This window comes from Taurulus bubalis, assembly GCF_910589615.1.
Source record: "Taurulus bubalis genome assembly, chromosome: 10".
Lineage (NCBI taxonomy): Eukaryota > Metazoa > Chordata > Actinopteri > Perciformes > Cottidae > Taurulus > Taurulus bubalis.
The window spans coordinates 5052618-5124706 of record NC_136598.1 but is presented as its reverse complement, the minus strand read 5'-3'; the positions used below and the strand labels follow the sequence as shown (position 1 = coordinate 5124706).

At 40.4% G+C, this 72089-nt stretch overlaps 1 protein-coding gene across 3 annotated transcripts; it reads right to left on the bottom strand.

Annotated features, from left to right (window-relative positions):
• Positions 1-20271: 20271 nt before the first annotated feature.
• On the bottom strand, positions 20272-61351 carry LOC306742719 (muscleblind-like protein 1; the record flags this gene model as incomplete). 3 transcript variants are annotated; one of them, XM_079225127.1, is made up of 10 exons in its annotated part: positions 20272-20719; positions 21290-21363; positions 21693-21784; positions 22558-22587; positions 23402-23549; positions 24351-24404; positions 25630-25869; positions 28814-29032; positions 38583-38753; positions 61178-61351. In XM_079225127.1, 9 exons carry the CDS (start codon positions 61349-61351, stop codon positions 21307-21309), a joined length of 1185 nt encoding a protein of 394 aa, XP_079081253.1. The 3 variants fall into 3 exon arrangements, with proteins under 3 accessions (XP_079081253.1, XP_079081254.1, XP_079081255.1); XM_079225128.1 differs by lacking the exons at positions 20272-20719; positions 21693-21784; positions 22558-22587; positions 23402-23549; positions 24351-24404 and having other exon boundaries at positions 21307-21363; XM_079225129.1 differs by lacking the exons at positions 20272-20719; positions 21693-21784; positions 22558-22587; ... (1 more) ...; positions 24351-24404; positions 28814-29032 and having other exon boundaries at positions 21307-21363.
• Positions 61352-72089: the final 10738 nt, after the last annotated feature.

Genomic DNA, 72089 nt, shown 5'->3' with positions numbered 1-72089 from the left:
GATTAGCTCATCTGTCAGAGCCAGACTTTTCTATTGCCCATCCACATATTATTTTAGCTGGGTAGGAATTCATGCACTAAATCGGGGCACATATTCATCACAGCATCATGCAGGCAAACAGCAGCAGCTATGATAACTCTAAAATGACCAAATGAATTTGTATAAAACTCACCAAATAACATTAGTTATTTGGTGAGTTAAACCAATGTTAAACATACACACACCTACAACTGAATGAGTAACAAGGTAACTCACCTCAGTGGGATATCATCTGCCAATGCCTGCCCTGTAGTGAGCACTATACAACAGCTGTTAAAATAATTTAATGCTGTATGTTATCTATGTTATCTAACACTAAGACAAGCATACGGATCAAAACAGATTGTCCAGCCTACAGGGCCTGGGCAACAGGTTTGTTCCAAGTGACTGTAGTGAAGAGCTAACGGATCAATAAACGTCTTTAAAGGTCTTCAAAGTTAGAATAAGGTCAGTTTTAAAACATTCCCCGCGGGAGACTAGCCTGTTCCATTAGCCACACTTGACACGTGCATTAAGGTGAGGTCGTGAATGCTACCCATAGATCAGCTTTTATTGAGAAAATAAAAGTCTCCAGGAGTGTACCTGCAGTGAGACAGGCAAAGGGCAGAGCTTTCATGGAGAGGACGAGCTAAGATGATGGTGTTGCCAGGCTGAGAGCCTATCTTACTTAGAAACACAACGGGTCAGTGAAGGAGAGGCAGAGTCCAAGTGGCAGGCTGAGGTCAACAAGAAGCAAGCAAACAAAGACTGGCAAGCAAAACAGATCTGGGGCTGGACACCAGGCTACAAGTCGTAAAGGGTAAAGGTTGGAAAGACAGGCAAGCTAAACAGGCAGTCTGACGGGGAATTAGTGGAAGTAGCCAGTTGCATACTGCAGGAGTCATGAGGGGGTTGATGGCGAGAAGAACAGGGTTCATAATAATAATAATAATACATTTCATTACAGCGGAGCAGGTTGGAAATATGCCCGAATCAGCTTCAATAAACCAACTTTAATAAAGTTGGAAAGTTCAATTAATAAGCAATAAAATACATCCTTGCCTGATTCACGTTTGAGCGACAACCTTGCTTGGTCTGGGGTGACCAGTAGGTCATGGTGAAACTTTAGATAAATATCACAGAGTGGGTTTGTTGACTTTATGACTCTTTTTTTACTTATGCATTATGTTTTAGCATGTACCATTATCGAGTAATTGTCACAACATAGGCAGAAAATGTAATATTTCACACTGCTACTAATCTAGACAAATCCGAAGACAATGAAGTGATTGAGGCCTTAATTGAAAGAAGAAGTAAACAACAGCATGTCACACTGCTGCATGTCAAACATTATGAATGCATAAAGATAGCATGGCTTTCACTTGCTCTGCTCTCACTGGCACACATATTGGTGAGTCAGGTGTTCCCAGTCAGAACCAATCCATGTCTGAGGCAGCAGCTTTGCTTTGCACATGCTTCCAGGTGTGAAGTCAGATAAGGACAAAGTTGAAATTGCTTTCTGCAACTCCCTTCGCCTCCCTCAGTGTGGCTTACGGATCACTGCCTTCAAGTCCAAAACACCCAAATCACTTCTTCATTTGGTCTCAAGTGTATAAAAAGCAAAAACAATACACATACACAGAGAAGTGTGACATTATTGCAGACACTACAGGTCATTACTTGAGCGTTACAGCTGAACTGCTTCAGAAGCCCATTGGATGCTGTGGTTTTTCAGCTGCACCAGTGGATTTAGTCCCATTGCCAGATGTCTCTCTAAACTGATGGATTCAACCTGTTCATGTCCCAGATGTAATCACAATGACAAAGCACAGATGGGAAATTCTATGTATCTCAGGCTCTGACCTGTATCTCTTTGCATCCAGCTTCGCTGCTCCTCTGACGACCCGATCACCATCAGAAGCTAATGGTGTGTCCTGCTTGTGTCATTCTCATTACCAGCTCTCTGCAGCCACACGAGCAATGGAAATCAATTTCAAAGCAGCATTAGCATATTTAGACCAGCATGCATCTGTCAAAATAACATTTAACAAATTAGTAGATTTGGGAGTACGTCATTTTCCTCTTTGCTGTTAATATCCTGTGTATCTCCGAAGCTCCAGCCCAGCGCCCCATTGCATCTTCTGCTCTGCTACTCCATTCATCTGCATGTTTCTGTCCCGTCATTCATCTTTTTGTTTTCTTTCTCTGCCTTTGTGCACAGTCTATATATAGCTTTATTTTCTATTACATTGGTTGGTTGCTTTACTTTGTTTCATCCAATTCATCTCGTGCCCATAAGAAGACCACCGCACACAACGCACGCATGGTTGTGATGAGCATCTCCACTGGTATTGATCTCTCTTATCATCTGTCAGGCAGACTAGCTGGAACATAATGAATTCTTCTTTTGCCTCTCTTTGTCTGTCACTCCAAAACACTCCACCATTCTGTTTCCTTTTCTAATCCCTCTTTTATGTTTCTCTTGATCTCCCTTCTATTCATCCTTCATTTCAGATGAGCATCCACCCACCCCACTCTTTCCCCTGAATGAACGCCTAAAAAGGTGAGGTGACTCGCATTTAGTATTGAGAGCTGAAAAAATGGAAACTCCCAGTAACCTGTATTTTCGTGTGCTTGTTCTGTGTTTCCAGCCTAAACACCAATTACCACTCAGGGCCTGGGAGAGCGCAAGATTTAGCCACATTTCCAGTAATAGCTTGTCTGATAGCCTGACTGACTTTTTCCCTGTGGGACTCTTGTTGTAATGACAGTGCATGGCTCATTTGGTAACACACTTGGCACCCAACACAGTGTGATCACAGTGCATCTGCTTTCAAACATGTTAATGTTGTGTTTGTAGAACGGAGCCGTGTGCAACAGGACCCAGATCAGTGTTGAGTCTCTCATCTTGCAGATTTGGAATCAACGCATAATATCCTCACATTATTTGAAGTCAGTCTTTTTGTGAGTTTATGTTAGCCTTACAGGAAATATGATATTTGTAAATACACAATTGTACACTTGTGAATAAACATATACTCTGCAGTCTTAACAGTGGTGACTTGTTTAATCCACATAATGTCTTTTATAAGCAGGTTAGAACACACAGTAGAACGATACTGATAACAATCATGATGCTTATTAGTGGGGTGAGCAGTGTGTTTATTATAAAAGAGATCTCTCATCATTAGTTTCATTGGACTGCTTTGTAATCACAGAAAGGAACAGTTTCCTCAAAGTTGATGGACTCAATATCTTTCTGTGAACCATGGATCAAATGATTACTTGTGTGCAATTTTAGCATCGTTCAGCTAAGATGTATGGCCCAACCAGGGCCCTGTTTCTCGTACCTGGCTTACTGAGTTAGCGGGCTAATTGTCAGGATAAGATGACGTAGGTCAGGCTTTCTGGGTTTCTCGAAGCAAGCTTAGATAAATCACCATAGCAACACAGCCAAAAATGTAAACCTGCTCCCGGGCAGGCTTACTGAACTTCACTGGATAAACTGGCCACTCCCACCGGACAAAGAAGGCAGCTCCCTTCCTTTGTGATGAAGAAGCGATATTAGTTATATGAGTTTTATAGGGAGAGGGTTCTTATTTTGCCGGCAAGAAATAATTTATTTACGAGAGCTTCTCGAGCCGCAGACATTGATCACTACAGGCGCAGCTGATCGCCCGTCTCAGACACAGACTATCAGCCGCTGCAGGCCGCGCTGTCTTAAGAAACTTATGGATGTGTTGAAAGCACTCATAATTATATGACAGTGCTATTAGTACACCATACATATCATTATTGTAGAACATGATTAAGGTGATCGTGATAAGAAGAAAACAGGGAATCAGACACAATTTATTTTTCACTGCTTCAATTGATTGAATTTCTGATTATGAATAATACATACATACTGATCCGCCCATACACATATTCAAACTCCTAGTTATATGGTAATCTACACATACATCTATATACATATATATAGTACATGATACATACGCGCATACAGTACATATACCTCATAAGTATATATTAATTTGTAAATATAATCTGATTGATTTGGGTGATGAAACACTTAAAATTAGCCGACACATTTTCCCAACACTGACGCATTTAACTTGTCTGATATATTTGCGACGCTTATGTCTCGCAGCGGGGCTGTTAAGCTGCGTTCACACCAAAAACGTTGGAATATTCGCAATGTGTTTGCTGTGAATGACTACGGTATTGACTTCCTCATCTGCCTTCATTACTATTTTTGCATATAGGCCTTCTGAGAAACAAATTATCAGTCGGAAAAAAATATAAAGGCCCCTCCACCGAACACCATGTTTACTACACGTGTGCTGATTCTGATTCTTGAATACCGGTTTGCAACGTACAGGTCCTCACCTGCCGTTCCCTTCTGGGTCATGGTCATATATGACACTCCCACTGATATTTTTTTTTTTTATACATGGTCTTTCTATGCTTTTTTTTTTTTTTTAAACTTTATAGCCATGTGTCTTTATCAAAAAGTGTTTTGGTTTTGTATTAGTGTTGATTACCTGATGTATGGAGACTTCTTTCCTTCCATGACCTCGATGTCAAAGACGGTGGTTTTAATGTTCAAACCCGTTGGAATGACAACAGTACTATGTTTAGTGTACATATGTCCAAACAAACATGATCTCATGTCTTTTTTCAAATAAAAAAAGTACAACTTTTGATTTGACCTAAAATCATAAAGAGGCATTTCTATTGTAGCCTTTTTGTTCCTCTGAGTTTATTGTCCATTGTACTGCTAGAACATGGTGGTGTCAGTGCTCCATTATTATCCCTTCTGAAGAGGAGCGCGCACATTTATCCAGATGACTGACGTCTGGCTAGAATTAACGAGACGTTTCAGCGCGGATCAGCCGTGAAGAAACCCAGATAGCCTGATGTCAATCATCTCGCTAATTTAAGATGGAGTTTAGGACATTTGCTTGACTTTGTTTAGCCAGGTACAAGAAACAGGGCCCTGAGAAGCACTCCCACCACTGTCATCAGCCATTGCATCTGTTTTCAGTAAAAATCTCGAAAAACTAAATATGCATCAAAAAGCAAAAAAGTTAGTTTGACAAAGTTAGTTTGAATCTGAGAGTTATCTGCTCAAGAGACAGATATCTCTCGAGCTAGTGGAGATAAAAACTCAACTAAAAGGAGAATTTAAATTGGACTTTTGCTAGGTGGCCAGAAACAGAACTGCAATTGAAGGCCAATGTTGGGGTACTGCCCCAAGTGGCCAAACAAATCAGTTCATCAGAGATATACTGGACAGATTTATGGGCAGAATGTAATGTTCCTTGCAAACACTATCATCACACCTTGACATGTTTGTAATGACATTTATAAGTCATCTAAAGTACAATGCTCTCCTGCTTTCCAGATACGATTGCCAGAGAAGTGACGTTCACATAGATGGACCTTAAAAGAAAGGTCAGTAAAGTAAGGTGCACTCTCTAGTTTTCAGTAAACATCTACACACACACACACACACACACACCACAAAGGTCAGCTGCTCCCTGGGGTTCCTCTGACTGCAACTGTGATCAACAGGCTGAACCTTATGACTAACCTCACATGCAGCCATATCCTCCATCTTTTCTTTTATCTTACTTCTCGTTACCTTCCTATCACTCTATCCGGATTTCTCAAATCCACCATCAGTCTATCTTAATCAAATGACAAGGTATCATTTACTTTCGCTGATCCACATTGAGCAACTGACTTTTCAATAATCTGATCAATGCAGTGGAATGTCACAGAGGTTTTCTATCAAGCAGCGAGAAGGTCAGTGTGTCTTCTCTGTGTAAATACCACAGTAATGTAGCTGCCAGGCCGAGTACAGAGGAGTGAGTCGAAGCATAGCTGATAGTTGAGCATTTTTGCAAAGCAACCATGATGTGAATACAATTTAATTTGTTATTTTCCCCCAGAAAGTCTGAGTTTTGGCAAAATTGGCCAGCGGTGTCTTGTGAAGTGGTGATGACCAATCACAACCTTTTTACAGCAGATATTGTACATTTCAAACTCACAAAGTTACTCAACTAATCCTACTTTTGTGATTTCACGTTCCCATTGCAGTTTCTTCTCATGTTCCCAGGGGGGTCACAAATGTGTTATTAGAAAAAAAGGAAGACTTTGTTTAAATTGTTTTCCAGTGAATCAGCTTTCCCAAGGCTATTGACATCCGTTGGATTTTACCCATGGCATTCTGGATCAATGTTTTCTTTTTTCTTTTCTTTGCTCGTTTATTTTCCTGCACCATTTTTCATCCATCACACTATATAAAGCCAAATGAGACTCTCCTGGACCTCAAACAAACACAGTTCCTGTTTATGTCACTAAATCAACACACATTCCATACAGTGAGTCCAATTGCAGATTCAACACAAACATTTCTTACTGGTTTCATGTTATTATAAAGTACATTTACTCAAGCACTTTACTTTCACTTTCAATTCTACGTAGTTCACTTGAGTATTTCCATTTCATGCAACTCTTACTCTACTTCATTTTCAGAGAGTACTGATGATAATGGAGTAAGAGCATAACGTTAAAGCCTATCATCTATCCCTTAATACAGGCGTATTCAATTACAATTCAGTGGGGTCCTGTTAGAGAGAATTTCTTCACGCAAATGGCAGGACCATCATAATAATTTCTAACTTGCGCTATGATTTAGTCCCATATATAATGAAGTAGCCTCACAGTTGTATTAACATCGTCGTAAACAACTGACTGTCAAATGAAATGAAGAAAGTTCAATTGAATAATACCTAAACAATATTTATTGTCGGATTTCAAATTGAACTGGATGAATTATATCCTGATAATAAATAAATGTTCTTGTGTGAAATGTTTCATTTCAAGTCAGACAAGGGCTGGATTAAAAACAAAAAAAGTGACTAATTCATTCATTAAGTAAAATGGGATTTAATCTGATGTCATATTAACCACTTGTTTAATTGTTGGGCAGTGAAAATAATGTGTTTTAAGAATCTGATCATATTGGGCTATAAGGCTTATTTTTCTGTGCCTTCAGTGAGTGGGTATGTTTGCTCAAAAGATTTGTGCTTCGTCACAAACTGGTTTTGAAGTGGGAAGAATGAACATTGAAGAGTCTGTCCATTCTTGGTTAAAGGCTCTGGTTAAGATGTCCACGTTTCTATTTTTAGAGTGCACCATTTGAAATAACTTGACTCACGTATTTCTCCAACTGTTGGCTCTCTCACCCCGTTTCTCCTGTGCGTGTGAATATCGTACTCAAGTCGAGGGCAGCGCTTATCGGAAAATACACATATTTAATTAGCGAGTAGCATCACGTGATGTGGTTTACGACGCATGTAATTGGTCGGTGTGTGACCGACCAATTAATTAGTGCGTAAAGGCTAAAAAAAAAAAGTTAAAATAGAAATGCTCCGTATTTAAAACAAATACAATTATACTATGTATTGGTTATAGTTCCAGGTCCGAAGACAACGGTGTCTGGGTCTGGACTCGGAACACGGTCCACCTATTTGTGACCCCTACCCCAATAGATCCCTATGAGACTGATCACTGAGGGATTGATTACATCCATAAGATGCAATGGCAGCAGGAGCCTGTGTAACACAAGTTTAAGGGTGCAAGACCCGAGATTGGGAGCCTTTTCATTGCTTCTCAACAGCTCTCAACATGTCTGTTAGTGTTGCCAACGAAGATGGGCTAACTGACATGTTGAGCTAACGGTGTTTACCTGACTGTGAACTGGAGGGCGGGAGCTACTCTTCTGCAACGACGATGTCAGTCGGGATAGCGTTGACAGCAGTACAGAGCGGCGGCTGTGAGCAAACCAGTGCGGTGCACTCACATGCGCTAATATGCACTAAAAGCACACGCGGCTAACGGGGCTAGCCCAGCTATACGACCAAAGCAAGGAGAAGCTCGGATACAAAACATACATAATCAATAGATGTTGGAAGGGCTGTGGTAATTGTTGCTTCCAGGAGATGGGAGTAAGTCTAGTGGCAATTAAGGAAATTAATGCTCAAATGGAGAGCGTTGCTGAGGTGAAGTTATTTAAGATATACATATATATATATATATATATATATATATATATATATATATATATATATATATATATATATATATATATATATATATATATATATATATATAATATCATACAACATTCATATTAATCTCTGTTCATGTTGGAGGTGGGGTAATACCATGGTTTTTGGTAAACTGGAAAGAAGAAAGATTGAGAACTGCCAAAAAAACATAAAAAAGGGGAACAAAGTCTTCTAAAATACACCAAAACACCAGCAGCCAGACGAGAGAGCAAACAGCTTCTGCAGGAGTGATTTTAATTAACAACAACAACAGGTCAGTGCAGGCAATATTGATAAAAAAGTGAATTATGAAATTAGTTGTTCACATATTTTCATTTTTGTTAAATAGATATGGTGTTTGTAACCACAAAAACTATGTTTGTAGATGTGTGTGGGCCAGTGCCTCATAGTCTACAAGAGAACCAAAGAGACATTTTTAAGAGCATGGAATGACTGAGTAGAGACACATTTCAATTTTAGACAAGTTTCAATCAAATAAATCCTTGGTCCATAAATGATTTACCTTATGGTAGCAATACAATAATAGTAAACACAATTAGGTAAGGACACCTAGATCCTAATGACGTGAAATGGAAAGTTGTTTTCGATTATCTGATCACTTTGTCACAATGGTAAAACAAATTATCTTTGTGACTGGAGGAGCACCAGTTTCAACATAAATGACAAAACAAGCTCATTTTTTAACTGAATTTGGAACAGTGAAGCTGTAAACACAGACTGAAACTATCACTTAACCTGATGTACGAGAGGAGTCGGGTCAAATTGCGAAAACATTTCTAAAGTGGAGGGTTTAAAGTTTCAAATGTGAGGAGTGTGGAGGGCAGGGTGGAGATGCTGCTTAATGGAGCGGGTTCTTTGTTATTCAATAATTGGTTGCCCCTTAGCTATAAACAAGGATGCTGAGATGCTCAGAGCAAAGTGGGAGTGAACGAGTAAGGGCTAATGTTGAACATTAGCGTGAAGCTCTTTGGCCATATAGTGGGGCTGATTCTGACTGAGATTGAGACTCACAGGAGGTTGGTGAGACATACAGGATGCACATTAGCCCCACATCGATCACCCTGCTAATATAACAGAACTAAATACAATTTTAATGAAATATTACCTGCATCACTTCCATTTTTACCCAATATAACTGTAGTACGTGTCTGCAATATTACTTAGTGGAAAGGAGCAGTAATTTGTGTTTGTGTTTCTGTGTGTATATTTGTATGAGCGCGTAAGTGCCTTGAAGAAATATCCTATTTGTATGGAAGATGATAAAGGAGAGAATTAATGGTGCCATCTGAATTTATGGTACCATACCACTATTCCTTAATGGAATAAAGCCGGATGATGAAATAAAGTGCTGACAAATGGAAGAAAGGGAGAAAAGAGAGGAGAAAATGACTTTGTCAAACTTTTCCCATTTGGTGAGCAAGCCACCGTAAAATTGCTGAACATTCAGAGAGGAAAGCGAAGGAGGATGTGCATTTCATGAGCAGTTTGACGAGGTCAGAATTTGCATATATTTGGTGTATTTGAGGCAAAGCACAAAACCTGGGCAGTAATGCAAAGGAGTGTTACTGCACATTTAGCAGGCATTATAGAGGAAAAAGAGGGGGAGGAAAACTGAAAGAAAAAAGAGGGTTAATAAGAGGGTAGATAGAAGTGGAAATTGCATGATGCAACAAGTTCATACTTTTTCTCATTCTCTATGTCTCTCACACACACACACACACACTTGCATTTATCCACGAATGCCAACAATGCCTAAAATATTATCTCCAAAGCACTTACCCATTCACATGCTATGTTATTGTTTCTTCATTGATACACACCACTGCCTTGACACAGAGAAAGAGGAACAGTTAATGAATGTGGTTGCACGCACAACAACTAATGTTAAAAAGTTGTAATTATAAAATGCAGTGCTTAAGTGAAGCCACAGGACAGCTTGCCAATTCAGACACTTCTTAAGTCAATGCCTGTCTAAGAAATACAAAGAAAACAGGAAGTGCTATGTGGAGGTTTTTCAGGACTCTCCTTGTCAGACTGCTTATCTATATTCTGCACCGTTACAGGAGAGGAAGAGAGATGGATGAAACGCATGGAGGAAGGAAGACTTAAAAGGCAGATGAAGGGACAGCACACAGAGAGAAGAGAGATGTGACAACGGGAAGCGTAAGTGACAGAGAGGGGGACCAAAGGGTGAATGAATAAAAGAGAAGCAGAGAGAGGGAGGGCAAGGGAAGAAGACTAAATGTAGAGCTGAAAACAGAGGGAGAACAGATATGAGAAGAGAAAGGGAGCAACAGAGGGTTACATCTGGGAGAGAAGGGAGCGCCAAGACCCAAACAATCCATCCTTTCTGTTATAGGAGGCAACAGGAAGGAAGCAGTGCACCATGGGAGTTCTGAGGCATTTAATTGGAAGATGAAGAGAAGAAAACTAAGAGCCAGGTTCAAACTGAGAAGCATTGAAGAAAATTATTTGATGTTGAGGTCAAACTGTCAACCATATCTCAGTCTTAACTTGCAACCGGAGGCAGGAACTTATACGTAGTTTCAGAAAGTAAAAAAAAATAAAAAATTCACACTGGATGTAAGTGAGTAACAATCCAGCCTTGAACTTCATAGACTCTATATTAGAGGTGGACGTATTATCATGTCACCCATTCGTTTGTGGCCTTCTGTTAAAGCCTCATGTTCTGCCTTTTAGATGCTTTAGAATAGATGTCACACTTTAACTTTGGTAGACTGAAAAAAACCTGTGAATGAGCCTCACTGGAAAGCATACCCTGCTTTAACATCTACTTTACATTCTCATAATTTCATGCATTTCAATCATGCAGCATGAAAGACTTGAAAAACTATTGAGACGATGAACTAATTTTTATGATGTTTTCTGAGGTATTAAATCAAGCGAGAAACAGGGTAATTTTCTCATAGACTTCTATGCAATCTGACTCTGACCTTTAACGCTATCATCAGGTAAAAATGTATATTTGCCCAATAATTAGATTTGCCTAATAAACTTAGACGATGATTATGGTAAAAATGAAATGACACCTGCTAAACATCAGCATGTTAGCATGATGACATCAGCATTTGGCAGCACTGTGCCTAGATCAGCCTCACAGAGCTGCTAGCATGGCGAGACTCGTAGCCTTGTATGAGACTGAGATTGTTTCAGGCTTTCTGGGCATTTAATGAACATAATTTGCCATAATAAACCCAACATCATTGCAGGATAAATTGCCAAAGTCAAATCCATATTTTTTCAGCCCATTCATGAGATGGTACACTGAGTTACAGACAGTGGCTAGTGGAACAGCAGCTTACCAGGGAGTGAAGTCATAAAGATGTGAGTAATTTCTTTCCTGTTCTTAAACAACCCCACATATATGCTGCGCCTGCTACTTACTGCATATTGAACTCGCCTACATGACTTTCTCCCTTCCTCCTCCTTCCCACATGCTTCAGTTGTTACCCCCTCCAACTTTCTCAGACGCATTAAACCAAAGAACAGATATGCAACTTTTTTCATCTTCATATTAGATAGCTGTATGGTCTGGTGGGCACAATGTTCCAAGCCTAATAAGGTGAAATAAAGGATTACAAGAGGAAGTCAGAACGACTTCCAACACTTTGCTCCCCCAGTTGTTTCCACTGGCCTGTTATTACTGGCTAATTAATATCAGAACGGCAAATACAGATTAGTCAATATGTGATAACGTTTAAAATAGAAACTGGTGCTGCAACCACAGATCCAACCAAGACTCCTGAGCAGCTGCTTGTTCTTCCTCGATAGAGTGTCTGTCTGTTATTATTCACACACAGGTTCATGAGAAACTGCCTGCCTCAGGTTTGGCTGCCTACAGGAATACACTCAAGCTCAAGGTCACATGGAGGAACACGGTGGTGGGATGGGCACAGGAGCAGGAAATAAGAGCGAGATTAGACTGACTGGCCCTTAATAAAACAGAAAGTCACTATTTCTCATTACTGCAAAAAGCAGGGTTTTTTAAAAGCAATTCAGGAATGTGATGATAGCTTCAACCTGATAAGACCTAATTTGGCAGAGGACCCTGTGGCGAAGTACATCTTCTGCACTGTCATAGCTATCTTTTATATAAATACCACAAATATTTCCTGTTTCCTGAAAGTTTAAACGTAAGAATGACGCAATACCCACACACCAGGAAGCTTCTGTATTAGGATGTGGTGTGAGGGACCGGATGAATGAAACAATATGTAATATTTAGGGGTATTTAGACATTTTGGTAGATCCCACTCATATCTGTCCGTAAGGAGCTTTCAAAAAGTGAGCAGTTCTGTATTTTGAAAACAAGTCTATAACTTCCCAGCTGGGAACCTCAGCTATAGACACATCTGATTCTACAATGACCTGTACTATGTGTTAGTTGACTAAGACGTTCTTTAGTCAAGGAGTGCTCAAGGAAGAAACGGCTTTGTCCAAAATTAATCTGTTAATCTGTCTAGAAAACAATAGTTTTGCTCTCCAAGGCTAGTTGGTAACCAGCTCCTGGCTCCATATTGAACAGGCAGACATCATGGTATCAATCGTCTGATCTAACACTCAGCAGGAAAGCTAACTAAACTAATGTAACACATCACATAATGCAACCGCTAGAGACTCTGTAAAACCGATGTGCGATAAAACATCTGAGGCAAGATAATGAAAGAAGGGAAGAGCTGCATCGGTCCTCTGAGCCAAACTGCTGGCCTCAGCATTAGGCCCCTCTCACTCTTCCTAAATCCCTGTGAATGAATTACACCAATGGTGATTTAGATTCAAAACCACTTCAGCCTGTTGATAGTCAGTGAACAGACGGATTTATTGGCTAAACATGGGCAGAGATGGGACAGATATGGGCGAGGGAGGAAAAGAGAGAAGGAGCTGTTGAGGAACATCAGTAATGAGAGGGATGGGTTAAGGGCGTTTCGCATGCACACATTTACACGAGCGGCATACTGATTTGTATTCTGTCAACCACGAAGTGACGATTTATATTAAAGCTTGAAATAATCTCTCTTTGGGCCGAGAGGGTGATCCCCACCTCTCTCCTCCCCTCCACCTTCACATGCTTGGGGTGAGGCTGTGACAGAGTTGACTTGAATCCGTTTTGGCTCCTCTCTCATGTGACTGTTCACTTCTTCCTCCTAGCTGTCCACAGAGTCCTGTCACGAAGATGAAGTTTAGCCTATACACCACAGCTGTTGCAACAGATTTTTTTCCTTCTTTCTTCCTGTGAGCTCTGGTGTCACAGTGCAATCTTTCTTTCGGCTTTGTTTCTCCGGCGCTCATTCTCTGTCAGATCTCCTCACTGCTCCTTCGTTCGTCCTCAAATAGCATCACAGTCCAGTTAGGACAGATGACTGGCTAATACTCTCAGAATAAAGGATATTACACAGCATATTAATAGGACCTTCCCTGACCTCCTCTCAGCTCCTTTATTGCTGTCTTTGTGCGCTACACGTAACGCCGAGGGACATCCTGTCACCATGTGAATAGTGGCCGTTCATATCTGGGTACAGCTGTGCCCTCAGTACCCTCTTTGTATGACCCATATTCTGCTAGCAAAATGCCCTGCCGGTTGTTATGTACCCTTCGACTTGTTCTACTTCCGCTATCTAAGAGCCAAAATATTCAGTAAACTGAAAATTCTGTCACTGCAGTTTGGTGGAGGCTCCAGATCAGACCATTGTGCCTAAATATGACATGTAGTGTTCTGACTGTATAGTTTGAAGGTTGAAGTTCTGTGCAATTCACATTACAATTACCAAACACCACAGGCATGCCAAGTCTTCTGGAGTCTTTTGCAAACAAACCAGAACCAGGACTGAGCAGGGGCCAGCTGTCAGACCCTGCTGCAGTAAAATAAAGAAATGTCTAAAGGGAATCTGGTCCTCAGAAACACTTTGTGCAAAAAGACCGCCAAACTCATTGTTCATCATAGTAGCTTTAAATGGGGTTTAAGTCTGGGGTTTAACTTCTTGGTGTATGATATTATGTCAATTGTGGCATTCAAGTTAGTTTGTTTTACCGACAGTGTGATGCTCCTTTTGTCCACAACATGCTTGTGACAACATGCTCCCAAGCGAGAGGCTCCCTCCTTTGAAGGATTCTAATACAAAGCCCTTCTAGGACTGATATTTACATTAACTGCACCTTTTCTAGCCCAACATATGAGCACAACTAATTGTGTATTAAGATGCTAAAGTTGGAAATATCCAAGTTAACCACCAGGGAGTTGCCCTGAAATTGTCCACAAAGGGTTTGAGGACACAGAGCAGTGGATGGTTGCTTCCAACTTTCAAAGACTGGCACGTGTGTTGCTATAGCGTTAAAGGAAGCTAAATAAATGGGAGCAAATGCCTAAATGGAAGAAGGGATTCAGTTACACAACTCCCATCAAAACACAACAAAATCACAGCCCTGGAATTGGCGGCACGGCAGACGGTTGGTGTTAAATTCTATGATGGACTACAACCAGCCCAATCGATACCGCTCCTCGTCCAGGAGGAGATGCTATTAGACTAACCTGCTTCTCCCTCTCTCTTTTTCCATCAGCACAGGAAAAAACACTCACACTTACGGTAAACACATACATACAAATACACTTACCGTAATCAAATACCTGGATGCATGCACACACACACACACACACACACACACACACACACACACACACACACACACACACTCCCCCACATACACCCTAGAGAAAATTGGATGTTTAAGTCGTGCTCCAAGTCGCACTCAGTGAGAGTCAAGTGCTGACTCAGCAGACTGGAGTGAGCGAGAGCCAGCAGGGTTTAAGTCAAGATGGAGACGACGGAGCTTTAAAATATTACTGATTACGTTGATTAAGTCAAGGTGGCAAAGAGTGAAGATGAAAATCCAAGCTGTTTTGATCATCATGCATCAACCCTGGACTTACCTGTCTCACATAAAACCCTTTATGATTCCTATGTTTTCTGATCTGTTGTTTATCTCTGATCTCAAAGGAAACACATTGTCATTATTTCTTTATACGCTTGCATCTCACTAGTAGCTCCTGCCACATCCAATACTCAGTGACTTTAGATATTCACGTCTGTCATCATCACTTTGTCTTCGGGCTTCTTCACTTGTTGTTTTTTCTCCGGTCTCTCTTTCGCTTGTTTTCTCCACAATGAGGTCAGAGCATTAGTTCATCATGGGGTCACTTTACAAAAAAGAAACAATATCAAACCACTTAATTGGACAGACATCCAGACATACTGAGAGGTAATTAATTAAATTACATTTATTGTACATTAATGGACAGTTACGGCTGTGTTCATATTACAACTTCCTTCTCCTTTTTTATTTTTTTACGACTTGACAATTTGGCTGGGGGTGCAATCTTTTTATCCTCGCACACCCAGAATCACACACTATTCAGCCTTCTTTGTTGTTATAAAAAAAAGAGCCTAATTGAAAAAACTGGGCATGTTGAGGGGGCAGTGGTAAGTGAGATTCATGATGCGTTGCGGGCATAAGGTCGTACATCATACTTTGTGAGGCGGGCAACAGAAGCTGCCATTATTGGATCAGCATTGCTTCATTAAATCTCCACACGACACAGTCTGCAGCTAACGCCTGTGGACAAAGAGATGGAGAGGAAAGAGACAAATGAGGAGAGTTAGGACAAAAGCTGTGAGGGAAGGAGATGCAGAGGAAGAGAAGGAAGGAAAGAGACAAGGAACAGGGAGCTGGAGTGGACAGGAGAGTTACAAAATAGGTGCGCAAGAAGAAAGGGAAAGAGGAGAGAAGAGTGAAGTTTGTGTAATTTGAGGATTTTTTTTCAGGCAGATAATCTCACATAGCAATCAATGAGCAGTGGGTTTGGCAAACCCCCCAGCAGCTCACTGCATCTATGCTGAAAGGGACAATTTCCATCCAACTATCTGCACCTCCTTTTCCCTGATAACTGTCACTATTATTTCATTGTGGAATGGTCAGAGGAAGATAAAGCACCAGGAACAATAATGCCAGCCTTTCCAAATATGTACATAATTAAAGAAAACACATCCAAAGATTTGATCTATGCATCGCTCAAATGATGGACGACTAGGTGATTGCAGATTCCGACACTGTGCAGTCACTGCTGGATCGACAAAGAGATGGTGCCATCTGGTGGCTGTTCTGTGCATCACATCTTTGACCTGGCAGCATGGTTATCATTTCGCTTAAAGAAAAGGACATGTTACCTGTGACTGGTTTCTGTTAAAAGACATTCAACTATAAAGCCTTTGCAAACTGCAAGCAGGTATTTTGGCTAATTAAACATCTTATCAGGACTGTGTGGACATGAGCAGACTGTTCTAGTCAGCCACTTCCACTGAAAACCTATGTGTTAGTGAACAGGGCTGGGCAACATATTGTTTTAAATGCTAAAATGCTGACATGAAACGTGTCTCCTCCACAATGTGTGAACGTGCTATGTAAGTAGAATATATTGCCTCAATACTTCAAGGTATACTCTACCCCACTGACTTAGTTTAGTCTAAATTAAATCACATTCAGATTTCATCAGTACATGTTTTGCAAAGAAATGATGCTGACATCTCTATCTCAAATTAAAACCGCTGCTCCTAATTAGAAGGAGAAGAATTACAGATAACAATATATTAGACAATAGAGTAGTAAAACAATGTGGGTCAATTTGCCTATTAGCTTTCTTGCTTAGATGAGAAGTTATGTGTGCTATACCAATTATATCCCTGTTTCCAGTTGTTCTGCTTCGCTAAGCTAACGATAGGCTGCAGCTTTATATGAACGATATGAAGGCAGTATCAATTTTCTCATAAAATTCTTGGCAAAAAAAGCAAATATTTTTCTAAAAAGTTAAACTATTACTTTAACAGGACTGAACAACATAGCTATGAATGTCATATAAATGAAATAATGTATTAAGCAAATTCCTCAGTTCATTTGTACATTTTTATTACTTTTTTATTTTTTATTCATAACAGCAAGAATCAAATATAGCAATGCAGGCCCCTTGAAAAAAATGTGTCAAGAACTTTTTCTCTTTTAATCAAAGACATCCATCAAAGTTGGTACAGCACATCACAGAGTATATTAGTATACATTCATGACTTCACTTATTACATGATGTAGTTTATAAAACCTCAGCGAACATTCCTACCAGCTTCAGAAGGTACCGTTTCCTACCCAAATGTTATTTCTGATTTCCTCCCACACATTTCCTTCTGGTGAGAATATGGTTTATGGCTTTAGACTGTGGCAATCAGAGGGTTTTCTCTACAGGTGCTTTTCAGAGGAGGTGGCTGGTATTTTCAAACATGACACATTCTTTCAAGGGGCCTGGAGCAATAAAACAAGCAAAACAAATTGCAGCAGAAGACAGAATACATCATATCAGCACTACGAGCAGAGAAAACAAACAAGAAAAGAAAAAAGTTCAGTTTACATTATATCAAAAACGTAAGCATGCGTGCTTGTAGGAGATGAGAGATGACAAAGATGATCAGGACAAAACGAACAACTTAACGACCAAACCACAAAACTGTATTTCAATCTGAAATGATTCTTAGATTCCACCTGATGTTGAACTACATTCCTGTTTGATCAGTTTCATCTACTAGAAGCACAGCTTACATAAACATAAAGAACATACCTATACCTATGGTGTTTGTGTTGCATGTACTCTCCAAGTGGTAAAACCTTAGTGAGTATGTTCTCAGGAATCTTTTTTTGTACTTTTTTTTAAAAAATAAACCACTATTCTATTTTTTCACTTTTTAATATATTTATATTTTATTCAATTACATTGAGAGAATATTGTATACTGTAAATACATCTTTCTGTGTAACATATTTTCTTATTCAATATTACTGCTGTGATTCTTTTTAAACGCTATATGTATTTCCTTTAACATGCATTCCTCTCTGAGTTGAGTAAGGAGACAGGACGTTTTGTGATTGGTTGGACCTGGGAGGGCGTGGCCATGACACAGACCTGTCAGGACAGGCGGGTTAGGGGACCAGACAAACCTAGTCAGGCCCTTGCGCTGGAGGGCCATGGACGCCTCCTCCGGAAAGTTACCTGGCAAACTACAAGCTGCTGACAAAAAAGAAGAGCAACACTTGGCCTTTTCTGAACCGGGTCGCAGCATGAGAACTCAGCGCCCTTTTGATGCAAGCAATTTTGTTCAGCCTTTCATAAGATTTTTTTTGTTATCCTAGCAAAATTCCATGTCATTATAGACATCTTTTTTTTTATTCAAAATAAGATCTCAATATACATGAATCTCTCTTTTTTGACTATGTACAGAAGTGCAAAAAAGTCAACCTTTATCACCTTTATCTCCTCTAACGCTCCCCCTCCCTTGTTGTTTGCAGTTGGCTTAGTAAGAGATGGGTGTCGACTCACCCCGTTCACCTGACCCCGCCAGCGACGCCCAAAAAGTGATCAAATATGCAGCTTGTTTTCTAACATGGCCCAATTTCCAGGGAGAGTAAAAATATTAAAACAATATTTACTATTTTAAATGGATACAGTAGAAAATAACATCGTTACTCAAAACATCTAAGAACTATATTTTTACAATAGTCTTTTTTTTCTTATGACTAGTTACAAACCTTACAATCGTTAAAATATTACTCAGTTATCGGTGATGGTTGCCACAGTGACAACTTAGCCTCTCTGTTCTATTATTTCATCACTGGTAGATACTCATATAAAACATCCTTGTTCAAATAGACTATAGAAATGAACAATATGCATACAGTTCAACAATATGCATAACATAGAAAATATTGAGTTTACAATCATAATCATACTAAAATTAACATGACATGGAATTTCAGGAAACTGTGCACGAGGAACACACTAACACACTTTTGTTTAACCTCATGGTAATTATAAGAATGATAAATATAATGAGCAAAACTAAAAATCCAAACTAAATATCAAAATATCATCAAACAAAATTAAGTAAAACACTCCTCATCTAAAGAAAAAACATAAGAAAGTGACAATAACATAGTGCTCTGTGTGTGTAGGTTAGTATGGCGTGGATTAGGCAACTGGATGGTTCAAAATGGCATGTTGCATTGTGCTGACCCGATGGTACATTCTAAGGCTTTGGATGAGTAATACAATCGTTTATATTCTTGCCACTTTCCCTGTACTATCCACCGATTAAATATGCCTGAAGAACACCCAGAACACAACAGAAACAAAGATTTCTAGAGATCTACTCTATACACCTGATCCTACTTCGAGCTCGGCCCACACATGTTTTAAATTTAGTCCCACTAGTCTACCCACAATATCTAGTAACAGTGACACAAAAAGACTTTGGCTGACTATCTGAAAACAGCTCTCAGGTAGACGTATTCAACAAATATTTTTAAATATGTCAGACTATATATACACTCAACTGAATCTACTTTTGGCAATCTGTCTAAAAATATGCATGACCATCCAAATGAAGAACAAATAAGGTCATACAAATCCATCACCAGTTGCACCGTCGATTCTGACTTGGGTCTCACAGCAGTTTGGATACCAACCGATTGGCCTGTTACTTCAGAGCTATTCATCGCAACGTCTTCATCAATATGAGCTTTGGGTCTCCCCCGTGGGCCAAGGCCCCACAGAGAGATCCAGTCATTTCCTGTCCAAACCACTGACTTCAACAACAAAGTCTGAGACAAAAAAAATCAGTAGAAGATTTGAGTAAAGCAGACAATCTGGGGCAGGTAATCTAGTCAGCATTGGTGCTACTGGGAATCACAGAAAATGAAGGGTCACAATAATGTACACTACATGCTGCTCAAGAGACAAAATGGACGTATTTAAAGGGAATTGTTGGGTTTAACACTTCGTAGAACTGCTTCAATACCATTCATGTGTTTTGAGATGTATGGCACTGGTTCAAGACATGTGCTTACGATATAGAAAGGTAGGCTACAAGGGTTTGATAGACGCCTTACAGACATTCAGTTGCTATTTTGCCTCTGAGTGCACTCAGGTGATTTCCCTCATCACTGGTTTAACAAAATTAAATCATAAACAAAGTCATTGTGCATGCATATGTGATTCAGGCGGATCATTCATTTATTTTATCTCAAATTAAATACAAGGTGCACCTTCGTGTAAACAAATTAACACATTTAGGTCAAAGAACATCAACCCATAAACAAAAAAACAACACGTCAGGATTCTTGGTCAATGGACGTACCGATCCAGTCGAGTGCTTGACGACTACTCCACTCTTTTGCCTCGTGTTAACATTCAAAGTGTGTCCGGTGAATAAAGGTTAGTTGCCTCCACAGAGCGAAAGGCAATCTCTAATGCAAATTATGTTCTTTTCTGTTGTTGTGTAATAGTGTGCACAAGTACACATGAAAACAATCCTTACAACCTGTGCCTCCTATATTAACATGCAGATTTATCCCAAACCAATTTAGATTTGGGTCTCAGTTTTGCTCTCGATGTTACAGGCATGAGGGGTGACCACTAATCTCGGATGCCACATTAGCGTGCTCCAGTTCCATCTGGGAAGAAGTTCACAAAACATGGGAAAAAACAGATGTGAAGCAAGAGGACAAGCTGTTTAGTTTAGATGTTTCTCATTGTCTTAAAAGCTGAACATGATTTCACACCAAAGGTCAAATGATGTCTTTTTACATATCAGTTTTTGTACGGGACATATCACATGTTAATGTCAATTTTAGAAGTGCTGGTAGGTGGGTTATGTTACATTTGGACAGAACAGGCTAGCTGTGCCCGCTGTTCCAGCCTTTAAAATAAGCTAAACTCAGCGGCTGCTGGCTGTAGCTTCATATTTAGTATTTAAATGTGCTATCAATCTTTAAGAAAGCAAATGATTCTTTTCAGTTTTACATTACTTGATTTTGCAAAAATAATAATAATAATAATAATAATAATAATAATAATAATAATAATAATAATGGTAACAGCCAGACAAGCCACTTTGTCAGCTGCAAAAAAAAAAAAGGCAGTCGTGGCAAATCCTTCACATAAAAGCTGTTTGAGTCAAAAGTAGCAGCCAGTGAAGTCCAAATGCAAGTGTGTGAGATGTTAGAGGGAGGTGCAGTACATACTGTTCTGATCGAGACTCCTACATCTGGGTCACATATTTGTGACCAGTCAGATGGTCAGCAGATATTATTGGAATCTGATTGAGAGGAGGAAAGAGAAAAATAAGACGGGGAGGTGGAAAGGCAAAGACAGAAAGACATAAACAGGGGAATGAAGAAGGAAGGAGACACAAACATCAGTGGAAATGAGGACAAACAGCACTTCCACAAAGCTAGGCATTGTAACTATCTAAATAATCAGTATCAGATTGTCCAATAAGCTCGCAGAAGAGCCACGTGCACCGTTCATGCATTTTGCATGCAGAGGCAAATGGGAATCATAAGAATAAAAACTGACAGATACTGAAAAGTCAGAGCTTATCACCAGAAGTAAAAGGGGGAGGGAGAATGCAAAAGTGGAGCAAACCTGATTGGCTGTTGCCGTTGCAAAGGGAACACTTGTGGCAGATGTGTTGGCTGCAGACACAGTGGCTGGATTAGCACCGTGCATCATGGATACTTGGAGGGAAAGATCACAGACAGTTGATTCAAAGCTCTTTTATGTGAATACTTAATTTCTACTTCTGTTTATGTTGATAACATGAGGCAATATAATGGTAGTCTTAAATAGCTTTAAATCCCAAAGAAATTCTAGTAGCCGTTACTTTTCTTTTTCACACTTACTCAACAAATGAGAATAGAAACAGACGTGTTGTGGAGGAAGAAGAAGACACCTTAGAGGAATTATTTAGGATGCAAGGAAGCTAAGTGGCTATTTTGAAGTGTACAATATAAAAATTCACGTGGCAGCATCTTTTTTTACAGGCTTGTTTATTGACTTTTGTTTTACCTCCCAAAAAATACCCTTCATGTTTATGTTGCATGTATAACCAGACAGTGTAATGAGGTGCTCTATAGATTTGAGAGTGTGGAATAGAAGTATAATGAAGCCAGGGGTCGGCGGGGTTTAACTGCAAGCATTTGGTGTCAGACAGATTTGTGGCAGTGCAAAAAAGGGTTCATTCTATACCACATAACTATATTGCAGAGCATAATAAAACATACAACTTCCAATTTAAATGACACAATTAAATTCAAAATGTACAATTCATATTTTTGTCACACTGTTGGCTGAATTAAAAAGAGGTCACCTATGCTGGTTTAGGCTAATGTCAAAGTCTAAATTCACAAAATGGAGAATGTGCTCTAATTATGTGGTGAGTTGAACAACACGTGAGTGATTGCAATGGGCTCAAAGATAATCAGGAAAAATAAGGAAAGCTGGCACCTACTTGTTGCAGGTGTCATGCAAAATATCGAGCCTGGCCATCATGCATTTCAACCGGGAAGTGGAGGCAAAAGGGAGGAGAAGAAATCAAGAAAACCCATAACGAGTGTTATAAAGTCAGACATATTGGATTTAACTGTACTTTTTAAAACTGTTTTCCCTATGGTGATAACGCTGATTATATACTGAGTATCAATAATTACAATGCACAATAACAATCATTAATTTTCACACATATGAGTTGCTGTAACCACACATATATACTTATGCATGAAATATAAAGCTCTGGCTCTCAACTTTCACTGCTACATTAACTGCTGGAACCTGCTTTTAGAGTCCTTAAATTGTTCCTGCAACCTGACAGTCCAATAGTATGGGACATATGAGACAGATGAGAAATGGGACAGTGTATGATGACTATACAGTGGCCAGAGAGGAGTTGTGTGTACATACTGTGTATATGCACACATACATTAAACAATTTGGTTGAAGCCATTAATAATACTGGTATAAACAGAACACAGACTATACATACAAAGACCATGTTTAGCACAATATGAATTTGCTCAGTTGATATACTAAACAACTACACATACAAAAAAGAGCATAATATCTTAAAACAACAACAACCCTGACTTCTGCTACTCAACTTACATCCACATACATGCGCAATTAAGTCCATGCAAGTTTTTCCATCTTGTCACCAATGAAATCACACAATATTTCAGCCATTCACAGCTGATGCCAAAAAATAATCAATTGTGAGAAGGACACAAACATGTGATTTGACAGCCAATAGCGATGAGATCGCTTCCACAAACATGGGTTAAAGGCAACTCTGGCCTTACCTGATGGTATGAAGGCAGCCTGCTGCTGAAACTGCATGTTGGCCAGGGCCTGTTGGTACTGGAACATACCACCATTGAACATAGTGGTGGCACCGTTGGCTTTTTCAAGTGCAGGTCTCTTTGGTAAAGGAGGCAAGGGAGGGAGCCCCTGGAGAGGGGACAACACCAAAATAAAGGGATGGGAGTGAGGGGGACCCAAAGGATGGTAGCAGTGACATTCAGGACAGAGAGAAGAAATAATTCCATTAGAAGATAAAGTTGCCCTTCCAAAACAGCAAACAACAATGGCAAGCAAGCAGTGACCTGCACTACCTCTGTCAGAGCAAGACAGGGCAGTGGTGCTAGCTGACAAGTTGACATTTAAAACATCCTCCGCACAATGTCACTGACATTATGATAAAAAAGTACATAGAATGAATATTTGAAAATATGGAAATCTGCAGGCTGAGGAATAACTAGATCTTTCTGTAATGATAACTGTAATGACAGCTATGATACTAGTTATTGTATTGATTGTTGGACCATTAGCAACAGGAATGATGTAGTTAGGGGAAGCTGCACTGCCAGCTCCATGATACTAGTACACTATAAGACACCTCTTCAACACTTACACATGCAATATGGGAAGTGACAGACTCATGCAAAGACTACATTATTAGAGACTAAATATTAAATGTTCATGCCACCAATTATTTTCTTTTGAGATGCACTTAAGGTGATGAACTGTCAGTAAACAATGTAGAGGATTTCCTATCTTTTTTAGTTTTAAAACAAGATTAAAATAGGCGTTTTATAAATAACTAAACAAATGTATGCTACAAGATGAATGGCTACAGTCAGTTCATCACCCCTGAGTGTTTCACCATCACATACTTTGTTTGATAACTGCAAAGGTATATCTACTACATCACAGCTACATGCCAAGCCAAAAGGTGAAAGGTCATAGTACCAGGTCAAAAGTTGCGTCGAGGGGTCGCTTCAGTGATTTCACAGCCGACTGAGTCTTAATTAGCAGGCAGCGAGCACATGATGGCAATGGGCCAATGGGGTTCAAGCGCATTAACATAAACCAGTAAGCGGAGGTGCATCATGGGGGCAGCAGTGCAGTGTGGGTTGGTGAGAAAAAAAACAAAAAACAAAAAAACAAACAAACAAATAAAAACAAATCATTGGAATGCAATATACAACAATAACAAGACTAAGACATGCACATTGATGGCTGTAGGGTTACTGAAAAAATAATTATGGCCCTTGACATAGTTAGTTGTCTTCTGTTTCATTCTGTTTCATCAACTATAGAGTTGAACCCAATGGTGTTTTGGTTCAGCCAACTATTCACTCATTCATTCAAATCTAAGGCAATCCTGGTTTAAAAAACAAATACTTATGATACTTTTGTCCAAGTCTGTTGCATTTTCACCAGTGATTTCATTTGAAAAGCCATACAAGATGAATTAAAGGATTTAATCTATTCGCAAGATGTACCATTTAAAAGCGAAAAGAAGCCAAAAAGGGCAGATATTATTGACACTATTGTTCAAATATGTAGGTAGAGGTGATCATATGCCTAACTTTGCTTTAATGTGAAAGGTCATCTAAAATTAAGCTTACCCTCCTTTATGGAATACCTGCTGCATAATATCATCTACATAATTTGGCTGAGCAAAACCTCCTTGTGCCCCTCGATAAATTGAAATGAACAGCCGCCTTCCCAGTTTCAGCAAAAATGCGAACAACAGCAAAAATATACAACTAACAAAGCAGCAAAAAGGATGAGTAGGAGGAGGGGAGCAGTCGGCTCAGTCACATGATCACTACAGCCTGCTGCTAATGAAGCACACATCACTCTGTATCTTCATTGGGTCAGAGCTGAAGAGAGCAGGAACAGAGCGGACTGGGACATGTGCTGGGAGGTTCAGGAAAAGCACAAGTTGGAAGGTGTTCTCAAACATCTACATCCATCAAATCAAGGCCCTTCAGAGTGTTTCCAGTACACTGCATGTGCTCATGTGGAGGTCATGTTGAATGAGCCCACATCAACATGAGGACAACTCAATGATTTGTTTTAGATAATCACATGAGGTGGATTTTTGGAACAACTATGAACTGCACTCTAGGTTACACTTTAATTGTTTTCGCTGAAAGGGATTCCTCTGGCTGCTATAATACAGTGCATGTTCTTTATTTTGAGTCCTTATTGGTGTTGCAATCTGTGGACAGAAACCTACCATGGCTGCAGCCGCCGCAGCCTGGTTGACTTGGTGTTGGGCGGCTTTGATCTTGGCCTGCAGGTGAGACGGAGGGTGAAAGTACTTGCACTTCTCCCTCGAGCAGCGGCCCTTAATGTAGTCCATACACACAGTGACTGTGTTGTCGTTGGTGTCGATCATCGTGCTGTCTGAAGGGTGGGCGAAGCGACAGTCGTTCTCCCCACGTGTGCAGTTACCCCGCTGGTATTCCCGACACACCTGGCGCGCAAAAAACACACCAACAAATACACTCTTTACTTTTATTTCTTTACATGACGAACTGCAAAGAAAAAACAGACCCACAAACACATTATGAAGTTACTGTTCACTTTACTTCACATTTGATGATGTAATCAATCTGTTCAGTCATTTCAGAACTTGACAATCACTTTACCAGACAGAGCTAACCAATCTTAATGACAGGTACGGCCATTACTGTTGATTGATAAGCAGAACAGATCGTAACCAGCGTTTACAGACTCATCAATCACACACCATTTATCCATTATTCAAATGAGCTGTGTTGTTGTTCTTCCGCGTGGAGACAGAAGGGGGCAGCATCTGCGTGAACAGTTGGGCGACTGATTGCCTCGGTCTGAATGCAGGGGCTTGACGTGGCTCATGGGAAATATGAGGCTGGTTACCCTCAAGGGATGCTGCAGCTGACGTAATCACCAGCCCACGCATAATAACACACACACACACACACACACACACACACACGGTGAGTGCACATATAAATTATGAGGCAGCATTTTTTCCCCAGAATAAAATATTGACATGTAAATAACTGTGCAATAACTTAAGATCTCTGTTTAAGCACTGGCGGCCACCGCTGAGTCTCAATTGCACTCAGAATCCTATCCGACACCAAAAGAAATGTAATGTCATGGTACGTGCTATCGACCTATCAGTTATTGTAATAGAACAAGCCATTTGCCAAATGTCTGTTTACCAGTCTCACTGTCTGCATGCATATATGATTTGATTTGCGGTGGAACGGCTGTCAGACAAAAGGCCACCAACAGTGCAATCTACAAACTAACCCTGCTCTGTCTCCCCTCACGACAGCTCATCATCCGCAATCACCGATCTGTGTGATTGATGGGGCAGGATTCTGTCTGTCTGTCTGTCTGTGTGTCTGTTCTTTCTTGTGTGCACCTCCCTCACACACTCACACAGTCACATCTGAATGTGCACCTACATACGCAGACCCACACACATTTCATTCCCCACCACCGCCACAGTCACCACTGCTGCTACTGGTCTTATTAATACAAAATAAATAAATAAAAAGAAGCGAGAGAGACTGGCTTGTTGTCAGGCAGATGTTGGAGAGGTGGGTGAGGGAGGGAGAGAGAGAGAGAGAGAGGGGAGAGAAACAAAGGAGAGAGAGGGAAATGTAAGAGCGGTTGATGAATAAAGAGTAAAGGTCAGACAGATTGGGGATCAAGGAGACAGACTGAGAGTCTTTGGGATCGAGTGAGTGTGGCTGACGTGTTAAAAAAAAAAAAAAAACGAAAGGGAAGACTAAATGGAAGCAATTTGATGTTCTGTGCACCAGGTGTGGAGTAGTGTGTTTTTCTTCACAGTGGTTAATCATGCATTAGAGAAGCTAAGTGCTTAGTTGCACACTCAAATAAAAGGCCTGTTAATCACATTTCTGTCCCTATGGTAACTGTGCCTCTGACTGGGCCATTTACATCAGTACGGTTTCCGGTAAGCAGCATTTTGACTGTCTGCATGCTGAATGGCCACAGAGTAGCTCCAAAAAAGAAATAGAGGCAGAGGGACTGCTGGAGAATCTTTCTCGGGAAAACAGCCTGGACATTTTTTTCTAAAATAGAAATTTCTCTCAGCCTCAAGGCCTGTAATATATCTACTGTGTGTGTGTGTGTGTGTGTGTGTGTGTGTGTGTGTGTGTGTGTGTGTGTGTGTGTGTGTGTGTGTGTGTGTCTAGGTCCACACTAGAAACTAGAATATGTCTGGCCCTTTTCACTAAGATATTTTTAGCAAACCTAGTTCCTGATAAAATAGGCTTGGGTGTGATTGCTCCCAATCAAAACACTTCACCAGCACACACAGGCTGACTACTGGGCAGATATCGTGAGGAGATTTTCCCTTTAGTGCCAATCGTTGCATTTGGCTGGTAAATATTAAACATATGTTTACTGGACTTTGGTGTATAAGGCTATTGATCTTTTGCCAGGCAGAGACCTGCGTGTTCTTGTTCGATCAACAACAACTTCTTGCCTCCACATTCTCTCAACCTCTACTCTGATGACCACAACAGGTCTAAAAATGGATTTCTTCTCTAACCCTTCATCTCTTATTCCTCTTATTGACCCATTCCCTCCCTCTGCATGTCATCCTCTCGTTCATCGGGCCGAGACACTTCCTTTAGCCTCACCTCCATTAATTACCCGGCTACTCAACGTTACATTTTAAATGTAACCTTCCTAACACTCCGGCATGCCTCCTGCCCACCTGCAACGATTTCCCCATTATTCCGCTGCGAGTGTTTCCCGGGCGGGGCTGCATAATGGATGACATGGATTTACTGTCCAATTAATGATTATCTGAACACAGCTAGAGGATGGGCACTCATCAGGTTTCAAATGACTAATGGCCTTCACAGACAAATTAAAGATTTTTCTGAAAATTACACACTGATAGAGTATAACTTGAGCTTGTGCCAAAACAATTCTGTCTTCTGCCTGTTGATGGGATGCAGCATCGACTACGGTATTGTTTGGATACTCTCATTAACGTCTCTCTCTATCTTTGCTTAAGTCTGGCTAATGGAGGGTACTATGGTAATGGGAGTAGTTACTGTAACAGAAACTGTGTACCAGATACATAATTAAAGTCTACAAACAGAAACTGTTGAGGCAAGACTTTCCAACCCATGCATTTAATATTCAAATAGGCACAGCCCACATTTCAAAGGCCAATCTGTTTGCATAGCTGGGAAAAAAATAGCCTCACCGGGTGCAGTGTTTACTAGAGTTTTGTTAATCTATCTTTTAATCTGCAACTGATATGGAAGTGAAAAAAAATTATGCAAATCCTCTCGTCTGTGTGCTCTATGGGTTTGCTCGTGCAGTCACATGTACCCTGCTCTCTGCCTCCGTCTGTGTGCGTGAATGCATGTGTTGCTCACCTCCAGTCTGTCTGTCCTCATGAGTTTCTGTGCAGCAGCGGCAGCAGCAGCTGGTACGGGGACACTGTGGTTGCTGGTGACCAGTACAGAGCCACTGGGCAAGATGTCAGCGGGCATCAGGCCGGGCGACATGGGGCCAAGGTAGGGGCTAAATGTAGCCGCAGCAGCTGCAGCAGCATTGACATTGGTGGCAAGGCTGGGTGTCACTGAAAACATGGGCTGTGGGGCAAAAGCAAAATGAGACAGTTGGCCAAAATGTAGCAAAAAGTTCAGCAATAATTTAATTAATTTCACTCAGACTTGTCACAACATTTGTTGAATGTTGAATATTTAATCACATCTACCAGAAAACTGATTTCCATCCTTCCTCAAGCATACTCAAATTACTCATTTATGCTACATGATATAAGAGATGTGAAATACGTATGCAATCAGCAATAGCCAAGCAGAGGACAGGAACTGTGTTTTGGGATGTGGAGGCAAAGAAGATGTCAAAGATAGACAATGAATTGGGCCTATACATCTGAGGAAAACCAATATGCCTTCAATTGCTGCTTATCTTTCATTCGAGACAACAAATAAGGCAGATGTGGTGTCAGCTACTCCCTACATGGATGAGATGGAATCGCACGCTTCACACACCAGAGATCACTTCACACAGGAGTAATGAAGCTTGAGCGTTACTCAGTCAAGGAGACTTTACTTGTAGTTTATTAGTCATACATCCAGCCATCCCCTCCCCTCGCGCATGCTCACTCATAATTTCATTGCTGTCATGGTTTTGGGTTGTCAATCATGCTATCAGCTGCTTTTACTGTTCAGTGATCAGTGTTCAGTCACTGTTCAGTGACCTTCCTTCATTGTTAGCCTATCATCTGGCTGATCAGTAATCCTGCGAGTATAAGCAGGACACATCACAGTATATAAATACTCAATGCAGTTTATTAAACGGTAACAGGCGACAGAGAAACCATCTCCACTCTGACACTCATGATAACTTTGTCTTTATTAATGTAAGTAGTAGTTTAACACCATTAAATCAACTGAAAACATGTTTATCAATATTTGAAGTGCATTTTTATTGGAATGTTCGCTGAAAACTCTCCGGACAAAACTCCTTCAGCTGTTAAAGTGACTGACAGCTGATCAGCTGTGATCAGCTGTCAGTCGGCAGTCATCATAAACCGACGTCGCTTCACGTGGCTTCAGAGGAAAGGACGTCTCATGTCTATTGAAACATATTTCCTCGCGTCTTCTCTCCTCGCTTGGTTTCCTTGCGTCTCTCTATGCATCCCTGGTGGGAGGGACTAAGACGCAAGGAAAAGACGCAAGTGAGGGAAGCGGGGATGCAATTTAGAGACTTGGGATGCACCCTGTGTCTTCTCGGGTAGACGAGGCGCGCGCCACCCATGATAACAACATGACAGCAGCGAGCTGGAGCGCTACTCTTCACAGAAAACCAAACGCGAACTCTGTATAATCTCCCCTCCAACGCGATCCCAATCAGGCCACCTGATTGATGCTTGTGTCTGTTCTTTAAATATATATATATATATATATATATATATATATATATATATATATATATATATATATATATATATATATATATATATATATATATATATATTGTTTATAGTTTGAAGTACAAAATGTTGAAAATGTAGTTTGAAGTCAAGTGTTTTGTATTTATTTATTAATATTTATAGTATACTTTAAACAGTTAATATATTGTTCAATTTCAATAAACAAGTATTGGTTCAGGCACCGTTTAGGCACCGGTATCGTTTTTAAAGTATCGTTTTAGCACCAGTATCGAAAAAAGATACCCAACCCTAATTATAATATACTGAATGATATTAATAAGATAATAAGTCCTTATTATGTCAAAGTGTTGGAATAAATGTTAAATATTTAACTACAAAGTAGTAATGCGTGATACCTTTTTTTTGCATTAAATCATACTTGGATTAGATGGCCCTACCAAAAATAATTGCCACCAGCCGCCACTATGGCTGATATACGCTTTTTAAATATGATTGTCTCTCTGCCTTTAGTAGGCTTTGTTCATGCTGCTGTTACACGTGATCTTCATTAGCCCAGTGTCTGTGTTATTAGTACGGACCGACGCGAATGACTGATGTCCACCTTGACATTCCCTTTTTTCGAGTCTCTCCTTTACAGGACAGTTTGTGTTTGTGCAGAGGAGACGCCGCCTTCTACCACTCGTTTCCCTGCACAAGCAACTTTCACCGGTTCCTCCAGGTCCCTCCGTACGGTGAACAACCTGATCGCCACCATGCGGTCTGCGGGTAAATCCAGCAAGCGATCCACTCACGCCTCGTCACCACCAGGCCTCCTGGTTTCCGCCGACGTATGAGCCAAATTAGTCAAATCAATTCTCAACATGCACGGAATGAATCCATGTAAGTGTCAATCAGTTATCGGCCTAATTCATCAGAGCATTGCAATCAATATATCATAATGATTCATATACTTCTGCTATTTGCTTATTGTATTCTACCAATGACTCATATTCAATGTTTTCTGTTTTGTGGTGTCATATCCATTGTTAAGGAGTAATATGGTTGGGTGTTGCCTCATCATATCTGGTAAGTAATGTCATATTCGCTCTATTCTGGTAAGGGGTTCATATTATTGTATTCTCATGAATGAAGCTCAAGCGTAAATTCAGTAAGGAAGACAATAGTTACTCACTGGTTCATTCAGGAGCCAGACTGTAGTCTCACAGTGATTACTCCATCAGCTGATTGGGGGGCGTGTATGTTGAATACTCAGGTCACTGCTGGCCTCTTTTGGTCAAATATATTCTCTGCTGAATGTCAGGTATTCAATGCCCTTATTAATGATGAATGTTATGTTACAAGTTGTAGTTATTAATGGAGTCTTACTGCCTAAGCCTTGATCTTTTTTTCTGTAATGACAGTACACTAGCCATGTTGTCTAAAATAAACGTGTTAGCTGTTTGGGTAACTGCTGCTGACCATTACTCATTGTTAGCTAAAGCATAAAGCATATGCATTGCAAGCAGGGCATGGTGTCCTCAAGCCTTTGCTGGCTAAAATAAAAATAAATCATCCATGGAACATTGTTTATTTTAATCTGTTATGTTACACATGCTCATTATTATACTTAATCTCCAGAATATGAGATCTTTGTTTTATTGTTTGTGAACTGTTTCACTCCTGCTTGGTAAGCATTCATTTTGGGGTAAATATCAGGCTCTGGTCGTTTTTTTTTAATTTAATTTAATTTCTATTCCTTATTTGGGGGGATTTATATTTCTGCTGCTCAGGGCAGACTTTCCTCAATTTACAAATCTCCCTGTTGAGTCAAAGCTCCAAAGCCTCTGTCAAGACTTCATCACCACACAGTATTTGTACATAATACATTATATTTTCTTTCTTTACTTACTGGCATTCAATCAGGGAAACTATAATTTTGCATACTTATTAGGCTTGTAGTTTATTTATCACATCCTGCTATTTACTCCCCTCGCACATGCTTACTCATAATCCCATCTCATTGTTTGACATCAACCATGATATCAGCTGGTCTCGGTCCAATAGCACAGTTGCACACCTGCACTGTAAGCCCATCATCTTGCTGCTGTTTCTTTTTAAACACGGCGTACAGTATTACTGCTGTTAAGCGCCCCTTCATCACCGTCAGAATGATCATTTCATCAGCCTCCAGTCTCAGCAGAATCATCAGCTACCACCACCACCAGTGTCTGCACTACTGGGGGATTCATCTTGCTGCTGCTCACGCCCCTCAATTACATATCTCTTTGCCAAAGACTGTCATGATTTGTTCTTGACATATAATGGAGTGGCTGTGGCTCATGGGTAGAGTGGCCGTCCTGCTGCTGCAAGGTTCACGGTTCGAACCTTGATCCCTGGTCTCCCCATAGTTTGCGTGTCGAAGTGTCCTTGAGCAAGACACTGAACCCCCAGTTGCTCCCTGGGGGCCTCACAGGGCAGCACACTGCTCAAGGATGGGTTAATTTAAATGCAGAGAATAATTTCCCCAATGGATTAATAAAAGATACCTTCTAATCTGTTTTATAATAATTAATTAACAATACTCTTTTCTTCATTTACTTATATCTCAAATAAACTGACTTCCATCAAGCTGTGTGAGCAGCTTGCTTGTATGTGCTTTACTGGAGTTTGAAAGCCAATGAGGCTAAGGGGTATGCTAGCTGACGTAGCACAGTGCAAGTTTTCCCTGCACGTTCCTGACCTCAGCCCCAGTCTGAGGATTGTCTCTAGAGCCCTTGACAACAGGACAGAGCAGCGGCAGCCAGGTCTGTGGACAGCTACATTCCTCCCAAAACCTCCTCACTGCTCCGGGATGACTCCGAAAATCAAGAATAATGGCGTGGAATGTCTGAAGAATTATGTCCAATCACAAGGTACTCAGGAACAGTAGGTATATCTCGCTCAAGGTGCTCAGATATTCGAAGCTCAAGGTTTGCATGTTGTCAGTGAAATGAGGCTGTAACAATGCACTGACGTCATCCTGCAAGATGTTTGTGATGTGAATATCTCTTCACTTGGCATTGATTTGTGGCCAATGATGACAGGACATTGCAGACTATTGTTATAAATCATAGAAAACATCACACTGCATGTCTCCTGCCAGCAGTGTGTGTTGCTGCAGATGATCACAATTTCATGTGACAACAGAATGCTATCAGGCTATCCTCTGATCGAGACCAAATGACTCAACTTGCTGTCTAAGAATTAAATAGAAATAATAATAAAAAGCAATGGGTTCAGCTGGAGCTGTTGCAATGCCATGTTATTGTCGTTTACTGTGTAATTTGAAGATTTTAAACGCTATTATGCTATGCAGTAGAAATGTTGGTCAAAAGTGCACAACAAAACATTTCCTCATAATAAAATTGAAAATAAGCTGAATTAGTACAGCACCTTTAAAAACAAAATGGCATGGTGCTTTACATTGATTAAACATGAAAATATAACTGTTAACAATAAGACAAAGACGAACTGAATTAACAGCTTCATGTAATGTTTTCCAACAGGAGCTAAGCTTAGGGTACCATATCAAGGATATGCTAGCAGCAAACCTTTTGAGTGTGTTGAGTTGAGCAAGAATGTGATTTGTAGCAACTCTTGTCTTCTTCTTCTTCTTCTTCTTCTTCTTCTTCTTCTTCTTCTTCTTCTTCTTCAATATAAATACTAGGGTTGGGGGGGGGAAATCGATTCAGCATAGTATCGCGATATTTTGCGTGCCGATATTGTATCGATACACGGAAGCCAAGTACCGATCTTTTATTTAATCAATTATAAACTTTTTGGTCCCCAAAAAATAATATCAATTGCTTTTTCAGCCCACTAGATGATAAGAACGTAGATAAGCCCCGCCCCCTCCCCGGCGCGTCCAGCTCGAATGACGTGACTATGTAGACTGTAATAATGAAGTGACTGTAGACTGTAATAATGAAGTGACTATGTAGACTGTAGTAATGAAGTGACTATGTAGACTGTAATAATGACGTGACTATGTAGACTGTAGTAATGAAGTGACTATGTAGACTGTAATAATGAAGTGACTATGTAGACTGTAGTAATGAAGTGACTATGTAGACTGTAATAATGACGTGACTATGTAGACTGTAGTAATGAAGTGACTATGTAGACTGTAATAATGACGTGACTATGTAGACTGTAATGATGAAGTGACTATGTAGACTGTAATAATGAAGTGACTATGTAGACTGTAATAATGAAGTGACTATGTAGACTGTAATAATGAAGTGACTATGTAGACTGTAATAATGAAGTGACTATGTAGACTGTAATGATGAAGTGACTATGTAGACTGTAATAATGAAGTGACTATGTAGACTGTAATAATGAAGTGACTATGTAGACTGTAATAATGAAGTGACTATGTAGACTGTAATAATGACGTGACTATGTAGACTGTAATAATGAAGTGACTATGTAGACTGTAATAATGAAGTGACTATGTAGACTGTAATAATGAAGTGACTGTAGACTGTAATAATGAAGTGACTATGTAGACTGTAATAATGAAGTGACTATGTAGACTATAATAATGAAGTGACTATGTAGACTGTAATAATGAAGTGACTATGTAGACTGTAATAATGAAGTGACTATGTAGACTGTAATAATGACGTGACTATGTAGACTGTAATAATGAAGTGACTATGTAGACTGTAATAATGAAGTGACTATGTAGACTGTAATAATGAAGTGACTATGTAGACTGTAATAATGAAGTGACTATGTAGACTGTAATAATGAAGTGACTATGTAGACTGTAATAATGAAGTGACTATGTAGACTGTAATAATGACGTGACTATGTAGACTGTAATGATGAAGTGACTATGTAGACTGTAATAATGAAGTGACTATGTAGACTGTAATAATGAAGTGACTATGTAGACTGTAATGATGAAGTGACTATGTAGACTGTAATAATGAAGTGACTATGTAGACTGTAATAATGACGTGACTATGTAGACTGTAATAATGAAGTGACTATGTAGACTGTAATAATGACGTGACTATGTAGACTGTAATAATGAAGTGACTATGTAGACTGTAATAATGAAGTGACTATGTAGACTGTAATAATGAAGTGACTGTAGACTGTAATAATGAAGTGACTATGTAGACTGTAATAATGAAGTGACTATGTAGACTATAATAATGAAGTGACTATGTAGACTGTAATAATGAAGTGACTATGTAGACTGTAATAATGAAGTGACTATGTAGACTGTAATAATGACGTGACTATGTAGACTGTAATAATGAAGTGACTATGTAGACTGTAATAATGAAGTGACTATGTAGACTGTAATAATGAAGTGACTATGTAGACTGTAATAATGAAGTGACTATGTAGACTGTAATAATGAAGTGACTATGTAGACTGTAATAATGAAGTGACTATGTAGACTGTAATAATGACGTGACTATGTAGACTGTAATGATGAAGTGACTATGTAGACTGTAATAATGACGTGACTATGTAGACTGTAATAATGAAGTGACTATGTAGACTGTAATAATGACGTGACTATGTAGACTGTAATAATGAAGTGACTATGTAGACTGTAATAATGAAGTGACTATGTAGACTGTAATAATGACGTGACTATGTAGACTGTAATAATGAAGTGACTATGTAGACTGTAATTCAAACAGTTCAGTTTGTCGGGTGCAACATCTATGACACGTTGGACAGTTTGTCTGCTTGACAGTCACATTTTGCTGCAATAAAAATGATTGAAGTGAGATGAACAGACTTAAAACGGTATCTTCTTAGATACAATATGTTGACAACGTTTTCCTTTGGGGACAATTTGCGGTGGAAAAAAGGGAATAAAGCGCAAATACTCAATAAATCGCAGTATCGTGATAAAATCGAATCCTGGGACCTCTGGTGATTCCCACCCCTAATAAATACGGGTGTAAGAATTCACTTGTGGCTTTTATGGTTTAAATTCCCTTTTTCTATTCACCATCTGCCTCACACAAGTACACCAAAAGTGCGCGTGAGTGAGTGAAATGGTACTGCAGATAGATATAATTGTAATGTGGGTTGTCCTGTGACGTTGACTAATAAAAAGCATCATGAGCGCCATCACTCACAGACAGCTGTGGGGCCTTAATTACTTCACCCTCTGCACAGTTCCGTGCATGAAATGAAAGCGCTCTCCTACAAGGAGGGAGGGTTGCCAGATATAAACAAAAAAAGTGTGAGAGCAGCAGATATAATTGGGTAGAGATACCAGCGAAGGGGGCAGGAAACTAAGCTAAGGGCACAAGGGAAGGATGGAGGAATAACGTCTGATTCCTGGAAAGGCTAGTACCCGATCTTAAACTTGTATTCCCTTTGCTTTCAACATGGCTCTGTTTTCTTGACTTTTCTTTGTAGTGCAGGTCTAAAGCATCTCTCCTCACTGCTGTCGTCCTATCTCCTTCACTTTACCGACCTGTCTCTACTCTGTTCATTTATCTCGGCCTGCCTCACTCGGTCCTCCCTTTCTTCTTCAGCTGTGTCCTTCTCTGTCAGCCTGTCTTCCTCGTCCTCTCTTCTCCTTACTTCCTCTCCGCCCATGATATAAACAGAAAGGGAAGGCCTTGCAGTCCCAGGGAGATCTATTGCTTCTTTAAATCCTTTCATGGTTTCCTCTGTGCTCTCAATGGGCCTCTCGCCTCAGCCCCTCTTCCCCAGATAAGGGCGATAAGCCATCGGCTAAGTGTCCATGTGCGTGTGTCCAAGCATGCAGCATCTGAAGCACTTTTGAATAGTCTGAGACAAATTCACTCCGCTGCTCTCACTTAAACATAAAGGGACAGAGGAGAAGACAGAGGAATTACTTCAAGCCTGACTGACAGCTCTTATTGCCTCTGTCAGGTCTCATGGACCAGGCAGGGAAGCATTCATTCAAGCTGGTTGACTGGAACTCCGGCCATCGCCTTAAAGTTCTGTGGAGCATGCAGCACAGTCACAGATCCATTTATAATGGTATTTACTGCATCTGTGTGGGTGTGTATATTCATGAGATGTGGGTGTTACAAGATAATAATATATTAGTTTATTGATCACCGTATGGAAATAATTCAGTGTCTGATGTCTGGGCCACGTTGTTCGTTCATTGCTTGATTAATAAGGGCTAACATGATATTAATGAACTTGTACTGAAACAATTAGTCAATTAATAAGTTAGTAATAATTAATAAGAAATAGCGCTTTGATCACCCCAAGCCGAGAGACAGATAGTCCCATTATATTTGAGAGAAGGCAGACATTAAGTTGTTGGGTTTTATTTTTGTCAAGACTAAATGTTTATGCTTCGATTGAACAGCCCCGTTCATTTTTATGCAGCTATCCTGGCTGTTCAATGTTGGAGGATAGATTTGATCATTTTGTCTCTTGAACAAAGGCTACACAGAGTCACAAACATTGTTCGCATTTCTAGGGCTGGCCACAAGTTGATCATATGATTGCACTCGTGTATTAACCTCTTTGCCTTTAATGTCAATTAAATGAAACTGTATAAAGCATGATACAGGCACTCTTGAACCACAGTTTAGACTGCATATTTCCAGCAACCTGAAAGAGTTCAGGAGTTCACTAACCAATTTTACTTTAAATGAAAAAATCCAATTAAAATGTCATTATTGATTGAAATGTGTTTTGTTGTTGTTGTTGTTGTCGTTTTAAACAGAAACTTTTAGTAAAATTTGTCTCTTTTGCTCGAGGAATCACAAACTAAATTTTTATGTGATGTTTTTTCGTGCACAAATTGTATTCCATTCTCTAGCCTAATTCATCCTACATTTATATTTAACCATAACAACCATTTTACCCATTGTTAACAACCAATGCCCCGCAAACAGCCTATGAAACACAATAGGTCAAAAGTCAGAAATGCTGATCTCTGAGTTATTACAAAAGAAACCGCTCTAAACCATAATAACATGTTTTCCGAGTATAACAAATACATTTCTCTCCTATTTTAACTAGAGCCATTATGTCTGGTACAATTAGAAGAAACAAAAACTCAAAGGCTTAAATCATTGTGCCATTTATGTCTGGGGGTAACAATAATTTATGGATCTTGCTCTGTAAATAACAAATTTGAACAAAGTGAAGCCAAGTGTGTCCATGCTGAGCGTAGTCTCTCTTTCTTTCTGTCCATGTGAGCTGTGTATGCATACGTGTCCTCTCACCATTGGCTGTAGCTGTGTGCCCGGCATCATGGCGTTGGCGAGCTGCATCTGCTGGGCCAGCATGGCCATGTTTTTCTGCTGGATGAGGTTGTTCCTTCCATTGATCTCCAGCTGGGTCTTTAGGTGGGGGGGAGGATGTAGGTACTTGCAGTTTTCCCTGGAACAGCGGCCCTGATTGGGTGAGCGAGGAGGAGGAAGTAGGAGGAGACAAAGAGGGTGAAAGAGAAGAAGATGGGATAGGGAGGATAGAGACATGGAAAGAGGCACATTATAGTAGTGTTTCCTTTAACTGTTGCCTAATGTAAAGAAGTAATGAGCATTGACTCAAGTTGCTGCCCTCCGATTAAGCAAGCGTTGGCCTAACATCCCTGACATCTGGGCCAACTGGGCTTTACCATAAATATACCTTGATACCTTCCCGTTTTTTCTCTATGTCCTATCAAGAGACAAATTAGTTTCAAGGGCAGAGATAACGAGGATTGGCTGAGGATTGATATGCTTCTGCCAACAGATTGTAATACACAACGCAAAATAAATAAATAATGATGCACTCTCCCAATGATGTATATGAATGAATTAATACTTTTCATCATCCATCAATCTGGCTCTTAATTTTTTGGACAAAATTATTAGATTTTTTTGTGACGTCAAATCACGGGTATAAAATGTCATAACATTTTAAAAAATATATATATATCTATATATATAGATATATATATCTATATATATAGATATATAAATATATATATAGATATCTAGATATCTATATAAATTTAAAGGAAGACAAAAAGCTTGGAACCTGAACTTCTGCTGCACTGTTCTGGGAATATTAATGAGAAAAGACCAGCACTCTCGTCCGTCCAACCACCTTAGGAGCTGCCCCACTTGATGTTTTACATGGCCCAGTGAATTACTATTGATCTCCTCCCAATTGAGACAAATGACTTATGAGTCAATACTTTACATCGTTTCAGAAAAGAACAGTCTGGAGAAGTGATGCCAGATCGATAGGAGACTTCTTCCACAATAACATAAACACATCATGGGACTTCATCGGCTATTCTGCAAGTGTCTAGAGGCAGTGTGTGTTTGGGTGCTCGGAGCTGTGGGTGAATATATTCCTCCAGCAGCCAGCAAAGGGGTGATGGAGGGAATGTAATTTACACTCTCATAATGCCTGCTCCACTGAGCACTCCCCCGGATAGGTGTAATATGTTAGATATCTCCTCCTCCTTTTTTGACTTCCCCTTTCTCCTTCACTCCCTCCAGCCTAAATCCCCTGTACATCCCAAGCCCCTTGCCAATATGTGTTCTCCGCATCATGAATGCAGAACAGTTGCAGTGCAGAGGTTCTGCTGGGATCATGCGGACATATTCAGGTCTGTGTGCAGAATGTGCAAAGTAGAAGTGTCGCTTTTACTCTTTCATCTTCCCTCGGCTCAATCTTTTCCCATCAAAATACATCCTCCCTCCATATCTTCCCATTAGTCCTTTACATAAATCTATTTCCATGGGGAGAGAGAACAACCCTGCAACAACTACAGTGCCACCTCCCATGGGGAATTAAAGGTTGGTCGTCATGCTTATCTCAGTGAGATTACCTGCTGCCCATTTCAGCCCACTATGACACCTGCTTTCACAACCTAACACATGCACCGTCCCATTCCTCCTCTATTCCTGCCACCTCCCCTACTTCCCCTGTCTCGCTCTATCTCTCCATCTCACCCTTTTATTTCCTCGAGCAGCCTGTTCTGCCTAGTTACAGCAGGAAAGGTACTTTGCATTGGAGAGCAGCAGCATGTCAAGAGTTCTCCCAGCATTTCCATTGGCTGAGAGTAATAGTATTCCCAGCCTGCCTATTGGCCTAGAGGCACACGTTCACAATGCTCCTCGTCTGCCTCATGCCTGTGTGGCTGTGACTATTGATCAGTGCTAATTGGTTAATGTCTTTTGATTTTTAAGGCACATCCCCCCGGGGGACTAGACTCTAGCGTGTCAACTCCAGCTGAGAGTGTGTGTGTGTGTGTGTATGTGTGTGTGCGTGTGTGATTAACTGTGACAATGCAGAGCTTACATGAAATACCCCAAGCACTCTTTGAATCTCTTTATTGGTTTACAATGGGCAACTAAAGCAGCTATACTTCATATTTTCTATGGGTATATATAATAGATCAAATGTGTTTGTGTAATTTGAAAGATGTCTGATTGTAGGGGTGACTGTGGATCAGCGGTTCGATCCCTGGTTCCTCTAGTCCATGTTGATGTGAAAGATGCTGAATCCAAATTGTTAAAGCTCTTTGAGAGGTTGGAGGCACTGTACATGTCCATTTACCATTGTGACGAACCCACAGAGAATTATCACCCAACTCTGTAGCTCTCTTAAGCCGTTTAGCTTTTTATTTCGGCACATTGTTTTGTTTTTAAACAATGCTATATTTATTTTATAAAATATAGTTTGAACAATTTGTAGACAAAATTATAGGATGGTTCCTCTTCATCATTCTCTTGCAAAACTACAATTAGCATCAAGAATGTTGTGTGATCAATGAATGAATGTTCAATCAACAGAAATACAAGCATATTTTTGTCCTAAAATATTCTTTTCAGCAAAGCTGAAGGGACATCTAAAAAAAGAGTTGAAGGAGTGAAAGCACAACATTATGAAGGATCAAAAGAGCCTTGTTCGGGAATGTCTGTCTTTTATTTCGTAAATTGCAGGTCAGTGACTTTCATGTGGCTATCTTCTCGATCAGTTGTAGCAATAATACCGTGGGGTGGAATCACTTATAATACAATGCAATCTAATGTGGATAACTGTGTATGCGTATCATCATTAATAGTTGTTTTAAAAAGGTACTGTAGATTATTTAGTTCTTTGAAGATAGACAGGTGTGAACCCATTATCGCATGAGAATAAACGCATAATCATAATTGGTATGCTTGGAGTGATGAGGATTTACCTCACCGCATTTAAAAAGGTCCTACCCCTCTGATTTCGCCAATAGCCCAATTATCTATTGCTGTGTTATTGTTCTTTGAAGAATTCAATCCTGCATGAAGTCCCCACCGATCACTGCCTGCGATGCTAATGTCTCTCCTGCCCCTTTTCTCTGCTGTTTCCCCCACAGTGTCAGAATAGGTTAATGGTGAGTCTGTGTGACCCAAAGCAGCGCTCCCTCTGGCTTACAGCGTATGGCTACCAGACTACACTCATGTTAACGCTGTTTCTCCTTCACCTGTCTGCTTGTCCTCCGCTTGGACGCTAATATGCTAACAGCCTGCATACATCTGTCTCTCACGCATGATCTCGGTTTCTACGTCTTGTCTCCTATCTGTCTGTTTCTCTCCCATTCTTCACCTTTCAGGTGATTGTCTGGAATGATCTGCTTTTGCAGCCTTTGCGCCAAACAAATTATATGTGTTCCAGGGCTCTCAAAGATCGTATTTCTCACGCTGAAAAAAACCTCTAGGCTATTTAATGTGCCGCAGCGCACAAACATGACCTGGTCGCGCTGCCCTCACCATGGAGGAATCAAGCACGTCTCCCCCGAATCCCCTGGAGTTCTGCCGCGAGGTGCCACTCATCAGTAGGGATGGGTATCGTATCGTTTGGGTTTTTTCCGATACCGGTGCTAAACCGATACTTTTAAAACGATACCGGTGCCTGAACCGATACTTTTTTATTGCCAAGGCAATTCATTTTTCTTCAAATTGAACAATATATTAACTGTATAAAGTATACTAGAAATATAAATAAATAAGTACATACAAAACACTTGACTTCAAACTACAGCTTCAAACCTTTTAACTTCAAACTATAAAAATATATATTTAAAAAAAGAACAGTCAGGTGGCCTGATGGGAACGTGTGCAACAGAACTCAGACACTGTTGGATTCTACAAACTGCTGCTTTACTGGAGTACACGTCATCATTAATATCAACTGTATCAAAAAGTATTTAAATCGGCTCAGGCACCGGAAGGAAGCATCGAAATCTGCGTTGCTTTTCGGTCCGGTAGGTACCGGACGTGTTGGAACCCAACCCTACTCATCAGCCAATCAAAAAAAAAGAAATGGGCTGTGGAGTAGGTGGAGGAGGAGGAGGATATGTCACTCTTACCTGTCTTAAAAACTTGAGAGCCCTGTTAACATGTCGGGGAAAGGTCTCGGTACAAAGCTTTCCCCTACGGTCGTCTCATAACTAAATATAGATTCAGAAATTTGAACCAATTAGTTTTTGCCAGGTTTTTTGATGTGGCAAAGCCTAGTTTTACTTGATTTTAATTGGCAAGCCATTAAAAGAAAGTGAACCAGCTGTCACACACCCAATCTTAAGTGTATGTGTTTGCATGTGCACCCTGGGGAATGGGGAATGGGGCATTCTGCGCTTATAAATCAACCTTGGCCTCATTACACCAGATAGCTTTCAGCCATAAATCAGCTCCTGGACACACATCCACACATTCACTCGTATTCATTTTTTAGGAGATATAACACAAAGTTGGGGTTTCCAGAATGTTTGTATTGATTATTAATTCATCAGTATAATGGGAACAATACAGCTAAATTGTTTTCCAGGTGCCTGCATATACATGGCATACACACAAGCACATACGTGGCAGTTTCTGACCTCGGCAACAACATGGTTTTAATCAGGATCACATAATCCTCTATGATGAGGTTACATCAACGAGGCCGTCCATAAAAGCAACAGTATGGCAGGACAGTGGGCTCTGGATTTTCTTAACCCTTTAATGTCCACCCTTTGGACCCGCTACAATCTTAAAGCAGCTCAAATCAGTACATTAGTAAGGAATCAAATGACTTTGTAATGTGTAAGGAGAGAGTCAAAGCCAAAACCCAAAGAGAATCTTCAACTAAACAGAGTATTTGAGTCTTTCAGCTCATTATTTTAGTTCAGTCTTAACACTCATGAACCTTGAGCTCTTACAAACCCACAGAACTCTACCTGCCAAACACTAGACAGCAGAAAGACAAGCGATGTGTGATAGCTGGTGACTGTGGTGAAGCTTGCAATAGTCGAATAGCCGCTTTGAAGCCTAGAATTTAACATTTTGGCCTTCGTCATCTTGACTTTTTGCAACCATTGAACGGAAGTCACCATATTTAGTCTGCGAAGGAGTGACATAGAGACGCCGTATACGGCTCTGGTAGTGGTAGTGACCTGTCAATCACAGTGAGCCCGCCCCAAAGCATACTTTATGGTCTGTGGACCTCAATTTACTCAATTAAATCATGTTGTATTGAAGAAGACTTGAAACTAGAAAAGTGAGACCACAAACTCTTGTTTACAATGTTGCTGAGGTGATGAAGTGAGAAGAAGGGCGAGTCACCCTCTGATGGACATTAGAGAGAATCCAAGTTTAAAACACTTCCACATCTCTTCACTCTTCAGAACCTGAAGTTGCCACCTGTGAAAGAGATAGATGTTTTCCTTAAGAGTGTGTGTAGACCAAAGTTGACCAAATATTGGATTTTACTTGACCAGAATCACAACTCTGAATGAATGCTAATTTGGCACCGGATGTATGGATAGGCAACTGCTTGCTAAGACGTTCTTTAGCAAAAAGGATAAAGCAAAAATATGTCAATGCTATGTTTACAGTTAGTTTCTGCTGTCACAAAGTGGTCCAGAAATGTATTATTGCAGGTATAAGGTTTCAGTTATGCAACTATGCATTGTACACTGTATGTTTACGAAAGGGCACTTCATTGGAAATTACAACAATTATCAAAGGACAAGAATCAGACGCATCAATACATTTATCTTATTTATTACATGTCATGTTTTTGAATAATGTCTGTGTTGGAATGTGTGTGGGGAAAAGGATGAGAGGGATTACGGGTCTGTAATTGTACATAATGCCGTACAAGAAACAGACCACAGTTTTGGCAAAGATAGGATTATATGCTTCTGGGTTAGATGAGCAAACACCGTAAAATAAAGAAGATTTATCTTAATGCTGAAAATACTGTGAGGGCAAATCTTAACATGTTTCTTATGCTAAAATGCAGCTCATTATTGTAATTGTTTCATCCATTTATTCATATATTTTCTTTCTTTGTTTCTTCCGCATACTTAAGCATGCTAAAAGCATAAAATTGCTTCTAAACTTCACTATTTAGGTGTATATATATATATATATGATTTTGTACAGTCATGATCCAGGCTGCAGCATTACTTTACTGCACCATTTCTTTTTTACCACAAAAATACCATCTGTTGCTGATACTCTGTCACTCCTTTTCTTTGTGATGGCCAGTATTTTTTATTCTTCCCTACATTTTCATCATTGTCTTTGTCTCTCTTGTCTCAGAAAGTTTATTTTCATCCGCTTGATCCATTTGATCCATTTGAATACCGTGACCATTGTGACGACTGTAGAGCTCAAGTCCGGACACCACTGTTCCAAACCCGTGTACATTATTAAATCTCTCCCATTGGCACCCTGTCTCCCTCCTGCTCTCAAAGACGACATCAATCAAGAAAACGCTGTCTGGATGAGGACCGTTATGAGAATACACAGGCATATACACACACACACACACACACACACACACACACACATACACACACATGCGCTTTCTTAACCAAAGGTCCCTGTTGGCAAGCATACGTCAGACAAATTATGACATCAGATGGAGCACAAAGAACGGCCTGTTTGAGGACTGAGAGTGCTGCCAGACTGGCCAATAACACACACACACACACACACACACACACACACACACATTAATACAGCACATTTACTCAGCAATACACACCAGCTGGATACCACTGACCCACTATGCCAAATGTTAGGAAGTCAACCTGATGACAAACATGTTTTTCCTTTGAAGTCAAAGGGAGAAAAACATCCCATATTCTTTGTCTTCTCTTACTATGTGCCACTGCTAATACCAGATGTCTATTTAAGTCTCATTATCTCTTTCCGATCATTTATCAAATCTGGAAATCATTAGTACAATAGCCTGGATGAGTTAATGACCTTAAAACCTCATTTAACTGGGCAGAGGGATAAGCCTTTGAGACAGCGACAAAGATAGATATGTTGAAAGAATAATCACTGACAATGACAGAGGGGGGCGACGCAACACAGCTACATCAAACTGAAATAAAACAGCTGATCAGTTCACAGAAAAATACTGCTTGCAAAGTGAAGCTTCTTCACGTCACAAATTACGTCCAGTCCGCGAAAAGCTTTTAGCAGTAGTGCTCAATTAGCCAAAACTCCAATTACAGCATGAAAAAGCACTACTTAGCCTGGCAGGGTGTTGGCTAGTTTGGGATCGGTGAGGGTACAAAATCATTAGCACAGGAAGCTAATGATGGAGCAAAATCATTAGCCATCATGGCAGCACTCTGCCACTGTCCGTTGGGTTGTTATCCATGAATATATATGGCTAACATGTCTGGTTCAAGTCGTCCATTTTAAACTAATTCACAACTATTTGATTTGTGATTTCCGGTGGTAATCAGTGTTTTTGATGATCAATGATGTGGTGGTAAATAAACAAGTGCATTATTTAATTATGAGACCAATTACAGGCCCTTTTAGTTTTAAAATCTGGTTGAGTTTAGTTTAAGAGGCGGCACACTCCACACTAATGTCAATCTTTTAATAATTGCTATCCAATATTCTTTATAAGACATTGCTAGTAAAACTTTTTTTGCAACATTTGTCTTGTTTCTAACACATCGGTTGTTCACTTGTTCTCAAAGCTGTCCCAATAATGGAATAATCTTTTGATTGATTAATATTTTCCTTAGTTTTTCAATAAATTGATTAAAGAAATGTCCGTCACGAGTTCCAAGAGCCCAAAATGAACCAATACATGTAAATTCAATTGTTTTAGCTTCTCTCCCAACTAAAATGTCTGTCTTTAAACCCCAGCAAATGTGTAAGGTCTAGATCTACCAGACCTCGAACAGAACTCTGTAAAATGATTTTCTATTAATTGTAAAACTGTGCTGTATCATGATAAATGGCATGTCTACAGATGGGAACCATTTGCACCAATAAAACAAGTGTATTAAGTCCATTAGTCCCACCCATGCTAACTTTGGACTAATAAAAACTCAGATATAATTGTGACACTAAGCAATAAGTTCATTATTTTTAAGATGAAGCACTCACTTAAAGTCAGCGTTGAATTGGTAAGTTTGAATATCGGGAATTATTAGGATTATGCCAGTCTTGCTACTGTTTGTTTTCTGAAAGCTTTTAAGATCAATTACTTGAGAAGTATAAAGTTGAATACAGCATAATACAGTTTCCGTAAAATAACCCTGTTCTATAAATATATTAGTATATGAGTCGTAATATATTATATAAGTTGAAAATGTGTTTCCGTTCGTTACTATGAAACAGCTTTTAAGTATTTAGGTTGAAAGGTTTTATAATACAAATAGTTCCCATAGAGTCAGATGCTTGATGCTTTTTTTGATTCATGTTTTGGACATACTGTCATTTCTGTTTTAATGTCCCAACACTATGAATTATGTATTATTCCCTGAAGGAAAGTCTGCAGAATTCCAGATTTCCAAAAGTCTGCATAAAAGACTCAAAATACAGTCTCCAGCACTTATGTTTCACCGTGGGTCCGCCCTGAACCCTTGACTGCTTTGGAAGTGAACATTCCACATCAGCGGGAATGTTACAACCCAGTTCTCTAGGGGAAAGCAAAGAAACAAATAAGCAGATGGGTTTGATAAGTTATTTATTTGATTTGATTGGTAACTTAGATTTACAAATAAAATACAACTGAGGGGAACTACAAAGGATAAAAGACCTGAAGATGCTGCTGAAAATCAAATAAATACACGCAAGTAAAATACCTCTCCAAAACTCAAAATAAACTAAATTAAAATAACCTCAACTGTCTAACCATCACATACATGGAACACATCAAAAAGGATTTGGCACATTGGGCAGGCGCCAGCCAAAGACGTAACAATTATCTTTTAAAGAAATGAAGTTGCTGATAAAAGGAAAAAGTATGAGACTTCAGTGAAAAGGAAAATGTTTGAGAGTGCCTCTCTCTCTCTGCAGGGTGCAGTATTGTTGTCCTGGCTCCCGTGGGAACGCCATGGAATTGTGCAAGGCAAAGTCTCTAATTAGCTTTGTTCTTATTAAGTCTACAACATTATCTCCCCTCAAACCCAACACACACACACACACACACACACACACACACACACACACACACACACACACACACACACACACACACACAGATAGGGATGTAGAGAGAACCACAGCCCAAGAGATCTGGCCTGTCTTCTCCATTTCTCTTTCAATTAACCTTCTTCCTCTTTCATCTATCAGTTCATCTTTTTTTTCTGCCTTCATCTTTCTGCCAGTCTCAGCGTGTGTGTTCTCTATTTACAATCACTGAAATTTAGTTTAACTAATTTTTATCTCCCATTCACTGTGCCATGGAGGCAGGCAGAGAGCAGACCCATTAAAATCGTCTTAATGGAAGACTGGTGAACAGGCACACAGGATTCAGCTTTTAGGCCTAATTATTTTCTGCCCATCTTTGTAATGCTCATTCTGGAGATATATGGACCTCACTGGCTGATGGGAATAGACCTCTTTCTTTCTTTATTTTTTTATCAAATCTTTTTTTCATGTCTCAATCTTCTTTGCTTCAAAGCTATTGTCAATAAGTGTTGTTTAAGACATGGGTGACATTATAAAAAATAATACAAAAAAAAGAAAAGGAGAAGCTGAAGTTGTGAATAAACAAAAGATGCTCACTAATTAAGACTGGCATCTGCCTTTGGTTTGTGCTGTGATATTTAACAGCTACACTAAGTGACTCCAACGTGAAAACAAAAGAAAAGCTGCCGCATGATTGCACAGACATGTTTAACTCTTAGCGTTCCTGTAAAATTTGACGAAAAACGAAAAAGTAAATTGGAAGCTGTACTTGAACTCTGTGGAGTAAATGCATGGTCTTGGTCTCTTTTGAAAGGTAACAATCTGAAGCTTTTTTCCCTCAATAGTCAGAATCACTTTAAGTGCTGCTGACACTGAGTTATATAAGTTTGAACACACTAAAGTATAAGGTTTTTATTTCCGCCTGAACATTTCTTTGTAAATAGATGACTATAAATGGGACTGATGGACTGGAAATCACAATGGGACCATAGCCTGAAGCCTTTTCTAGTCTAAGTAAAAAACAGATAACAATATCACAGAAAATGAATATTTTACACATGTTTTTCTAATGAAATGTCTAGGCGTTTTTTACGACGTAACAACGCTGTTTTTGTTGGAATGTTATGGAGTTATGGATCAATATGAGGCGTCATCGGTGAGTTGCCTGGATTTTGCTATCGTTTGTTTGTTTGTTGTTGTCTGACAAAAGTCTCGTTTGTAGCTGCTGTGGTGGTCTGTTCTTGTAACGGATTACACAGCTGGAATCACAAGAATCGTAGGTTTCCTATGGCACGAGTACCGAACTCGTACCGAACTATAAATAGGGTGTACAGTGTACACTAGAATGTCCAGTAAAGGACGCCCGCGGGATGGCAGAACGTTTAATGTGCCTGCTTTGTATGTGTACTGATAGTATGAGGGATTTAGTATATCAAATGACAATGTTTTTTTTTCTCCAGATAAAACAAGTCAGGATCAGATGCAGTAGAGTCAGAGGGCAGGAATGTTCTATTCTGTTCTACTTCTGATGAGTCATGGAGGACATGGCAGATAATCACTAGACCGCACCCTCAAGCTCTCAACTCACAGAGTGGGAGAAGGTTGTCAGACACCAGTAGAGACATCTTTTCTTGCATGCACACGTGCTATGTGTCGGCACTTTCTCTCTCACACACACACACACACACACACACACACACACACACACACACACACACACACACACACACACTCCTATTCTACTCCAACCAAGGGTGTCGCTGTAGCGGTATCAGCAGCTAGTGTCATTGCCTCGAGGTTAAAGCAGATAAGAGAGGATTAGCATTCATTACTCCATAAAGTGACGATACCTCCCGCAAGCACACACACACACACACACACACACACTCTCTCACACACACACACAAAGCAATCCACATACATGCTCAAGGCACACACACCGTCAAAGCTAAAAAACACAAAGGGAAATACAGAGCATGTAATCCTTTGTACCACCAAATAGCTGGAAAATCCTCAAACTGAAGCCTGACCCAAAAAGTGAAACAAAAACAATAAAATGACAACAATAGAACAAGAAACGGGTGAAAAATGATTTCAGAATATAATGTAGGAACCATCAATTTATTGATGCTCAATCATGTTGAAGTTACATATTTTCCTGCGAAAGTGAGCGACAAGGAGACATAATAGACCGAGACGGAGTCCTTTAAAGGTTAGGATATGTTTTGTTGGCGCAATCCATCGTGTAGAAAGTACACACACACACACACACACACACAGAGCAGAGGGCCATCACCACGTCGTGCCATCCGGCTGCACCCTCATCCACATCGATCCACATTGATCAAAGTCAGCTTGTACCACTTAAGCAGAGAGCGGGGTGATCACCTTCCCTCAGCCGCTTTCAAAATGGACTCATCCGTCGTCAAAGACGCCGCTGCCACGTACTGCATGTAGTTGGAAAAGTAGTGTTGTATACCAGGAGTCAAAATACAAATAAAAAGAGCTGAAGGTCAGATAAAAATGTGGCCTGAAATTGAATTCAAGCTTAAATATTTGTTTTGCATGAATACTATGGCTCTGATGGTAATCTCAGTGTCATTTAGAATAGATCACATATTCTGTGATGGAGTCTCGACTTTGAATATCAGCAGCAAAGCTGCAGTGAGAGCCAGCAGGGAGACAGACAGAGTGCTGTCGGCAGACCCAACACAACACAGCTGCTGTTTCTCTCTCTGATGGCTGAGCCTGATACCACTGTAATCCAGTTATAGCCTTTTTGAAGAATTATAATGTCCAATAGCAAGCCCTGCAACATGCACGATAACAATAAAGGGATATTACAGACATTCTTCAATCTTGCCCACATTGAACAGAAGACTGACACGACTCCCGTTCACTTTCACACTCTCCTCCTCTGTTATTACTTTCTCCCCACCCAGACACCATCTATCTGCTCCCCCCCCCCCCTCTGCATCTGTCCATCACTGTCCATGTTACACCATGCGTTGTCTCTGCAGCCATCCATCACTCTTTCACTCCATTTCGTTACTGCACCGTCTCTTTTCCTTTCTGGCTTTTATCTGCATGTTGACACCACCCTCCTGTCTGTCTGCCAGTCTCTGCAGACACATTCTTTGCCTCGTATTTAATGTCATGATGATGCAATTACTGAAGCAGGCATTTTCCGCAAACCAAATTGGCTACTTGGGTCATTTATTTCACAGCTTCTTTTTTGTTTTTGCTGCACAGTTGCATGACTTTAAATAGACATTTGCATGAAAATAAAAATGTAATTTAAAAGTCGCTGTAAGAAGGTGATACAGAGTTGATATTAACTTTAGTAGGAACAAAGAGGTAAAGAGCACGCTGGAAGCAACAACAAAAACATCCGCTTCATGCTGATCATGAAGGATCAATATTGCATGGAGACAAAGTGCTACTAAACACTGTGCTTTCTGTTAATTAGCACTTCACTGATGATCTCTTTCTCTTTTTTTCACCCCCTCCTTCCCCCACTCCCTCGCCTTCTGTACTTCCCTTTATTGCTCCCTTCCAGTACAATCCTTTCTTTTCTTTGGCTTCATCGCGGGTCCATTGCTAAAGCGGGTCCATTGCTAAAGAATTGGTCTAAATCTGTTCTCTCCTCCAAACCAATGTTCGGTCTCAGCAGAGGAGGCTTCTGGGTTCTTTTCATAAGCCTGATAAACATCCCACTCCCGTGTTTGTGGCTGATGGCTCTCGAGGATGAGATTTAATGAACCTCTCATCCAACTCTGATTATTTTCTAATTAAAGGAGTGAGTGATGGGGGCAATGAGTAAATTCATGAATGCATGTTAATAACTGTAGGGGGGGAATAAAACAACAAACATGGTAATGACGGACTCAGAGACAGAAGTCGTTCTCAGTCGAGCCTTGTTTACTGCACTCCCTCGGGAATGGAAGTCATTTGGCAGAAAGAAACGTTTGCAAAACTTAAATAAATTACAAATCTAAAATCTAATTTTGTTTATCATGTAAAATATTAATGTGTCTGGTGTAAATATTAAAGTTGCATTAGTTGCATAAATCAAGCTGGACTTACTGCGGGAAAATTGTATTATGAGCATATTTTTAATAATGTTGAGCATTAGGTGGAAGAAATCTATGACAACTTATGTTAAGTTTGTGGTTTTATGATCATAAAGTAAACATGTTGTGTCTCTTTTGACTTACTCATCAGCCCTTTGGTTTCACTTTGATCATCCACACTCTCCCATCCCATACTGTATATTCATTTCATTGTTTCATTACGTCATGATTCGAAAGCTATCATGCAACGGCTTTCATAATGGCACACGCACACATAATAAATTGATGGCCAATAACAGCAGTGAGTAAGTTGCCCAGCCTCCAAAATGCAGCCTGTTGCAGACTGCATTAGCATTAACCAGGCACCAAAGCCACTTTAGGGTGATTACCTACCTGAGGTGAATGCTCAAGATTTCACAGGACTCTTACTGCTTTACTGAGATCAATGTGTGTGTGTGTGTGTGTGTGTGTGTGCACGCATGCGTGTGTGTGTGCGTGCGTGTGTGTGAGAGGGAGTAACAGTTTGTGTGCTTTGTTCCGGGTTGAAAGGAGAGAGGATTACACATGACTAGCGCCTGAACTCCTGAAATCAGATGAAGAGCAGCGGTTCAGTGACCGAAAGAGGGGAAGAAGAGATAAAGGCAAGGAAAGACAGGGTGGACTAATGCTTGGTTGCTCCCACTCTCCATCTACTTCTCCCTCCACCATTGTACACATTACTTGTCTGCAGTCTAATTAAAATGTTTGCTTTACCGCATCACTCTCAAACGACTCAGTAGAGGGAAAGCTGGTATTACATAAAAGCTGATATTACCTCCAGACTGCCTAAATGTCCAGGGTCCTCAAACCTCATACGAAATCACAGGTGTAATGAGATACAACTATATGAGTCATATTTGGAGAGAAATTGGCAAAAAGAGAGTTTGAGGCAGCATTACAAGTTTGATAAATGGAGGATTAAAGTGAAAGAATGAACGGTTCCTAAAAGGTAAAAGAGAGACGGTTGCATGAAAAGCTATTCCTGCATGCCCTTGTATGTATTTTGGTTCTGATGGCGTTGTGTCATGTCTCCATGCTGATGCAGCATGTTTAAAGGTGGATGTGTGTGTGTGTGTGTGTGTGTGTGTGTGTGTCTGTCTATGCTGAGGCAGCGTATCCACAGATGGATGTAGAAATGGTGGCCTCTCTGAGGACAGAAAAACATTTCAAGGGAAAACTTGCTCATGAATAGAACCAGACAACGTTAATAGCTGCGGGCTGTGTGTTCACTGCTTACTTTATTGCAATGTGAAAAGCCTTCTGTCATAACGTCCTGTGTAGGCTGAAGGGATAAAGCATGTATGGTGATCTTATTTAGCGAGGCACAAAAGACGTATTCTATGAACAGATCTGCAAAGTGCTAGATGATAACAGAAGTACAGGAGTTTAGCAAGGAAATCAGTCACTATATCTTTGGTGTTTCTTTTGATTCAAAATTGTATTAGATTATATTTATTTTTTAATTTTGAGTGGCCCTCTACTTAAGTGTTCTTTAGACTCGAGTGGGAATCAGTACTAATCTCAGCAAGCTATGCTAACTAGCTTCCAAACAAGGCAATATTATAGATTATTAAATGTTTAGAAACATCCTGATTGTTCTCTTATACATCAGAAGTTTCAATTATTTGTGTGTGTACCTGTAATTTATATAGTCAACCTACTTGGATTGGATTTAAGAATATGCACCGACCTTATTAAGTGACACGACAGTTTCTAAGTCAATGTCATTATACAATTCTGTGTTTTCACCACAGTTACATTCATACACAAGCTTCAGTGAAAGGAGAGAGAGCAGCTATAGGATGAGGAATTGCAGGAGATGCTTACAGTTGAGGTATTGGAATTTCTATCAGGAGAGAAAATGTTGGATCTATGCATATTAGATCACATTCATATATATAAATATGTATAAATTAAAACTTGTTCCTCACATGGTTGTCTTGACAGAGATAACTGAGGTTTTGGAGATCAATAAGGTGAACACTGCTTAGACACAACAACCTAAATGCTACATGTGAAAGTCTGGGATAACTGGGAGAAGAAAAAAGAACTGGAGAAAGGAGGCAGTGGGGGAAGTAGGATGGGTTGAGTAGCGACAGATTAACAGAGGTAATGAGAGAATAGGATGAGAGCAGAGAGCATGGCAGTGGAATACAGATGCAGAGCAGATTAACACTGTTGGAGTACGTTTCCCTTTCAAAGAGTTCTTATCCCACACACACACACACACACACACACACACTCTACCTCTACCTATTCTCCTCTTATCTGTTCTCTTTGCTTCCACCCTGCGTTGCTTAGCTCATTGCTGTCTGTGTAATATGCAATTGTCTGGTTGTGGATGTGTGTATGCGACTTGTACACAGCCAATAATCACTGACCACTCCGACAGGAGAAAGACAAGTGCTGCTCATAACATACATACAGTGACAGTAGTCACCTAATTATGAACATATTTCATTGATTGAAACGCTGGGGTTTTACAGCACATACTGTATATTAAAATATGTTAATGTTGTTCCTTCAGTGAGTACATTATCGAATTTACAAAAGCCGCAGAGTGGATTTTTTTTATTTTGTTTTAACATTTTTAAACTCCCATTAATTATTCAGGTACTTGGGGGAATTTTTTAACAAATATAAAAAGACAATGTGCTTCTCTAATGTCCCACTTTTTATTGTGTATACATGCTTTACGTAATCATTACGTGAAAGAGACTTGTGGAAACCAAAGCCACACTCCTGCCACACTGATACTTGTTGAATGTTGAACTATAGGTTTCAACCCTCAGCCTTTTTTGGCATCTCGGGAAATAGTGCTTCAAACGTATGCAACTTCAAGAAAACACTGGCACTGGCTCCACTTTATGACAGCCATTATTCCCCTGAACAGGCTGTTTAAAGTGATTATGGATACATAATACACAGCAGCTAAGGCATAATGACACAAAAGAATGCCCTGTTTTACTGCAATAAAAAGTTCACAGATTCTCAAGGACATGTGGCATCACTAGCACGATCCTCACCTTCAGGATTATGTCATGCATCATGACACCCAAAACAGTGTGGTTAATGTAATGTACATAGCACCACGTTGTCATCAAGCCCAGGCAATAACAGCACCATTTATAGGCCTTTCAGTAAAGAACATGGCTGTAGAGTGTCTCATAGTGCCCAATAAACTGGAGCTGAGCAGCGTATTTGACGTCCAAGTGACTATGTGTTTTGCTAAATGGCCAAGAAGCCTGAAACATTATATGTCTGGTCAACTGTTCACTGTCCAATTCAGTGATCCAGTCTTCACACGACACCTTGAAGCCACTGCAGGTGGACTGAGTGTGACATTAACACCCCCGGGTTAACCGAATGTATGGCAGTTAAGAACAGTCAGGCGCCACACTGGCCAGAAAACTTGTGAGCCCAAAACATTGTAGTGCTTCAACTATAAAAGTGTTTCTCTGTCTTTGTGTGTTGAACTTTTACTTTGTCTTTGTTGATTTTTTTTGTTCTGACAACCAGAGTAAATCAAACCAATGGCTCTCTATCAAACACATACTGTGTGAGCCGTTTGTTTGACTGACTGTAAAGAGGCAAAAGGGAAACTTTGTTGTCTGATTGCGTAATTAGCATAAATTAAAAGTTTATCACCAACAATACATGTTAAATTAACACACGCAAAAGGCAGTCTTTAATTACTGACAGATTGTGAATGTGACATACTGTATTTATTCCATGTTGTTAACTTCTAAACAAAACCATTCTACACAACAGAGAGACAGAAAATAATGAGAGCGTGAGATACTGTGATAAAGCAAATTTAAAAGCTTTTCATATTGATGCAAAACAGCCACCTTAACACCTGATTCAATTCTACAAGTCACGTGTTTGAGGATCACTGTTACAACAAATATTCAACAATCGACTGAGGGCCGCACAACTTTCACATGTGTTAATGTACAACATGGCATGGTTGCAGATTCAAGAAGGTATAGTTCAACTTCCTTATTCAATTAAAAAATATAAATTGGGTGCAATTTGATATGTTGTTTGAAGCTTTTATCTCTTCCTCAATTGTTTCAATTCAATACGATACTGTGTGAATATTTTCTAAGTTTGTAAATTCCAACAGAATCATCATTGGGATTTTGTATTATGACACTTCAGTTAAGCAGGCGGAGACCAGACTATAACAAATTCCTAAATTCCATGGAAAATACACAGTGGGAGTGCAGTTGTGGTAATATTACATTCCTGCATTGTTAATAACAGCACACATGAAATTGCAGGATATTGACCGACAGGACAAGTTATCTCAACTTCCGAGTTCCAGAAAAGAATATGAAAAATACCAAGTGGGAGGTTTAAGTTATGGTAAAGCTTTGGAAATAGTACATTTCTCTTTCTACAACATGTTAAATGTAAAATGTCTATTGTACCTGGTAATGGCAGTGTTTCATTATTATACATTTGTGGTGTGGAGATTATGGGAATGTAATCATTTTATTTGGCAGAACATAATAGATATAGGATATTGAGGTTGATTACTGGTAAGATGTACAAATTGCCACTCCCATCTTTTCATGTGAAGAATTCAAATACATAGTCAAATATAGTCAATTTTTTAAAAACCTCTCAGCTTTAACACACGAAACAATGGGAGTCAGACAGAAAGTACATTAATAGTATACATATCATAATCATCACATGCTCCTACACTACAGGATCACAGGATCACTAAACTGTGAACGGCTGCTGCTGTGACTCCACAACCATACTTGTACTTGTTGTACATAGTGCACTTTATACACTGATTGTGCAATACTGTCATCACATTTTTGTCCCTTATTTTGTGCAATACTGTTACTACATTGTGTGCCTTATTTTTATTTATTCATTATCTTTTATTGTAATTCTGTGTGTTAGAGGACCCAGAAAAATAAGCTTTTCATTGTACAGAGTAACTGTCTGTTATCTGTGCATATGACATTAAAAATATCTTGAATCTTGAAGTAATCACTCCTAATTCATATCCATGGCCACTTTGAAGTTTTTCATGGAACATTATTTTCTTTGAAGCACGTAAATAAGTAAATTGGTAATTCCTGAGTGGGCTTGTTAGACTGCATGTTAACACAGTAAAAATCTCTATTTAGAGCTTAAATATAAATCTGAACAAAAAGACAAATCTGTGTAGACAGGAAAGCAGCAATTACAGCAACAATACTCCAAAACTAAAGCAAATGTTCTTTTAGTCCTATATTCCTCATTCCTAATCGTAAAAAGTTAAATCGGTCTATGTATATTTAACAATATAACATTTTGGTAGCTTAGATCCGGGGAAAATCTGGGAATTTTCCTGCACCCAATTTCACATACCATCTTTATTCTTACGTTTCTTTTCATGGAGAACAGTCGCTTCTGACAGTTACAGTAGATTCCTATTATGACAAGATTTCCCAGTAGAGAAGAATATTCAAATACAACCCATTCTCACTACCAATGCATCATAGACCCCAGCTTCACCAGTGCTCTTTACCGCCTGACACCAATGCGCAGAGGCACCTGTGAGTGTGTGGAGAAGACCTGTGTCTTCATTACAGGCTCAGAGTACTTGACTTAGTGTGCGATATAGTCCACACAGGGCTGGTCAAACGAACACAGGACTTTCATCTTACACCGCTATTTGTGTCTTGTGTGAAACTTGTCAAGTACCTTTGGTTTTGTGGGGCTGAAACCTTCCTGTGAAAAGACACTATGCATGTAACAAGCATATGTTGATGCATTGGCCCTGACGTGTCCAAAACTGTCTCTATAGGTACATTGAACATCATAAGCTTAGGAGCAACTGCAGTATTTGACGCATTGGAGTGAGAATGTGCTGCAATAAATTAAGCAATAAAATGAAGAGCAAATTCTGAGACAATTTCAGCATGGCCATCAGTAGCCAGTCCATCATGCTGTAAGCGAGCTCCTTCGGCGCTTTGGCACTCACCTGGTTCCCATCACAGCCTTATGGTGAGTTTATTGTATTCCGTCAACCTAAATACCCCCAGATTTGCTTTTCATTCACTTACAATGAAAACAGCTTTGTCTCCAGCTGCTAATAGCAACACACTGCTGAATTCCTGTGGCAGGAGCCAAAAGGAAAAGCTAGTGCTGCTTTTTAAAATGTGTCTTTAACTACAGACAGTCCAAAATTGGTTGTTTGTCCATGCCTTCAACAAACTGTTTAGATATGAGTGTTTGCTGATCCGGCACCTCTCTAGTTAAGGATTTCATGCAAATAAAAAAATGTGAAAAGTCTGCTCTAAGTTTTGTGTAAACACACCTGCACTGCTGTCAGCAACACATACATATGCAGTTTTAAGCAATTGAACACACAACCAATCCTGCCTTTTTTCTGGCGAGGAAAGTCTCTAGTTACTGATGATAACAGCACATACACGTTTGTATGCTGTAAGACTGATAAAGCTGTCATAGTGCAAATTGAACCCATTCACTTCCATCAACCCAAATAACCCTAACGCTTTCCCTGAATTTCTACTAATACTAAATGAGTAAAGTGAGTAAAGTTTCCTCATGTCTTTGTCAAGTTACTTTTCTTTGTTACTTTTGTGATTACAGACTCAGTCTCTCTGTGATATCCTGTTCACCTCTATCACTCCGTCCGATGTTAACACCACCCATAACATGGAATTTTCCTCTACACACAGTTATTTTCTTTAGATTACACTGCATGACTGAATGAAGTGTATGTATGAAAGACATCAGTATATATATACAGAACAGCTGGCAAGAAACTGTGGTTTCATAATAAAAAAGCTGAGAAAGAATGACGGTTTTAATACAAAGAGACAGACAAAAAAGGTAAAGCTTTCCATATGCATTTCTATTCATCCAGCTACAGGCCCTCTGTTTCTGCATTTCAACAGGAATGAGGGGCGGCTGGTATGCAAAGCCACGTGTATCATCCCTTTCCTCCCTTTATTCTCTCCACATCCTCCTGCCTGTCCTTCCCTAGCCCCTTGCCCCTCTCATCATGTCTGTATTATAAATGCATCTGCAGATAGAGCATATCTATCATTCTGTCATGGAGGCAGGGAGGTGAGGTGGACTGTGGAATGCCCTGGCACTGAGAGCAGGGAAGGGCGATGAGCATAGTGCCATGCCTCCTCGCACATGCCCTGCTGCGCCTGCTCTCACCCTCGCCGGCTCAGCCTGCATGTCTGCTCTCATGATCCATGCGATGCTGATGCAGCCCCCCTTTTTCCACTCACGTCTCACCTGTACCAACCAAACCCACCCAAGCCATCGGAGCTCCGACCAAGCAGCCCAGAACTGTAATAACATAGTGCCTGACTTAACAAGAAATCCCCTGGATTGGCTTGACTGACTTCCAGCTCTGGCCTCCAGTTTCACTGAATAACACCCTGCTTGCCAATCAGATAGGAGATAAATTACAGACCATGTGCACACGGCGGTAGACAGAGCTCTAGGGTCCAGATGCATTGTTCTAACATGAGCCAAAACACCCAGATTGACTTAACTGATATCGCCGTATCTGACATATTTATTAGCATCTGGAATAATGAGGCAGCAGGCTGAAATACCGCAATGTGACATAGAGAGAGAGTGAGTGTGTGTGTGTGTGTGTGTGACATGTACTCTTCATATATAGGCTACATGCCTACTACATGTACTTATCTTCATCTACTATCTTACTAAAGACCAGTGGTTATATTTGGCTCTCAGCCAAGACACATGCAGCCACAGCAGTGAAGTGTTTGTTTATGACAGAGGGATATGAGATAATGTTTTGCTTATAGAATGTACTTTTTTTCTGAGTTTTAGTTGAAGTGATTTGACATGTTACTTTGACTCTGAGAAATTATAAATTAGCCATTTTGAGAGAAACTAACTTTGAGGATTTTTTTTATCAACCTTTTTATCAAATGTTTAATGATGGTTTGTTTCCAAATACCTTCAAAAGTATCGTAATTCTCATAAGGCCCAGCTGTACTTTGTTTTTCAAATGTTAGGCAGGCACAAGACTAAGATATTGACAGTGGTAAACACGATACCTGACAGAAATGACAGCTTCACAAGCTGCTAGAGTCTTAGTTTTGTAAAACATGTAACGCAAACTACAAATCTCCCTGATTTAGTAATGTTGCTGAAAACAACTCATGTGACTCAGGACTCAAACCCCAGTCTCTGGTTTCAAAGTCTGATCATCCATCCCGAGCTACCTTCCTGCTTTCTGTGTTAGCTCAATTGAGTTTGAAGGAAATATAATTATTGACAAGATTACCAGTGGCATTCTTGTACAGTAGCATTTAAACTAAATGTGTAAGTGACAGGGTTGGTTGACACATATCGTGAAAAAAAATAATAATTTGAAAATCAAACTCACTCAATATTGAAACTCAAGCCATTTCGTTGCAGTCTACTGACACTATAGACATTCTAATCAGCTGTGCCTTTGAGCTTCAGGAAAACATTTCTTGCCACAATGAATACACACTGACCCAGTCCAGTCTATTTTCCTCCCTCTTTCAATCTTCTCCACTGTTTGATCCCCCCCACACCCCTCTGAGAGAGAGAGAGAGAGAGAGAGGTGGGGCGGTCTGCATAGTGGGAGTGTGTTGTCCCAGTGCCAGGGCAAAAATAGACAGTAAATTACAGAGCCTTCTGAGAACACCCCACTCTGCTGCATGACCTCAAAATAACACAGAGACATTTACTCGCAGACTCATATACAACATGACATACACAGTGTGCTGCCCTACTTCTGTGTTTCCTTTGCAGCTTGTTGATGTGACGATCACACACAGACTTTAGCAATGTGCCAACTAACAGTCCCGCGCTAATGTTATGTGCCAGTGAAGGAAACTCTGAGTCTGATTCACAGATGTTAATGCCATTACTGCCTCATCTCAGTTTACAGACACACACACACACACACACACACACACACACACACACACACACACACACACACACACACACACAGATGTATCTATCCCACTGCCATGGCTTAACCTTGTGTCTAAAGAAATACTTTTCCTTACAATTTACCACAGACAGTGGGGCAGTGGACAGTTCTCCTCTACATCAAGCCCTGAATCCCCAACTACACCTTCTCTTTAGGTCTAACAAGGTCTGGCATCCCCAACAACCCCGGAATAGAACTTAACGGCCTGAAGATGATGCTCGTCGACACAAAAAAAAGAAAAAAAAGAAGAGAAGTCAGGGCAGTGATGAATGAATATCACAGGTTTTTGTCACACTCACCTTGAGTGAGTCAAAACAAGCAATGACTCTGCCGTTTTCCACTTGACAGCTCTTGGCAGGGTGGGCAAACTTGCACTCGCTGTCCGGTCGTGAACACGTTCCTCTCTGGAATTCCCGACAAACCTCCAATGTCAGCCACTTTGTGTCCCGGATCTGCGTCATATTCACCGCCATTTTGAACCAGGCAGGAGGGGACGAGTAAGAGGAATAGATATCCAACAAATGCAATTACGTCTGCCTGTACTGTATGTCTCTAATGACACTGGGGCAAATGGTGAGAACCAATAGGTAAAGGACATGGGAAAAAGCTATTTGAAGAGGTTTTAGTCCCCAGGATTTTATTCTGAGGTGAAGCCCGTGAGGCCTTGGACTCGCCTACCACCTGCGGCCCATCCTAAGAGTCTGTTTGTGGCTGTAACAGGAATCCTTCACCACCTGTCACCAAGGGCCTGGCTGGTGATGGCCACAGGGGTTTGCTTTGTAATCTCTCTCTTTCGTTCTCTCAAACACACACACACACACACACACACACACACACACCTGTTCTGTCTATCGCCTCGCTCCTCGGCTGAACTGTCAGATGAGATGAATGGCAGAACACATTATCGATTGAGCTGGCCCATGATAAAAAAAAAGATGCAGGGCTGCAGGAGAGGAGGAAGGCGGAGGAAGATGAACAGAAGGAGGAGAAGGACGAGGAAGGAGGCTGTGGTGGAAAGGACAGCACAGAGACTCCTTCCGCTCACAGGAGCCGATAAAAGCCGCCTTCAGTATCAGGCTCTGTCCGCAGATGATGGAGGAGTGGTTGACTTCCACAGAGGGGGGCAGAGTGGCATGGATGGCTGGCAGCAGGAGATGGAGGGAAGAAGGAAGGTGTCAGTGGAGTGAAGACTGGCTAAGTCGACAGGTCTGGCGGTGCTTCTGCTGTGGCTGGCAACTCCGGTAGACATGGACAGGCACAGAGGATGAGGCGCAGCCACACGGGAAAGAAGGCACTTCTCTCTGTGGAGAAGGAGGGAAGAGTGTCAGTGGAGCAGGGCTTAACGCACTACACACACACACTCACACACACACAAACGCACTCGCCGAGGTTAATACACTAACATTTGGACACACAGCTTCATTCGAACGTGTTTCCGAGTCGTTCTCTTGTAAATCCTCTCTCACGTTAACCCTCACGGAGACTGCCAGACCCTCAGCTGGAAAATCAAATCAAACACCATATTGCTAACATTACAGCTCACGCCTTCAGGCAAAGGCAATTTGTTTCAAAGGACAACAGTGAAGAAGAGAGAGATCAAGAGACAGAAAAAAAGATGAAAGAAAGTGCGAAGATTTTGGTCCATGTGTCCCAAAGACATACGTAGATGCAAAGATTTTGATGTAATGCAAATCATGACTTTAGTTTATGATAATAATACAATAGTAATTACTTTTGATTGAATATTGTAATTTGCATAGATCAGCCTTTAAAAACCTTATTAAAAAATAAAAAAACACTATCACAGACTTTTATATCTTCACAAGGAATTCCTAAACTCTATAATACTTGAGGCATCATTTCACAGAACGACTGCAATTGATCCGTTCCTGATAGATTACACTGTACTCTTTTCAAATAGGCATCAATAACAAATGAGCAAGTGTTTGAGTATCAAAATATCAATGTATTTATCAATCTGCCCATGAGCTGATGAGATTGGAACTGGCTAAGCAGCTGGGTAGATGGTTCCAGCATCACTGCTGTCAGGTGGCCAGTTAAGACAAGAGAGGACTAGAAGAGGTCACTATGTGGCACAAAAAAAGGAATGTGACATATCCGGGGGTTTTCTTTTGCCACACACATTCCTACATGCTTCTTAAATCCACTCATTCAAACACTTCCTGTTCACATGATACCCGAATGTTGAAAGAACAGACTGCCCCCCAAAACTCATACAGCTGCTATGCTTACAGTAAGTGCCCTTAACCCTACATCCCACATGTGGTTACATCACTCCCAAATCCCCCACACTCAGATTAAATGCCATTATGAGTATGCTGATATGCTCTGCACAGATACGACTTTTGTATAAAGCAACCATCCAGACAGACGTTTATGCGCATGACTTCAATAACAATATTTAATTCTTAACAACCCCGCTATCTCTCAAGTATCCCAGTTGTTTATACAGTAGCCTTATCCCTAAACATGCAGGCTGAGACTGAGACTGACAGCTGTATGTCCTAATTGTGTATGTCCAATTGTCAGAAGCCTACCAGAAGTCAACATTTAGGATGCAGTCAAAAACAGAATGCTCTGCTCTGTGTTTGCTCGATTGACAGCTATTTATCAGAATAAACCTGAAACACAGATTGATGATATTTAACAGTGATAGTGATTCATCTTTGATCTGGAATTAGGTTACTGCAAAAAAAAAAGTCTCACTTCCTGACCTCTCCTGTGACTCTCTGTATTGCTCTACTAAATCCCAGATGTTTGTTGGCATTTGTTGCAAATGAAAGCAGGAAGACCTGCAAATAATCTCAAGAATGTTTATTCATATCAAGGTAAATTCCTGTGTTTCTTCATTTCATTTGTGTGGCCATTCTGATTTGAGTCACGCTAAAGACTTTCTTAAGTCGACACTAATCAGGATCAGAACCCAGGTGCTCCCACTCTCCTGATGCCCCTCTGCCACACCCACCTGCAACACCTGGAGGGATAACAGTGGCAGAGAGGGTCGTCACATCTGTCTAATTTGGTCTGAAGGAAAAGACATGCCTTTATTTCAATTAGAGATCCACCAATCGGATGTGCCCGATCTGTGACGTTGCTAAGCCAGACCTAACCTGTAGTTTCTCAGTCCTAGTTGTTATAAAACCCTTTCTGTCTATACTGTCAGAGAGATTCAGTCACAGTGAACAGTGTGACTTTGCTCTCGTCACCTTTGTTGCAGACATTTAGGAAGCACAACTCGGGCAAAATAACCTATTTCTGGGGATGCAGAGCGGGACTCCTAAAGGCTGAAACATAAACCTTAGTTTTACAGAAATAAATCATGAATGCATTTTTAAAAAGGGCCTTTGCTGTGAGCTACAAACTCAACACAAAACCACCAGTGAACAGCTTAGCAGGGCCTTTATTTGAATGTCCATGTATTTGAGGCAGAGAGCGATAAAAAGTTAAACATGACCTTTTGTCAAGAAGATGGCCAGACAACAAAAAACACACCCAAAGCACCCGTTTTGGACCAGAAACATGGCTCACAGTTCTAGCGTTGTAGAGAAGCTACGGCTCAAATATGAAATGTGGATTTAGAGAGAAAACCCACTAAACATCCAGTAGCACTGAAGTCTGTGCACAGACATAAAAGAGAATATGCCCCATTTGCAATGACTGCAGGAATGAAATAGAAGCAAATAGCTGGAGAGTGGACACAAATTAGATAAGACAAACTTACCCCAGAGTCGCGAGGCAATGTCATTGTCTTTCTCAAAAGATTGATGTTTTCTGTGTATTTGCACACAGCACTTGGGTGATGCCCCAGTGGAAACGGCTATGATAAAATGAGCCGCTGTGAGCTTTGACATCAAATAAAGCAGATTTAATGAATGGGGCTCCACCTACATGTATTATTAGACCCAGTTCCACATGGTTATATCTGGTGGCAAAAGCCTGAACTAAATTCCCATCAAACGAGCACAACCCATTTTCAAACCGAGAGTGAGTGAGGCTCATTAGACGAAGCTCACGTCACAACAGAGAATTAAAACTGAGGGGTAAAAAATGTATGAAATTACTCTGGCATTGAGGGAATATATAAATAAAGGAGTCATCAATAAGCATCTTAGCATGTGTGAATAATGCATGTGGCCATTTCCCGTAGCCAGAGGCAGGAGATATTATTACACCATCAGATCAACTAGCCAAGGTAACAAGATGGAGAGGGAGGTAGAGAAGGCAGGCAGGGAATAATACAGTATGCAACCCCCAACATCCTAATGCCACAACTCACACACACACACACACATTTCATTGAGAGTATAGACAATAAAATATTAGCTAAACATTTAGTCTCACTCGGGACTCACTTCAGCTGTTGACATTTTGTCCGTACAAAGCGTAGTGCGATGCCGAGAGTGTTCTTTTAAAGGAAGCCATGATCCTGTGCTAATCCGGCTACTAAAACGGTGCCGCTCGTTTGGCCAAACTCTGGATTATTTCATGGCTATGACAACTCTCCAGGAGAAACACACACATTTAGCCTCCAGTGACACCACTGCTGCTGAATTACTTTTCACTGTTTAGAACTGACTACATAAACAATACATGTATTTTACATGAATGGGAATCTGACCAAATGAGATGTCCACAGCAAACACTGGATTATGTTCATCATTCTCTACACAAACACCATTTAAAGCAAATCCTGCTATACATCGTTTTGCTTCATTTACCTGAGCCAGTGGATTTAGCTTCAGTCTTAGTGTTTTGATGAAATTATATCCTAGCTTTAGTCAAGTTTTGGAAATTTTGTCAACACATATTTTTCATTACTGTTGAATAAATCACCACAGAGCTGCGCATCTTGATATATTAATGTAAGCCACAACTGCACTTTCATTTATTGGCAGGGCCCCTCGCACTGGTAACACAAGCCACATTGAGCTCTGCATCTGAGAGCAATACAGAGGGAGAGAGAGAAAATATGAGGAAAAGTAGACTGAACAGGGGCCAGAGATAGGAGACATTTATTCACCTTGAATGACTTCCAGAAAGAAAGTGATGAAAGATGAAGAAAAGAAAGCAGGTTCCTCCATGTTTGCTGACCTTTTAAACACAATAGACAACGAAACAAAGAGAGCAGTTGTCAAAACTTGCGGGAAAGTAAGAGGAAACAATTTCCTTCAAAACAAATTCCCCAAGATGGTCACAGTGTACACTCTGATCTGTAAATGTGTCCTTAGACATGCTGTCTAGCAACCAAAAGGTCTTGTTTGTTTTGGCGTCAAGTTGGCGGTTCAGACATTCCTTAAGTGTTACAAATCCGTAAATCTGATTCGTATGCCCTTTGCCATAGGATGCTAGGACATACGGCTGATCAGTGGTGTACCCTTTGCACCTTCTGAAAAGAGAGAAAAGGAGAAGAAAAGATGGAGGGAGGGGGATTCAGTAATGTGAGAGGTTAAAGGGCGCTGACTGCAGCATTAAAAAGCTGGACTCTTCGTATTACACCGCATCACACACTGACCAGGATATCCTCTAGATATGACCTGAGCTGCCCGTTCTCCTGATAGGAGCGTCAGGAAGAAGAGAGGGGGAGAGTCTGAGAGAGACAAATAGAGTAAAGGAGGTGGTGGCAGGGGAAAGATAGAGGCCAGAAGAAGAGAGATGGAAGGGAAACGGGAGCAATTAGTACAAGTGGGTGAAGGACAGAGGTTGGTGTCTGGTAATGAGAGGGGAAAAACAAGGTGAGTACTGGCAGGTGTGTGTATATACATATGTATGAGTATGAGTCATAGGGAAAAGTAGGGTGGTGATATAGCAGAACTTAGTTCTATTTCAAAGCACCGCTGGCTCCCAGCTGTGATACCATCTTGACATTTCTCATCCCTCTTCATTAATCTTTCTCTGATTCCCCACCTGTTCTCCTTTTCTATTCCCCTTCACGCATATGCTTCCGTGTTTTCCACTCCTCAAATCTCTCTACTTCTTAGAAATCTGCTCGCCTTCTGCTGAGTTGCACTCCGAGTATCATGTGACATAAACAACTTTGTGAACGTGGCTCATCTTTTAATAGTAGCTGTCCATATTAGTCTGGCCCACTGTCTCAGGCCCTCTAGCTCTCCGTCTTGTTCCTTGTTCACGCAACAATACTGCAGTACCACAGACATGTGCCGCAAAGGTCCTCATTGCCACGGCAACTAGGGAAACCATGTTAAAGGCATGGAAAAATACGCTAATGGTCCAGCATGACATCAAACCATCATGGCAGAAATAATCTGAAAGACACCAATTTTTTGAGCTCGGTGACATCTGAACAGTATCGCCCACCAGACACCTACACTGCCCGTTAATCAGACCAGAGCAGTTAGTCCACATGGTGCGACAGCGAGAGACGATGCTCGCTTCACCAAATTATTTGGATTTAATTCACCTGTTTACAAACAGAATTGTGTAAACATAATGAAAGATTTTCGCAAAGTCATTTTCTATTGTATCAACTAGATATGTAACTTTCTTTTCTATGTTTTTTCTGTCAGAAGATCTGTCAAATGAAGGTCTGCACACTGATGAGGCTTGACAACATTGGAGAGAACAGCAACCTTCATGACGACAATGAAAACTGCATCCTATCTTATTATAATTATAACATAATGTTCGGTCAATAGAACTTGGCCCTAAAATTTTGCTGGCCACTAGATATTCTCCTTGACCCATATTTTCCAATCTCATTTTCATCAACTGTGTCACAGCTAAACAAAAACTAAAATATATACATTGTATTACCTATGACGAAGTGTATTTACATTTTTGTGGACTAAACCAAACAAAAACTTAATTTGAAAGAAATGTACATGTGAAAATACTGTTTAAATGCAGTCATATTCCAAGAGCTGCAGAATGGCCCATGCTCCTGGTAAAATGAATCCTATGCTGATCAAATTAGTTCTCGCTGCGCAATTTGTTGCACTAATATGCTGAATCTTGCATTTCAGTAATGGCATGACTGCTAACATTTTAGCCATCGTCACTGCTGTGTGTAAAGAAAAGAAGTGACAAATTCATGTAATAAATTAATTTACTGTCTCACTGCAACTGACAGCAAAAAAAGCAGGGACAAACTAGGGGCCCAGCATGCTGACAATTATAAAACAAGTAATGTAGTACACTAACGTTCAAAAGTTTGGGCTCACTTAGAAATGTCCTTATTTTTCAAAGAAAAGCACTGTTTTTTTCAATGAAGATAACATTAAATTAATCAGAAATACACTATACATAGTTAATGTGGTAAATGACTATTCTAGATGGAAACGTTTGATTTTTAATGAAATATCTACACAAGTGTATGGAGGCCCATTTCCAGCAACTATCACTCCAGTGTTCTAATGGGACATTGTGTTTGCTAATCGCATAGAAGACTAATGGATGATTAGAAAACCCTTGAAAACCCTTGTGCAATTATGTTAGCACAGCTGAAAACAGTTATGCTGGTGAGAGAAGCTATAAAACTGGCCTTCCTTTGAGCTAGTTGAGTATCTGGAGCATCACATGTGTGGGTTCCATTATACTCTCAAAATGGCCAGAAAAAGAGAACTTTCATGTGAAACTCGCCAGTCTGTTCTTGTTTTTAGAAATGAAGGCTATTCCATGCCAGAAATTGCGAAGAAACTGAAAATGTGTCTGGGTGACCCCAAACCTTTGAACGGTTATGTAGGTGTGACTGTAACTTTAACATTGCTTTCAGTCTGATATTGTTTATGTTGACAGGAATGAGTGAATGATCACAGTAGAGATGACCAAACTAAAATGAAAATATAGGAATGTCACAGTAGAAAAGAACATATCTGACAGTTCACCACAGCTTGAACTGGCCCTGAAGACTCTAGACACAGTCTTTCCTTTCTCTTTCTTAATATTTCAAACACCCTGTAATACAACTCATGAATCGTTTGTTGTAGACTCTTGAGGGAGGCATCATTGCATCTGGAAGTTTGTAATAACATAGGATGCCCAAAAGTGTAACATTTATAGCTGTGACTAGCAACTCAATCAAATATTGGGTCCGTAAAGCTGTCTATCTCTGATACTGAAACGTTCCTGTAGGTCAAGTGTGTGTGTGTGTGTGTGTGTGTGTGTGTGTGTGTGTGTAGGCCTGTTTGGGGACCCAGCTATTGTTTTGTCCTGCTTGTTTCTTTAAATGCAAATAGTATTTTAGATGTATATAATATCTCCGTTAATGACAATGAAAGGGCTCATTAGGAAAACACATAACAGATGAATAATGGACGCTTGATAGATATCCATTTTTACTTTTGCCAAAGAATTTGCGTTTATTTAGAGTTTACAGTAAATCTCTCTGCTTTCTTTTCTCTTCTTTTTACTTCCTGCTTCAACTGCCTGTCAAACACTGAGTGCTGGAAATCTCAGTGACATTAATGAGCTCAAATACCTTGCCGAGGGGGGACAAGGGTATAAATAATGCTCACACCTGAACCTTGTCCAACAAAATGCTCAATCTCACCCGTGCAAGCTTGAGATCTGATCCGACAGTCTCCGCCTTAGAGTGCTGGTCATTCTGAAACAATACTCCATTACCATGCTGTTTTCACAAATTGTACCATCAGGGTAATCTTAGACTTAATTCCATTCCCTAGCTTGTGACACACACACACACACACACACACACACACACACACACACACACACATTAGTATTGCCCACAAACCATGACACAGCAGATCTGCATCATCCACGGAGGATACACAACTACAGAGATGGATGGAAGGTCAGTCAATGCATTGATATTCAGGACACAGCCATTTGAGTAATATGTATTCATACGCACAACTATCTCCCTTATGCACACTCTCTATCTCTCTCTCATACACTCACACACACACATAAACGCACAATCTATGACTCCCTCCTTCAGCTGTAAGACAAAAAGAGGGGAGGGGAGACGATGAGGGCAGTCAAGTGGCACGTGTGCAAGCTGTCGTCTGCACTGTGATATCAGTGGAAGTGTTTAAACAGCCTGACGTGCACATAGAGACAGGGTGGGAGACAGTTTGAGAAGACACCCACATGAATAGGGATGTGAGATAATATATGTTTAGGTACAGGGCTGCCTATTTGTTTGTGTATGGTAGGAAGGGAGGGCAAATTCATGCATTGTGCACGTATGCATACATTTTGTCTATATATACAACGTATACTCGTATCTTCACTGCAGTGTGGCTACCTGGCTGTGGTAGCGCCAGAGTGATGTAATACAGTGGTAGGGTGTCACTGAGTTCATGGACATAAACCAAACCACTGCCAGACCAGTCTATTCCTCTCAGGAATAACAATGGAGCGTGTGTGTGTGTGTGTGTGTGTGTGTGAGGGCAGATTGAAAAAGGAGAAGTCACAGAGACAGGAAGACAGACAGGGTAAGGGACAGACAGTGAATGATGGAAAGGAGACGTCCAAGGGATATAGATGTAATAGGTGGAAGGAAGGCAGACAGATGCTGGTGAAAAAGTAGACTGGCCACTTTGGAAAAGCTCCCTTGTGTAAATTTACCACCACAGCATGTGGCATTTCTAGCAGGGTCCTTTATGAGACATGAAAATAGGCAAACACACACGTGTATGCACAGTCTTTCCTTTTTTACTCTCTATTAGCCTCGCTTGCTCTCATGCTCATGCCGAACTAGACAGGCGAATAAGACATGAAACAAAAACGAGAAAGACAAACGGGTAGACCGAGGGGAGGAACAGGTGACGTGGTCTGAGAAAGACTGGGCAGAGGTATTCAGCATTTAATGAGATGAGAGCAGAGGGAGAGAGAGGATTCGGACTCAGAGAGATACAATATGTACAGCAAGGTAAGAATAATTTATGACAATGGAAAATCCTTGACAGGAGATGGCTCAGTAACAGCAGGTCACTGATTAGAAGCTGAATGGCTGAACAGCTCAATAGCAGAAGTATTCTGAAGCTCAATTGATGGAGATGATTGATGCTAATGGTTTGGCCTTGTGTGAATTTTTTGCATTTCTCAGTCTGGTAGTCTTGATCAAATCAGGAAATACCAAAAGAGTGGATGCTCCCTGAAAGAAAATATCCACAATCACTTTTCCACATCTCAGCCACACACACACACACACACACACACACACACACACACACACACACACACACACACACACACAGTACGTAGTGCAGAACCCCTGACTTGTCACCAGAGCAGCATTTGGCCAAGTGGGGGATAATCTGTACTCTTCAGCTGTCTTTGACCAGTGATTTAGTTTGACACCTTAATCTGTGAAAATCACAGAGGGCTCCATCGTAGAGCCAACTGCATTTACTATAGATTACATCTTCCACTAGTGTGCATTAGTCCAGTGACAGTTCTGCAGACGGCATAAAAAACAACAATCATACGTTACTGACTGACTCACTGTGATTTTGCCACTTGCCACACGGACTCCCCTAACCATTAGTCTGAGTGACCGGCTGTCTATCTGCCAGTTGTACGGTGTGTGTGCTGAATTTCTGAGGCTTGAGACTCAAAGTCATCTCCACTCAGGTTCTCCTGCTGTCACCTTGATCAGAGCATCCGCCCCATTTTCCTTTTTTCTCGACAATTGAATAATGTAAATCAGGGCATTTGGAGGCTCTTGTAATTATGCACATACAAACAGATTTCCTCTCACATGCACGGCAGCAGGGAGATGACATCACTCCTAAAGGATAGATTAGTTGGGCGATGAAACGAGAAGGTGGGGGGAGAAAAATAAATGAGGACAAATACATAGAAAAACCCATTTTTCCAGAATCAACACAGTCAACTGCAGGTAACCATGTCCCTCTCTCCCTATCGTTCCATCTCCCTTAGAGTCTCTTTCTTCTCTAACACGCAGTTGTTTAGTCAGAGTCGTATGCTTTAAACTCAGTAGCCTATCTGTATCGGAGTGCCTCTACGCTCTCGCTGTTCTATACGCTAATGACCTTGTAGATCTGCCTGCTCTGATCTGCAGAGAAGCTTTTTCAAACCCACTGAGAGTCAGACACCGAAAGAGAAATACAAAGTGAGCTATAAAATAAAAGCAGAAAGATAGAGAATGAGACTGAGAGGTGAGGAAGTGAAACTGAGATCAGTTTGTGAGAAGAGGGGGTGTACTCAAAACCACATGAATACATAGACACGGTGTATATTGAA